Raw genomic sequence first — 62,567 nt, 5'->3', positions numbered from 1 at the left:
GTCTAGTCGGTCCTGTTCCTAGCATTGATATTATAACCATCCGTTTATTTTTGTTATTTCATAGTCTATTTTTCTCCATAGTTCAGTCTGTTTTTTACTTTGTTTTTTCGCTTTTTACCTGTGCTCTCTGCTGTCACCATCTGCCAGGTTACCCTCTGCTCTGCTATCCCTGGGTGGTTGTCATCTCACTCTCCGCTGCAGCTTCGACTGCTTGGCTGCCAGAGGCGCTGTCCAGCGTACCATCGCAGGGTCCGTAGCCGCGGCCCGGCTCGCCCGGGTAATTTCTCCGTGGCAGTTCTATCATTCACCCAGCCTCCTAGCGGTGGATTCCTCAGTTGGCCTTCGTCCATTGGAACTCTCTCCCTGTCTACGCACAGCGGCAACTCTCTCCCTGTCTACGCACAGCGGCTACTCTCACCCAGTCAAGCACTGCGGATCTCTCTCTCCCTGTCTACGCACAGCGGCAACTCTCTCCCTGTCTACGCACAGCGGCTACTCTCACCCAGTCAAGCACTGCGGATCTCTCTCTCCCTTTTTCTCTTCAGCTATATTATTTATCCAAGCTCAGTCTTGTGATCCCTGACTCTTTAATAAATACGTTTTTTTCTGCAATTGGATCCTGTCTCAGTCTCCCTCTCTAAGCCCTGACAGACGAACTCGCCAGTAAATGGATCCAGCAGATGCCGAGTCAGTGCGTTCTGCCATCGCCCAGCAGGGAGCCTGGTTGGGTCAGCACACGGCACAGATTACATCAGCCTCTCGTGAAGTCGAGGATCTCTCGTCTCGCTTCACTGAGCTTAGCGCTCAGCTCGATCAGGTCCGACGAGAGGTCAGTCAACCCCGCCAGCCTCTGGAGGCGGAACCTCATGCTGCCAGCCCTCCGCCGTATGATGGCGATCCCAACTCCTGCCGGGCATTCCTTTCCCAGTGTTCTTTAGTGTTTGCACTTCAGCCCCGACGATATGCTACAGAACAGACCCGGGTAGCCTTCTGTATTACCCTGCTCACCGGGCGAGCGCGTGAGTGGGGCACTGCGGTCTGGGATGCCCGTGCGCCCTGCTGTCAGTCTTTTGATGCCTTTCGGCGTGAGATGGAGAAGTTGTTCGACCGGTCGGTACAGGGTGATGCCGCAGCCGCCTGTTTGGTGCGTTTGGTTCAGGATAAGCACTCAGTCACGGATTATTCCATAAGATTCAAGACTCTGGCCACAGCGTGCGGTTGGAATGACTCAGCTCTACGTGCTCAGTTTGTAGACGGCCTCAATCATGAAATCCAGGATGAAATCGCTACCCACGATTTGCCTCGTTCCCTCGACGATATCATCGAGCTCGCGCTCAAGGTTGAGGCTCGGATGCTTCTTCGCCATCACCGCCGCACGCTGCGTCATCGGGTTCTCCAGAGTGAATCTGCTAATTCTACCACACCCACCTCATTGTCTTCACTCACGGAGGCTGAACCCATGCAGCTCGGTCGCATGCGTCTCTCTCAGAAGGAGAGAGAGCGACGTCTATTAAATTCTCTCTGTCTGTACTGTGGCAAGCCGGGGCATTTCGCTAAGGGGTGTCCGTTAAAAGATCCAGCCCGCCGGTGAGACCGGGAGTCCTGGTGGGCGTGGCTTCTGAAGAAATCTCCCGTGTATCTAGCTCTCATCTACCTGTTATTCTGTCCTTTGGGGGCAAGGATCATCCCACCTCGGCCCTTCTCGATTCTGGTGCCGAGGGTAATTTTTTGGATGAGGAGCTGGCTCGCTCGTTGGGCATTCCTGCTGTTCCCCTCAAGATTCCTCTCGTGGTTTGGACCCTCAAAGGGCAGCAGACAGCGCAGGTCACTCACTGTACACCCCCGGTTAGTCTTTTTGTTTCTGGCAACCACCGTGAGGAGATTGTGCTGTACCTTCTAGGCTCTTCTCTTTCGCCCATCATTTTGGGTCATGCCTGGTTGGCACAGCACAATCCTCACGTGGATTGGCGTAATAGTGTTATTTTATCTTGGTCTTTGTCATGTCATGTGTCTTGTCTGGGTGCTGCTTCTTCTGGTTCTGTTTCTTCTGTTTCTCAGGTTTCAGCAGCCGATTTGACTGGGGTCCCGGCGGAGTATGGAGATCTTCATCAGGTGTTCAATAAAGCCCGGGCCACCTCCCTTCCTCCCCACCGGTCGTATGATTGCGCCATCGATCTCCTCCCAGGCACTTCTCCGCCTAAGGGTAGACTTTTTTCTTTGTCCGGTCCCGAGAGAGAGGCTATGGACCGTTATATTAACGATTCCCTTCGTGCCGGTCTCATCCGTCCCTCCACTTCCCCTGCGGGGGCAGGTTTCTTTTTTGTTAAAAAGAAAGACGGCTCCCTACGTCCATGCATTGATTACAGAGGTCTCAATGACATTACCATTAAGAATAGGTATCCCCTGCCTTTAATGTCGTCGGCCTTTGAATTGTTGCAGGGAGCGCGCGTCTTCACCAAATTAGATCTGCGCAATGCTTACCATCTGGTGCGCATTAGGGAGGGAGATGAGTGGAAGACAGCTTTTAATACACCTTCCGGACACTTCGAATATTCCGTTTTGCCGTTCGGTCTTTGTAACGCCCCCTCTGTCTTCCAGACTCTGGTTAATGACGTGCTGAGAGACATGATCAATAAATTTGTGTTTGTGTACATTGATGATATTCTCATCTTTTCCCCGTCTATGCAGGAACACACTCAGCACGTTCGCAGAGTTCTTCGGCGTCTCCTTGAAAATCAGCTCTTTGTTAAGGCGGAGAAGTGCGAGTTCCATAGGGATTCGGTTTCGTTCCTTGGTTTCGTTATCGCCGCGGGTGAGATCCGTCCAGACCCTTCTAAGATTAAGGCGGTAGCCGAGTGGCCAGTCCCCGACACTCGTAAGGAGTTGCAACGGTTTCTGGGTTTTGCCAATTTTTATCGGCGATTCATTAGGAACTTTGGTCAGATTGCTAAACCTCTCACTGCTCTCACTTCCACTAAAGAATGTTTCCGTTGGAATAGTGACGCTCAGGAGGCCTTTGATAATTTAAAGTCCCGGTTTATCTCTGCTCCTGTTCTTTCTATTCCAGATCCGGAGGCTCAGTTTATTGTGGAGGTAGATGCTTCTGATGTCGGGGTAGGCGCCGTGCTTTCTCAGCGGTCTGCGAAGGACGGAAAGGTGCATCCTTGCGCTTTCTTTTCTCACCGGTTGAGCCCTGCTGAACGAAACTACGACATTGGTAACCGGGAGCTGCTGGCGGTTCGATTGGCTCTGGGTGAGTGGCGTCACTGGTTAGAGGGGACCTCGGAGCCCTTCTTGGTTTGGACGGACCACAAGAATTTGGAATATGTCCGTTCAGCCAAGAGGGTGACATCGCGGCAGGCTCGTTGGGCACTCTTCTTTGACCGTTTTAACTTTACTCTCTCGTACCGGCCAGGTTCAAAGAATACTAAGCCTGATGCCCTCTCTCGCTTGTTTGGTGACCCTGACGTCGAGAGGGACGAAACCATCCTCCCTGAAGGGCGGGTGGTGGGTGCCCTCTGTTGGGGCATCGAGCAGCGGGTGAGGGAAGCCGGACGAGAGAGTGAAGTGCCGGAGGGGTGCCCGGCGGGTCGGCTTTGGGTTCCGGCAGCGCTTCGCTCTGAGGTCATCCGGTGGGGTCACGAGTCCAGGTTTTTCGGCCATCCGGGAGTTCGGAGAACGTTGGCTACCGTCCGTCAACGTTTTTGGTGGCCCGCTATGGGCTCCGACGTCAGACAGTTCGTTTTAGCCTGTCAGGTGTGCGCCCGTAATAAAGCGTCTCATCAGCCTCCCATTGGTCTGCTTAAATCTCTCCCCATACCCACCCGTCCTTGGTCACATATAGCCATTGATTTTGTCACCGGCTTACCAGTTTCTAAGGGTAACACCGTCATCCTCACGGTGGTGGATCGTTTCTCCAAAGCGGTTCATTTTATTCCTCTACCTAAGCTTCCCTCTGCCAAAGCGATGTCTCAGATATTAGTGGAACACGTCTTTCGCCTCCATGGTTTACCCACAGACGTGGTATCCGACAGGGGTCCCCAATTTATCTCTCGATTTTGGCAAGAATTCTGTAAGCAGATTGGTGCCACTGCCAGCCTGTCTTCAGGTTATCACCCTCAGACCAATGGGCAATGTGAACGGGCTAATCAGGATCTCGGTCGTACGCTCCGCTGTCTGACGTCTCAATGTCCGAACTCTTGGTGCCAACAGCTTCCGTGGGTAGAATATGCACATAATTCCCTACCTGTATCATCCACTAACATGTCCCCCTTCGAAGCCTCGATGGGTTTTCAGCCTCCTTTGTTTCCCTCGCAGGAATCCGATGCGGCGGTTCCGTCTGCTCTGGCCTTCGTCCAACGCTGCAAACGCATCTGGAATAGGGCCAGAAACGCTTTAATTCAGACTTCCAGACGAACCCAGATCGCGGCCGACCGGCACCGGCGACCCGCCCCTCGCTATATTTGTGGGCAGAAAGTATGGCTCTCTTCCAAGGATCTGCCTCTCCGAGAGCCTTCACGTAAACTGGCTCCTCGCTTCCTTGGTCCATACAGTATAGTTAAGGTCATTAGTCCGGTTGCGGTCAAGCTCAGATTGCCTTTAGCATTCGGTCGGATTCACCCGGTTTTTCATGTTTCCAAAATCAAACCTGTTTTTTTTTCCCGTATTAATCCTGTCCCCTCTGCTCCCACCCCCCCCACCCCTCATCTAGTGGACGGTTCTCCTGCTTATTCCGTTAAGCGGTTATTAGATTCACGCCGGCGGGGCAGAGGTTTTCAGTATCTCGTGGACTGGGAGGGATACGGCCCGGAGGAGAGGTGTTGGGTACCGGCCCGGGACATTTTGGACCCTGAGTTGATTAACGATCTCCGTCGGCGACAGGGTGAGCCCCTCCTGGGACCGCCCGGTGGCGGTTTTGGGGGGGGGGATACTGTTAGGGCGTCAGTTTAATTGGTTGCTTTGTTTCTGTGTTTTCATTGTCTGTGTTTATGTTTTACAGCTTTGCTCATGCGCGTCTGTCACTTGGGTTCTTCATCTGCGTGATTCCTTACACCTGCGTCATTCACCTGCTAATCATTTACCCCTCGTTTGGTTTGCTATATTAGTGTCCTTAGCTTTTTGTTCCCTGCGAGTTCGTCATTGTATGTGCCTTGCCATATCTCCTGTCTTGTCTAGTCGGTCCTGTTCCTAGCATTGATATTATAACCATCCGTTTATTTTTGTTATTTCATAGTCTATTTTTCTCCATAGTTCAGTCTGTTTTTTACTTTGTTTTTTCGCTTTTTACCTGTGCTCTCTGCTGTCACCATCTGCCAGGTTACCCTCTGCTCTGCTATCCCTGGGTGGTTGTCATCTCACTCTCCGCTGCAGCTTCGACTGCTTGGCTGCCAGAGGCGCTGTCCAGCGTACCATCGCAGGGTCCGTAGCCGCGGCCCGGCTCGCCCGGGTAATTTCTCCGTGGCAGTTCTATCATTCACCCAGCCTCCTAGCGGTGGATTCCTCAGTTGGCCTTCGTCCATTGGAACTCTCTCCCTGTCTACGCACAGCGGCAACTCTCTCCCTGTCTACGCACAGCGGCTACTCTCACCCAGTCAAGCACTGCGGATCTCTCTCTCCCTGTCTACGCACAGCGGCAACTCTCTCCCTGTCTACGCACAGCGGCTACTCTCACCCAGTCAAGCACTGCGGATCTCTCTCTCCCTTTTTCTCTTCAGCTATATTATTTATCCAAGCTCAGTCTTGTGATCCCTGACTCTTTAATAAATACGTTTTTTTCTGCAATTGGATCCTGTCTCAGTCTCCCTCTCTAAGCCCTGACATATAGTCACTGATATTATAGATATTACACTTATATAGTCACTGATATTATATATATTACAGCTATATAGTCACTGATATTATAGATATTACAGCTATATAGTCACGGATATTATAGATATTACAGCTATATAGTCACTGATATTATAGATATTACAGCTATATAGTCACTGATATTATAGATATTACACTTATATAGTCACTGATATTATAGATATTACAGCTATATAGTCACTGATATTATAGATATTACAGCTATATAGTCACTGATATTATAGATGTAGTGGCAATCTGTCCACAAAAAAAAGCCACTACAGGTATTTTGAAGCCATTTCCAACTCTTGCTGTTGCAAATAAATGAGGTCCTCCATCGTTGTACAATTAACTCTTCTTTATTATGTAAATTTAAAAACATATACAAACGACTGACTTAAACGTTTAAAGACGAACAGACTAAAAACCATCACCATCGCACAGCTGAGGTTGAAAAACTGTGTGGCTTCCTCAGCTAACTTACCCCTCTGGCTTCCCAGTGATTCCCTTACTACCCTGGCTGATTAGCACAGACAGGTGCGCAGGTGACGTAACAGACAAATCATTCACGCCAACCTCACGCCCACACACACACACACTATACATGCACACACATTCACATTGGCCACAACAATAGATATTACACTTATATAGTCATTGATATTATAGATATTACAGCTATATAGTCACTGATATTATAGATATTACAGCTATATAGTCACTGATATTATAGATATTACAGCCAGTGGTGTCAAAAGTATTCATATTCATTACTCAAGTAGAAGTATAGATACTATGGTTAAAAAAGACTTTTGTAGAAGTTGAAGTATCAACTCAAGCTTTTTACTCAAGTAAAAGTGAAAAAGTACTGGTTTCAAAACTACTTAAAGTATAAAAGTAAAAGTAATGTAAGGAAGAAATGTCATTACGGAAAAAAGCCTAGGCCGCACCACAGGGGCCTTTTGTGCACTACCCTATCTCCTCTAAAACATGTTTCTAAAGGCCATAATAACTATAGTGTTATATTAAAAATTTTAATGTTAAACAATTTGGGATGCACTAGGGCCAGGGGTAGGCAACGTCAGTCCTGGAGTGTCGATGTCCTGCAGATTTTAGCTCCAACCCTTATAAAACCTTGGCTACCTGTAGTTTCAGGTGACTTTATAGACCTTTATTAGTTTGTTCAGGTCTGCTTGTTTAGACCTGGAGCTAAACACTGCAGGACATCGGCACTCCATGTTGCCTACCCCTGCACTAGACTATCTGTTTCAACCACATACGGTACATGCCCATTAAAAATGAACGCATTTCAATACAATGCGAACAAATACATTAAAGCAGTGGTTCTCAAACTGGGGGCCGCGAGATGGTGCCAGGGGCCCCAGTTTTATAATATTTTATGAAATACATTACTTTATTATAAATTCTGTGTAATTAAACCTCAAAAAATAAGGCTACTAAACAAAAGCAATACATTGTATAATTTAATATGTTTTGTTTAATTCAAATTGTACGTTTTAGAATGTTTATGTCATACATTTTCTTTGGGGGGGTCATGAAGGAATCCACTGTACACAAGGGAGGCGCGAAAAAAAAAGGTTTGATAACCACTGCATTAAAGAACCATATATGTGTACTACTGAGCATTAACATGTGTTCCATAGAGAGGAAGATATGATGACTAGTTGCCTATAAATATTGTAATGGTGCAAAAAGTCAAACTTCAGAGCAGGGCCGCTGCTGGCAAAACTTCTATTATAAAACGGGCAGTTCTGGTTCTTCATTCTGATTGGTTGAAACGCGTTCTAAGCCGTGATAAAATACACCGGTAACCTCACGGTTCAGACCACATTACATAGGTATCACTGCGCCACTGTTACTGCGTATTGATTTATGAAAATAAACACCACAGTCTTAAATCATATTTTTAATTTGTCTAAAATTGCACAATTAATGGCGATATCCAGATGAATGTCAATAAATATTGTTGAGTCATCTCGTCAATAAAGAGAAAACGTTGTCTGAGGATTTTATAACTCAAGTTCATACGTCCGCTATTATCCACTGGGTGGCGATCTTACCCAACTTAAACATTGACGCATTCACTGAAAACACCGTGTAGTACTGTTCATGGCTCCATCTGAATCTGATCTCTTACTAAAGTTCTTCACAAAAATGGAATTATCTCCGCTTTTAATAAAAAAATTTGAGAGGTGATAAGAGATCAAATGAAGGTAGGATGAAATGTTTTTTTGTTTGTTTTTGTTTCAAAGCGGATGGTCTGTTCTTTCATTTGATATTTTATGTTTATATAAAGAAGATAATTTGCTGGAAGGCATTAAACTAAAACTGGGTGGCAACTTAAAAAAAAAGAAACGCTGACGGGGAAAGAGTTCAGCAAGCTTCCAAGCATATTTGATCATCACTTCCAACAGTTGCACGATATAAATGTTAATGTATAAATTAGATGAATGTTGATTTATAAAATAAACACCACAGTCTTAAATCATATTTTCATTGTGTCTTTGCTGTGTCTGTGTTGGTCGGGAACTGCGCTCTATTTCAGTCACACTTGATTCTGAGGAACTACTTTGTTTGGCGGAAGAGTAATATTTGTACTAATATAATTACAACTCCGCTTCGCGTCGTGCCTAACAACGCCCCTTAGCTGTTATAAAATGCACTGGTAACCCACTGCTTCTCGGGGTTTGTTGCTTTACAGTGGTGCCCTCTTTAGTTAAAAAACAACAAAATCACACACAACTATAGTATGTGTGAGAATAGAAATATGCTAGTATTGTTTTCATTTAAAATTTTATTTTGACGGCAACACAAACTACAATTATACAAATATGCAATTATATATTATAGCCTATATTTCTGCATCTGTACTTGTGTAGCTAATGGACTTTAGTATACTTTACTTTAGTCAGTATAAATCCAAGCAATTAAGGAGAATTACTAAATGTATTTCTTGTAAGTAAATTCAAAAAGTCAGGTTTAAGGAAACAGCTGATGTCTATTAACAAAACCAAAAGTTGGTATGTATGGTTATGTGTTTGATTGATTTAACACTCAAGCATTCAGCTAAGTAGGTTTTGTTAATGCAAATAAAATTTAGGGTAGTTATAAGCATATACAAAACAACAGATGTCTTTAGCATAGATATCTTTACCATGCTTCAAAACGCAACGCACCACAATGTCATTTAAGTTGAACAAAGTTATATGATAAATTGGTATTGTTACACTATTTAAATCACACAGATGAGTTGGTGTCAGCAGACAGCTATATATTTACACAGGCTTGTGAATGTGAACTGACCTGAAAGTGATGCGCGAGTTTTATTTCGTACTTTTCCATTTGAAGACAGAATACCGCGTTCTGTTACTGTACAAACGGATGGCGGATGATATCAAAGCATCGCGAGAGCAAACTGCTCCGCATGCTTTCTAATCGCTCTCGCGGTTCTTTTATGTTTCTCTGTGCAGCAGCATCGAACAAACTTTTGATCATCTGCAGTCAGCTGGGGGGGCGGGGATTGCGTACAAACCAATAGGGTGTCGGAATTGTGTATGTTTATACTTCTCATCCAACCACAATCGCATTTATCTGGATGATGCAATTTATCAAGATAGGTTTTTTTAACGATGACAAGCCGGAATGAAAAAAAGCAAACAAGCCGAAATAATAGAAGTAACGAGGCGATTTTTAAAATGTAAGGAGTAGAAAGTACAGATAATTGCGTGAAAATGTAAGGAGTAGAAGTAAAAAGTCGTCTGAAAAATAATTACTCCAGTAAAGTATAGATACCCAAAAAAGGTACTTAAGTAAGGTAACGAAGTATTTGTGCTTCGTTACTTGACACCTCTGGTTGAGTGTTTGACCTTTCAAACGCAACTCGCCCAAATTACCGTATACAACACAGTAAACGGGCATCAGAATCTAAACTGCGGCTGATAAATCCTTCCTTATCCCTACCTTTGTATATTTCTACCTTTAAATTACAGTCGTATTGTTAAGTGTTGTACCTTTATTAATCGTTTAATGTTTTCAGTAAATTAAAACAGTCAAACAAACGTGTTTAGACACGGATGTTACAACAGGACATATCAAGCAATCTCTTCTAACAAAGCAATAGTGAAATGCGGTAACTTAAATAAAGTAAAATGTCTTACTGGGTATACTGCTGTGTCATTGTTGTCAGATCCAATATAAGTGGTGCTTTTAATCACAGTCTCTCTGCAAATCCAGCATCGACTTCTTTACAAATGGATCCGTGTACACAAAGTTAACACACACTCCCCACACGAGCTGGAACTTCTTCAAAAGCAAACTTTATCCACGCATTCCTAATGTTATGTTGCAAGCCTCCGAATTAAAGTATTTAGCTTCTGTGTTGTTCCCACGCGGTTCTTCCACAACCGAAAATGCGTTTCCATGGTTTGTCTATCATAACAGATCACCGCGTCAAAATAAAAGTCTCTCAGAAAAAATTTATTTAAAAGTCATTTTGGTTACATTTGTAAATCTTTAAAGACATGTTTACTTGTTGAGACACACGTGTGTCACGCGAAGCTGTGGGTGGGGCTACAAAAGTGGTGGTTGTATTTGGCTTTGGGAGGTCCTTTAATTCTACTTTGACGTCATACTTTTCCAAATTCCAAACTCCCTTGTAATACTGGCTTGGTGCCAAAAACTGTTATATTTCAGTAGCAAAGACGTTTTCAGTTCTGAAACTTGCAGGATGTTCATTTAAAGTTGTCTGAATAGTGCACAACTTCTATATTTTGTGTCCTCTTCAAAGTATACCGATTCATCATAATACATGAAAAAAACATTGCAAACAATAATATTGGTATTATATGTGCTAGACATTACCTCAAAGTAAATTACACAAAGGAACCCCTGGTGAATGAATGAATGACGCTGTCCGAGCAGCACTGCTCCAGAGCAAACAGAAAGTCCGGGTAAGAAAACTTTACCTCACTGCTAACAGTTATCGTATTAATAAACCCTGCTGACAAACAAAGTAAATAATTAAAGATGATTTAATCAGACTTTAGTGATGCCCGCTTTTGAACACTGCTTCATGAGATTCTAAACGTTCTTCTTCTTCTTTTGGTTTATCGTCGGGTTGCAAACCAACTTTAAAGGTGCATACCGCCACCTACTGTGATGGAGTGTGGAAATAACGATTTACCTCTTCTACATCCTATTATATAGCCCATTATTCTTAATAAATCTCAAAACTGCATACATTTGTCTTCCTGATTTTGGACTGTCATTTATTAATAAGTTGGCTATAGTAAATTGCTTGCATCCTATTGTTTGTAATTCTTCCTTTTATATACTTCATTCTATTTCATATGCCTTCAATATCTTCAAAACTTTTTGTTTGACATCGGAATACATCATCAAATACCCTACTAGGGGCGGATTTAGTGATTTGGGGGCCCAAGGCAAATCCATGTATTGGGACCGCTAATGCAACCCTTACTGTACTTTTCTTTTCAGGCCCCAATGAGGTTGTGTGTGTGTGTGTGTGTGTGTGTGTGTGTGTGTGTGTGTGTGTGTGTGTACTTTTTTGTACTGAATGTTTTTAATATATTTTCATCTAATGCCACATGCACAATATACTTTAAATTAAACATATTTTGTAATCAAATGAACATAATATGACGAGTTTTAAACATGTTTTTTAAAGAATGAATTCATGGGTGTTAAGAACTCTATTGCTGGAGATAAACAAGGGGTGCACTTGAATTTATACGGTAAATCGTCATGTATTGCTCCTGCATTGCATTATGTAAACTGTTTTTATATAAATGAACTACACAGATGTCATCTATTAGTTAATGTACACATATTGTACTTTGACGTTCGGTCTGCTCTTTGCACACTGCAAAAAAATAATTTTCAAGAAATTTTTTTTTTATTTTTGTCTGGTTTTCAGTAAAAATATCAAAAAATTCTTAAATTAAGACGCTTTTTCTTGATGAGCAAAACGACCCTAGAAAATAAGTCTAGTTTTTAGAGCAAAAATATCAAATTTAAGTGATTTTGTGCATAAAAAATCTGCCAATGGGGTAAGCAAATATTTCTTGAATTTAGTGTTTAAGGAAAATGTTGAAGATTTTTTTGCTAACCCCATTGGCAGAGTTTTTTTTTTTGCTTGTTTTATGCACAAAATCACTTAAATTTGATATTTTTGCTCTAAAAACTAGACTTATTTTCTTGAGATGTTTTGCTTAGACAAAAATACTAAGAAAATGTTTTCTTGAAAATCATTATTTGTCAAAAAGACAGCGCATCAATTTCAAAGTAAAAAATATTTTTATTCAGGTAAATGGAGGTTTACCCACTTTTTGTGGGTTTCAAAAAGTGGTCTCAATATGGACTTAATTATCTTCACCAATTATTTCACAATAGCTGTGTCTCAATTCAAGGGCTGCAACCTTATGAGCATTCGACCTTAAAAGGTGAGCACTCTGTCTTTCAAGGTGGAAGCCTCAGAAGTTCGCGAAGAGAACTGGGCTGCGTTCAGCCCCGACAAAACGTTGCACAACGTTTATTAAACTGAAACGGTGATGCATTGAACACCCTGTTGTGATGACGCAAGAGTTGCAACTACGGTAGCTGAGAGGCCATTCTTTGTGTTCTTTTTTAAATGTTTTTAAAGCCTGATGAAATCGTTATAAATGTGTGTTTAATACTGTAAAATACCCTCGATGTTACAATCACTGACCTTGCTGTCCAAAATGAAAGACAACATTCCAACTTGAACCCATTGAGAGAGCTGTCTCTTTACTATCGCGTGGTTTTATACATCTTGCCGCTGATTGGGCTGACATTTCTGACACACCCACCAAACAAGAGAAAACGCTTCTAAAACCTGTTGCATTCCGTTGCACACCGTTTCCAGGAAACATGTCGTTCAACCCGGAAACCGTAGCAAAACGTTGCGCACCGGTGTGAGATTGAACATGCCCCTGAATTGAGACGGTCTAACCTTCGGAGGACCCATAATTAGCATCACCTGCTGCACGCGCCCGCCTGCACGTTTCTGACTTATTAAAATAAATATGACATCAGAAAAATCATTAATTTATTTTAGAAATATGACACGTTGATGTATATTAAACTACTCAACAGTATACCAAATTAATCAGCCTTATAAATATATGCAACATAAAAAGAATATTATTAACACAAAACATAACTTATAATACTAAAACAGTGACAAGAAATTTTTTTTTCTGATAAATACACTTTCATTTAATAAAGGTTTTAATTGTTTATTTTAGAATATCCAGCCATTATATGCAGCCGTTGCAGACGCGCAATGACTCTTGGGATATCCTCGGCTGTTAAGGATCCATTCGTTCTATCCTCAACAGCGCAGAGAAATGAGGACGCATTTTGAGGCTTCATTCTAAGCATCTTTTGAATTGGGACGGCCTTACTGGCCTTAAGTCGCGCTGCTGTGACTCAATCAGTCTTTAAATACGTCCTTAAAAGGTTGCAGCCCTTGAATTTGGACTAATGACACACTTAAATCATTTGACCAGATTAGAAAAGAACTTACACTCCCAAGGTCTGAATTTTTTCGATACTTACAATTGAGACATTTCCTTGCAACACATAAGGACCTAGAAATCGTGAAAAAACCCTCGCCAGTAAATTGCTTTTCAAAGAAATACAAAATGGACATGCAATCAAAAATATCATTTCTAGAGTATATCTATTATTTCTATTGAAGAACCCAAATAATACATTACATATAAAGAAGAAATGGGAGGCAGAAATGAACGAAACAGTTTCTCTGGAATCTTGGGAGGAAGTTTGCAGTGAGGTACACCTTGTGACCAACTCTAATAATTGGAGGGAATTCAAATGGAAGATAATAACCAGATTTTTCCGAACTCCACAGATCATTTCAAAATGGAATCCTTCGTGCTCAGACAAGTGCTGGAGAAACTGTGGCCAGCATGTTGGCAACCACACCCATATTTTATGTAGGGGTGGGAATCGCTTGGACCCTCATGAATCGATTCAGAATCGATTCTTAGGGTCCCGATTCGATTCAGAATCGATTCTTGACGTACTAATTTGCATATCTGTGACGTCATTACGTCGCATTTGCTTTCAAAGCCAGGTTAATGTTTGCACTTTTGCTAGTCTCTGAACTGCCATATACTGTACTTTAATGCAACTAGGGATAAATAATGTCATTCTTATATACATACATGTGTTGTTTCTGTTGTAAGACATTAAAACCAGTAAAAATATTAATTTAACGTGACATATTAATTCTATATGTTAACCGGCATTAACTTCCACGAACGTTAAGCGTCTAATCATCATCATTATACACAGTGATTGGCAGTATTACTGTATTTATATAATGCAGCGCACCCAGCGACTGAATAACAAACTATGTGCATATTTTTACAGAAGTATATTCATGTTATATCTAAACAGTCTGCGGATGTACTATACGTCGATCGCAAAGGCAATGCCGGTAGATCGCACAACTGCTGCTCCACGCGCAAAATTGTCATTATGGTCTTTTGGAGTAATTGTGAAACATGCAGGTCTTTTTGAGTTGCTGCGCCTTTCTTCTCAAATGTGTTTTGCCATGCCACTGCAGCTCAGTCGTCTTTAACTTCCAAAATTCACATGGATGCGCATTCTTGCCTCACGCAGTTCCTTATTCACACGCACGGTGTGTGTGAGCGAGCAAACGAGAGGGAGAGAGAGAGGCAGCGTAGCGCTGATTTGTATGCTTCTAATACTGTTAGTTTCACTAAACCGCATCGTACGGTGTACATTTTAGGACATCCTCAGATGTCAGAGTCAGGTGTCAGACATCAGATGAAAAGGCATCAGGTCTCAGAAAAACCGTTGTCAAGTTTACGAAATTGCACAGTCATTTCTCAGACATCAGATGAAAAGAAGTCAGGTATCAGAAAAAATGCTATCAGAAAAAACTGAGTCAGACGAAAAGTTCTCAGATGAAAAGTTATCAGAGTCAGGTATCAGACATCAGATGAAAAGGAGTAAGGTACCAGAAAAAACGCTATCAGAAAAAAACGGAGTCAGACGAAAAGTTCTCAGATGAAAAGTTATCAGAGTCAGGTATCAGACATCAGATGAAAAAAGTCAGGTCTCAGAAAAAACGCTGTCAGAAAAAACGGAGTCAGACGAAAAGTTCTCAGATTAAAAGTTATCAGAGTCAGGTATCAGACATCAGATGAAAAAAGTCAGGTCTCAGAAAAAACGCTATCAGAAAAAACGGAGTCAGACGAAAAGTTCTCAGATTAAAAGTTATCAGAGTCAGGTATCAGACATCAGAAGAAAAGAAGTCAGGTCTCGCACAATAAAGCATCGGACAAAACGGCATCAGAAGAATTTACACGTGGCCCACCCCTTCACATGACATCACTTACCGGAAAACTTATCGCAAACTTACCGGAGATCAAAAAAGACTTATGAGGGCACTTTTGTTTCTTTAACTGTGTATTTAATTGTACCCTTGACATAAATTGTTGTTGTTCCCTTTCTCACTAGCCTCTGTATAACAATTTTTTTTTTAACACGATTTTACACATGATCACGCCTTTTCGCGTACCGCCACTATAAAGATATTGATATGTTCTTCTTTATTAATCCCTGTATAACGTGATGGCCGGCTCCACGGGGGGCACTATCTGGCACTATCCCGCCCCCTCAGATCACCATAAAGGTTGAATGGGATTTTAATGATAAAATCTGCTATTTAAAAATCACATTTGCGTAGTGTTTTGTCTTCCTATAGTGAATAATAAGCTAAAACAGCAATATTTTAGTTAAGGATGGTATGTGAAAGCAAACATGAAGGCTATACGAACATTCCATAATTTCAAATTTGTATATTGCAATGCCAATGACTAATTTCACCATGGACATTCAAAAATGGATTAAAAAGAAAGAAACTACAGCAACTGCGGTTCGTGTACTTTTGCGTCCATTCATTTTTCCTTGATAAACCATGATATGAAAAATAAAATATAAACGATTGTTGTATTTTTAAAATGCAATGTTAAATTTCAAAATTTAAATTCAAACTGTATTTAGAACATCATACCCCCCCCCCCAAAAAAAAGAAAATGGATGTATTTTCATATTTTTGTTAATGATTTTTGCAGCTTTATTATAAATTTAAAACTAAAATTAAAAAACGCGATTATTAGCTATTTCACATTCAGACTTCTTTGGCAGTGATCGCAGTGCTTTGCTTCATGCATGTAAACATCATCATTCTACGCATTTTGTAAATTTCTTCAAGTTTTGTCAAATTATGTTAACACAGCAAGCAAAAACCGAGTATTTTACAATTGAAAAGCAAAATTTTTTTTTCAGTTTTACAAAAATGCTAATTTTGGTTCTTGTAATTTATTTACTTTACGTACACAGTTTTGCTGTTTCACATTAAGGCTTCTTCTGGCTGTGAATTCGCAGAGTGCGGCTTTATGCACGTGAACATCACATTCTATTCATTATGATTTGTAAATGTATGTGATTCTGGTCCTCTGGCCCAATATTTCCCCTTTCTTACTGTACTCATTTAGACTATATTAAAACGCGTAGATTATAACTGGCAAGACTGAACATCTACAAAGTTTGAAACTATTGATTTGTGATAATGGGCTCTATCTTACACCCAGCGCAATGCAGCGCAATGCGCGACGCAAGTGTCTTTTGCTAGTTTCCACCATGCGCAATTATAATTTTCACGTTTAGCGCCGCGTTGTTTAAATAGCAAATGCATTTGCGCCCCCTTTTGCGCCCATGGGCGTTCTGGTTTGAAAACGAGGTGTGTTCAGGCGCATTGTTGGTGCGTTGCTATTTTGAGGCAACTAAAATAGACTACGCAATTGACCAACAAAAACCTGGTCTGAAGTCTAAAGTCAATGGCGCAATATGTTTTTTTGTTATTTGAAGAGCGCATTAGTAATATGCGCCGAAACGGGACGACAACGCGGGTTTGCTTAACAGATACATGAATGCGCAGCAGCACAAAAATGCTTTTAAATATGAAAGATTTAAGGATTGAACGTGAAAGATTATTATTGAGTCTCTTGGACATAAATGAGGACTAATTATGAGACGTTAGAAGGCACAAAGAGCTGCTTCACCTGCAGCCTGGTAAGTAAATAAATGCTTTGCTTTAAACAAATGCATCTGTTTTTAAATGTTTTTAAATGCTACCTCACGGATTTATCGTAACAAATAAAGTATTTTTACAGTACAAACCTTTTCTTACATACTTGTAAATTATTTTTTGATGATATATTGGATAGCCATTTAAAGCAATTAAAAGCCTGCTTTTTTACTTCCATGACTAAATGAAAACGGGTTTTAAAGGTTTTAATGAAAAAAAAAACAACAATTTCAATACAAGTGTTAAACAACACAATAATTTAACATTATTCTTAAACTGGGGATCTTCTTCCTCCGCTTAGTTTTTCAGTTTCAACTGAAGGGTTCTACCTTTAACGGCTATTTTTAATTAACAAGCAGTCGGTGTTCATGCCAATTTGATTGTTATAGATAGAGCCTGATTTGTGAAAATTATATCATGAATATAAATAACAAACTACTTTTTTTACTGTTTCAGACGGACGTCGGTCTTTTTTTAAACTGCATAATCTCTCTATTTTCGCACAGTCCTTCCCGTTCACTTTGAACATTTCTACCTGTGTGTCCATAACTTGTTGCGATGACAGATGCGCACAGGCTGAATCTAAAACTAATCAATTGTTTCTGACTGCAACACTGCATGTTCATTGAAAATAGCCGTTAATTATAAAACGTGTATCTGTCTTCCGCATTCACCGGCTTCCCAGCAAGCAATTTTGGCTAAAACAAGGCAAAATTTAGGTTGTCAGTGAAAGTTTAATAGTGTGACGGGTCTCTTGCTTCCCCGCTACGGCCGGCCAGTGGGTGGAGCAGTACCGCTACATCATCTGCACCTGTGGCTCGTTATCTTTCATTATTTAAGTTTTGGGTTGATTGTGTTTGGAGAGAGATCTCCGCTTGGGTTTCGTTTGGTTAATTTGTGTTTAGTTACTTCTTTATTTTGTAAGTATTGGTTTGCTATTTTTGTGGTTTCAAATACATTTGTTCCCTTTAAATTGTCAAAAAGCCTTATCAAGTTCAGTTTAATTATTACCTTCTTTAAATAAAAGATTAATTATTACTTTGGGTTTCACTGCGTCCTCCTTTTTTGTCATGACTTGAGCCGGTTGTGACAATAGTCTAATAGCCCAAAAATAGACGATGCGTATGTTTACAACATCTAAAAGAAATTAAAGCAAACACCTTGAACACCTGTTGCTTACATGATGGAATACAGTACTTTTCCAAGTTATTTTGGCATAAGCGGCATGTAACCAAATTCAAGGTTATTTAGGGTAGAAGTGTGTTCCTATTGCACATAGCCGGATAATAGAGTCTCGGTTTTTGCTTGCTGTGTTAACATAATTTGAAAAAAACTTTCAAATTTACAAAATGCGTAGAATGATGATGTTTACATGCATGAAGCAAAGCACTGCGATCACTGCCAAAGAAGTCTGAATGTGAAATAGCTAATCGCGTTTTTTAATTTTAGTTTTAAATTTATAATAAAGGTGCAAAAATCATTAACAAAAGTATGAAAATACATCCATTTTTGGGGGGGGGGGTATGATGTTCTAAATACAGTTTGAATTTAAATTTTGAAATTTAACATTGCATTTTAAAAATACAACAACCGTTTATATTTTATTTTTCATATCATGGTTTATAAAGGAAAAATGAATGGACGCAAAAGTACACGAACCGCAGTTGCTGTAGTTTCTTTCTTTTTAATCCATTTTTGAATGTCCATGGTGAAATTAGTCATTGGCATTGCAATATACAAATTTGAAATTATGGAATGTTCGTAGCCTTCATGTTTGCTTTCACATACCATCCTTAACTAAAATCAGGGCCGGCCCTGGGCATAGGCGGAATAGGCAAATGCTAAGGGCGCCGCCGACCCCTTGGGGCGTCCGTGCGCCCAAATTATTATTTTTTTAAATATATGTATATAAACATTTTACTATAAATATTTAGTTCTGCACAAGAAAACAGCAGTTATTAATGAATTATTAGTAGCATAGTATCTCGGAAGATCGTGCTTGTTAAATAGCTCTATACTGCACTGAAGCGGCAGTTTAAAATATAAACCCAGAATTCAGCGAACGTCAAGACAAAGAAAACGGAAACAACAATCAGATCGAGATGCAGAATTTACATAATGTTACACAGACTATGTTTAAATTTCAATGTTTCTGGACAGAAATACCAACTTGTTCACTTTGTTTGGTATTAATAAGCTGCGCATTGGAGTGCTGGCCGCGGTGCTGAAGACGCGCCCCGGACGGAGTACTGGTGGCACATGCACAGATATTTACGTGCAAGCCATTGGAAACTATAATTCGTTATTATATAATTATTATTCGTTATTTTACTTTATTACTTTCACTTAAGAAGAGTTCTGCACTTTTTATTTCAACATTTCTCTTTATATAAATTCTATTTTGTACTTAAATCTATAATTTCGTTACTAACCCAACGAACTCATCTGCGCTTTCCGATAGGTTGCACGTAAGGGGAAAAGTATAGCTTTCTTCCACTTGAGAAAAGTTGTGCATTTTTAAACTTTTTAAAAAAAATATCTCTTTACCAAAAACAATTTTTTCTTCTATTTAAAATCTATAGTTTCGTTATTTTACTAACCCAACTAATGACTCGTCCGCTTTCCAATAGATTATGCAATATCTGTGCATAAGTGCCACCAGTACTCCGTCAGAGCGGGTCTTGTTCTTCAGCACCGCGGGGAGCAGCCAGCACTCCAATGCGCAGCTTATTGACACCAAACAAAGTGAACAAGTTGGTATTTCTGTCCAGAAACATTGAAATTTAAACATGGTGCGTGTAACGTTATGTAAATCCCGAGTCTCGGTCTGATTGTTGTTTCCGCTTTGTTGTTCTTGACGTTCGCTAAATTCTGGGTTTGTATTTTAAACTGCCGCTTCAGTGCAGTTTAGCCACAGTATGCGTGCGTGCGTGTGTGTTTGTTTCCAAAATATTTTCAAAATAAAGAAAAAAGACAAAGCTGTGCAGTTTGTGTTTCTGTATAAGTTTATGAGTAAAATGATTGGAACACAATTGTGATTCTGTGATTCTAAAGGGCACCAGGTGAAATCTTGCCTAGGGCAGCAAATTGGCCAGGGCCGGCCCTGACTAAAATATTGCTGTTTTAGCTTATTATTCACTATAGGAAGACAAAACACTACGCAAATGTGATTTTTAAATAGCAGATTTTATCATTAAGATCCCATTCAACCTTTATGGTGATCTGAGGGGGCGGGATAGTGCCAGATAGTGCCCCCCGTGGAGCCGGCCCTCACGTTATACAGGGATTAATAAAGAAAAACATATCAATATCTTTATAGTGGCGGTACGCGAAAAGGCGTGATCATGTGTAAAATCGTGTTAAAAAAAAATTGTTATACAGAGGCTAGTGAGAAAGGGAACAACAACAATTTATGTCAAGGGTACAATTAAATACACGGTTAAAGAAACAAAAGTGCCCTCATAAGTCTTTTTTGATCTCCGGTAAGTTTGCGATAAGTTTTCCGGTAAGTGATGTCATGTGAAGGGGTGGGCCACGTGTAAATTCTTCTGATGCCGTTTTGTCCGATGCTTTATTGTGCGAGACCTGACTTCTTTTCTTCTGATGTCTGATACCTGACTCTGATAACTTTTAATCTGAGAACTTTTCGTCTGACTCCGTTTTTTCTGATAGCGTTTTTTCTGAGACCTGACTTTTTTCATCTGATGTCTGAAACCTGACTCTGATAACTTTTCATCTGAGAACTTTTCGTCTGACTCCGTTTTTTCTGACAGCGTTTTTTCTGAGACCTGACTTTTTTCATCTGATGTCTGATACCTGACTCTGATAACTTTTCATCTGAGAACTTTTCGTCTGACTGCGTTTTTTCTGATAGCGTTTTTTCTGATACCTGACTCCTTTTCATCTGATGTCTGAGAAATGACTGTGCAATTTCGTAAACTTGACATCGGTTTTTCTGAGACCTGATGCCTTTTCATCTGATGTCTGACACCTGACTCTGACATCTGAGGATGTCCTAAAATGTACACCGTACATCTCCGCTATTTTAAGGAGTACTCGACATGTACTCAAGGATTTTTTTAAAAACTCCTCAAAAAGAATAGAGTAATGGTGACAGCCCTAAATTCAATGTAGAGATATATGCAGTATAGTCCTACAAGCATTTAAAGTGTTCTTTCTCTTCTGCTCTTGTAAGCTCGGCTATGCGCTCTTGCAGGGCGCGCTCTCTTAAGTTGTCCGTGTGCATCACCGCTCCCCCAGTTGAGTTCCGCCTTTTGGTTCTGATAACGTGACGTTATTTTGTAAACTAACATTTAAGAATCGATTCTTGACATTTGTGAATCGATTCAGAATCGGCCCACGTCCGAATCGCGATTCATCTAAGAATCGATTTTTTTTGCCCACCCCTAATTTTATGGTCAAAATTAAGAAATTACTGGAAAGATATATTCGATGCCTTTGAAGAAATCTTCCATTTTGAAATCCCAGAAGACCCTAGAATTGCCCATCTGGGTGTGCGCCCAGAGGGCTTTGAGGGTAGAGCTAAAATATATTTATTACAAATTCTTTTTGGCGTGGCACTCAAATGTATTACATGTAGATGGCTAAAACCTGTCCCCCCATCATACAATGCTTGGATTCAAAAAGTGTGGGAATTGTATGAAATTAAAGAAATCACATATTCCTTACGACTTCAGAAAGTGAATTTCTTAATGAGATGGGCTCCTGCAATGCTTCAGTGATCTTGTATTATATGATCGCATCCCTTATGTGTAGTTCTATACTTTCCCTTTTTTTCTTTTTCTCTCTTTTTTTCCCTATGTATTTAGTTATGTATTCATTAATTTCTAAATCCCCCTGTACCAGGTGCATCTGTTTTTATTATTTAGATAATGTATCTGATGTAATTAAAATGTAATTATTGTCAAGGCTGTTGGAATAGGATAGGCCGACATGTTAAAAACTAATATTATACTGTATCGTGTTGTTTTATGATTCAAAATAAAAATATAAGTAAAAAAAAAACCACCATTTTTTAAAAATACAAATATAGAGGTAAACTCAAACACATTTGTTCCCTTTCAGTAGTTATTTTAGTTTATTTGAATACTATTAAACTATGGTAGGGCCACACGATTATGGCAAAAATCATATTGTATTTGCATTGAACTGAAAATTATATATTTGAAAAATAAAATGAATTGCAAGGCTGCAGAGAACGATGTATCATTGCAGACTTATACTGTACTGTACTGAGGATGTAATGATATTATATCAGTCAGTTATATTAGTCACTGATATTATAGATATTACAGCTATATAGTCACTGATATTATAGATATTACAGCTATATAGTCACTGATATTATAGATATTACAGCTATATAGTCACTGATATTATAGATATTACAGCTATATAGTCACTGATATTATAGTCAGTCGTGAACTAAATGGGGCCGGTCTAAGGCATAAAACTCCAGTGCTGAAAATGAGTCGCACTCTTGCCCTGCACATGAATGGTTTCATTGAGTGTGAAATTTTGCATGTTTTTTAAGGGAAGCTTTTGTTTTGAAACTCTTTTTACACTCATGGCATGTGAACGGTTTCTCTTTAGTGTGAGTTCTCAAATGTGCATTAAGGTTTGGTTTTGTCTTAAAACTCTTTCCACACTGTTGACATGCAAATGGTTTTTCTCCAGTGTGAACTGTCATGTGTCTCTTAAAGGCGACTTCACTTGTAAAACTCTTTTCACACTGAGAGCATATGTAAGGTTTCTCTCCAGTGTGATTTCTCATGTGAATCTCAAGTCCATGTTTATCTATGAAACTCTTTTCACACTGAAGACATGCGTGAGGTTTCTTTTCGCTGTGAATCATCATGTGTCTCTTAAGGTGATACTCCAAACTGAAACTCTTTCCACACTGAAAACACACGTGAGGTTTCTCTCCATTATGAATTTTCATGTGTGTCGTAAGGTTACTTTTACTTCCAAAACCTTTTTTACACTCATGGCATGTGAACGGTTTCTCTCCAGTGTGAATTCTTATGTGTATCTTAAGTGTAGCTGCAGTTGTAAAACTCTTGTCACAATGCTGGCACGCGTGTGGCTTTTCCCCACTGTGAGTTTTCACGTGCTGTATAAGGCCTGATTGAAAGGTGAAACTCTTTCTGCATAGTTGACACGTGTAAGGTTTCTCTCCAGTGTGAATTCTTGTGTGTATCTTAAGGGTGGATTCAACTTTAAAACTCTTTCCACATTGTTGACAATTGTAAGGTTTCTTTCTGGTGTGAATTCTCAAATGTCTCTTAAGAACACTTGCAGTTGTACAACTCTTTTCACAGTGATGGCATGCGTGTGGTTTCTCTCTGGTGTGAATCCTCATGTGTGCTTTAAGGTTAACTTTTCTTCTGAAACTCTTTCCACACTGTTGACATGTGAAAGGTTTCTTCTCACTGTGAGTCCTCTTGTGATCTTCAGGGCGTTCATCTTCACTGAAACTATTTTCACACTTTATGTCTTCTGTCTTCAGAGTTTCTTTCTGTGAAACATTATGGTTTCTTTTTACAATCTGATGTTTCTCATTCACTTCAGCTTGACTCTCCTCTTTCACTTTCATCATATCTAAAATGAAGACAGTAAATAGTTCATATTGATAAACCAGAGTGACAAAACACATTTGAGATTGTCATGTATCCATGTTATTTTTTATGTAAAGTACATTATGTCATTTCTATTTTCAATTTCTGCTCTTGTAGTTTAACTCTTGTGCTGTGTTCAAAACCATATAACACTTCTGGTGTTTCCAATATCACCAAACATTGGATTCTATCTTTTTGTCAACTTGTTTTCTTTCAGTTAGGACTGGTTTTGTATTTCTTTTTTGAAGTAATTAATCATAGGCCTAAATAATCTGAGCTCATGCACCTCAATATTGTAGTAAAAATATCATTATCTGTGAAAAGTGTTGCAAAACTCCAGGAATTTTCAAAGCTGGCAACTTTCCATGGGAATTAACAGGAATATATGAGAATAAATGGGAATAAACTATGAATTTGAAAAATTTTTTTTGCAGAGATGCCTATAACAGGGAAGTAAAAAAACTCTTGCAGCATAATTGTTTAAAACAGTCTTACTCTTTACGCGGCACGTGAGCATCATGCGGCCTGGCAAGCTTTTAATTTGTGGCTCACATGCCAGTAAATAATACAGTGATATGATGCAGGCATACGTTTTTTGTTTATTTTTGCTCCGGATGCTAACTTTGTTAGAAAACCATACCCATTAAATCAAGACGCGTGTCAATAAGCGTGTTCAATTGCATGCATTGCTTGCACCAAGCGCTTTTCATATGACATCAAAGTACAGTTAGATCAGACTGCTTGTTATGCAAACATAATGCTTTCGAATAGGGGATTATCAAGCTTCCGGGTTTCGTGGGTAGGACTTGTCAACTTTGTGCATGTCCACTTCCGGCACAGTTAGGTTGGGTATCTAAAATCCTGTTAGGCAGTGGTGGAATGTAAGTTAACGAAGTGCAAATACTTTGTTACTGTATTTAAGTAAATTTTCCATGTATTTGTACTTTACGCAAGTAGAACCTATAGTGCATACTTTTGACTTTTACTTCGTTCCATTTTGCAACAAATTATCTGTACTTTTACTTTACTACAATTCTACAACACCATCGTTCCTTTACGTACCTCTCAACAACTTTTCTGTTCAATCTGGACCAGCCGAACTGGCATTACGATCCACCGGAAGTGGACGTGCACAAAGATCTCAGAAAGGGAAGTACTACGTAGTTTTGGTAAACCATTCCCTCCATGCATGTGAAAAAATAAGTAACTGAAATTTGTCTCCCCTTGTGATGTCAAAAGGGGATCTTATTATAATAATACCGCCCCATAATCTGCACTACCCAACCATGCCACTGCCATTTAGTGCAGAGATCAGTTTATTTGCATTTTAAAGGACAAAAACAGCACAATTTTGCTCAAACCTACAAAGTGGCATTTTAACCTGTGTAAGGGTGGATTCATTACAGTGGTTCAGTCTGTAGGAAGGCTGAAATGACTGAGAAATGTTAACAGCAAGATGATGTAAAACTGTATTTCTTGTCATTTATCACCCTTCTGCAACTTAAGTGCAGCTATGATAGCAAAATATGTGGTAGAGCATTGCTAGAATATAAATATATTGTATTGCAATATGTAGCGTTTAAGTATTAAAGGGGCAGTGAATTTGTCGATTTTATTGTTTTATACTGTTGTCTGATGTCTACTTATGATGTTCGCGTGGTTTTTACATTCAAAAACATCAAAAGCAATAAGTAATAGGCTATTTTGTAACATGGATTAGTGGCTGTCTGGAGAAATGGTTTGTTTGAAGGGGCGGGCCGCACTGAAGACCTGGTCGTAAACGCCCACTGCTATGATTGGATAGCTTCATTCCCCCGTCATTACACGTGGGGAAATGTTTTAAAAACATTAATGTGATAAAAATAGCAGCCGAACACAAATATGTTTGAGCCACAAAAGATTCTGGGTGCTAAAGATGATACACATAAATGACAATACGTATATTAAAGTAGAAACAAAATTCGACGTGACTAAATTACCGTATACAACACAGTAAGCGCGCATCAGAATCTAAACTGCGGCTGATAAATCCTTATCAATAACTTTGTATATTTCTATTGTGCTTGGGAGGTTGCTTTGACATTCACGTAATGTTACATACCACAGTTATATGATAAAAATAAGCTTTGTTGAGTGTTTGACCTTTCAAACGCAACTCGCCTAAATTACCGTATACAACACAGTAAACGGGCATCAGAATCTAAACTGCGGCTGATAAATCCTTCCTTAATCACTACCTTTGTATATTTCTACCTTTAAATTACAGTCGTATTGTTAAGTGTTGTACCTTTATTAATCGTTTAATGTTTTCAGTAAATTAAAACAGTCAAACAAACGTGTTTAGACACGGATGTTACAACAGGACATATCAAGCAATCTCTTCTAACAAAGCAATAGTGAAATGCGGTAACTTTATATAGTAAAATGTCTTACTGTGTATACTGCTGTGTCATTGTTGTCAGATCCAATATAAGTGGTGCTTTTAATCACAGTCTCTCTGCAAATCCAACATCGACTTCTTTACAAATGAATCAGTGTACACAAAGTTAACAAACACTCCCCACACGAGCTGGAACTTCTTCAAAAGCAAACTTTATCCACGCATTCCTAATGTTATGTTCCAAGCCTCCGAATTAAAGTATTTAGCTTCTGTGTTGTTCCCACGCGGTTCTTCCACAACCGAAAATGCGTTTCCATGGTTTGTCTATCATAACAGATCACCGCGTCAAAATAAATGTCTCTCAGGAAAAATTTATTTAAAAGTCATTTTGGTTATATTTGTCAATCTTTAAAGACATGTTTACTTGTTGAGACACGTGTGTCACGCGAAGCTGTGGGCGGGGCTACAAAAGTGGTGTTGTATTTGGCTTTGGGAGGTCCTTTAATTCTACTTTGACGTCATACTTTTCCAAATTCCACACTCCCTTGTAATACTGGCTTGGTGCCAAAAACTGTTATATTTCAGTAGCACAGACGTTTTCAGTCAGGGTTCCTACAGGTTTCTTCAAGTTAAATTCAAGTCTTTTAAGACCTTTTTAAGACCATTTATATAAAAAATTAATACCCATTTCACGTCCCTACCAGCAAAGAAAAACTAAAATCCTTGAACTTGTGTTCATTTATTTTTCCGATGTGAAATGGGTAAAAAGATGATAAGCCAAGCAGGTGTGAAAAAAAAATTTCAGTAGGCCACAAGAAAGTTTGCCAAACAATGTTAAGTTGTTAAGGAATTTCTAAGATTTTCTTTGATTTTTCCCGCTTCTCCTTTGCCTGTTGCTGTGTTGTGTTGCAGTCTATGGTTGTGGTGATCTTCATTTACTGAAGGCATCACGTGTTCGCAATACTTTGTACTGTGACCCGGGACTGTGTTGGGTTCTCAATTATTGGATCCGCTACTCTTTATTTATACTACGTTATTAAACAAACAGAGATGCAAACACATGTATGTTCAAAAAGAGAAAGGTAATCTAAGCCCTCGCACCCAGGCAAATATCCAGATACTTAGGCTACATTGCCACCGACCCCTGCCATCCCTACCAAACTAGGTATATAGAGTAAAATGAAATTCGAAAATCAAAAGATGCCGACATTAATTTGGAATATTCAACTTCATTTTTTATGTTAAACCAAAACTCTTATTGAACTATCTAGCACTTCTTCTTGCTTTACTCCTTCTTCCTCTTCTTCCTGGCCACCTCCTGCAACGTAACCAGGGCCTTCCATCTGGCTGCATTCATTTATATTAATTTCACATTATAACCATAATAAATATATTTAATAAACCCAATCATAAATGAACAAAGCTGACAATGTTTGTCAAAGCATCACAAAACACTTACCTGTTTTTGCACTGACATATCAAGCAATACTTGTGTAGATGACCCCTTTTATCAAACTCTTTTGACTACAATAATATGTATAGTATATTAATGATAGAAAGTGCAGGTCTAGAGATTATAAATGTAATTGGTGTGTTATGGTTTATGTAGTTTTCTTTCCTTTTTAGATAGAGCAGAAGCAGTAAAAGTGCCTCTTTTAATTCCTCTCTTGCAGATTAAAAGAGCTTTATCCACTTATTATTTTAGATTCAAAAGTCTACTTGCTGTCCCAGTGTTTGGTGACTTTATATTAGAGCTTTGCCTTTTTTAAATCTAGAGTCAGCTTGAGCTTTGCTCGTGCAATGGGCTTGACATTCACATTTCTTTTTTGCTACTATCTCTGTGATCTTTGAGCAAACTTTTTAGATATAAAAAGATGGTTCATTAATAATAATATTATTAAACAAAGGGACGGAGAAAGAAACTGCAGCGCGTGGTCGTGACTTTCAAACCAAGCCAGTTGTTATCGCAATAGAAATGGAGGCACGCAGCTTGAAACTGCACGTGAACATTAGCGCTGACTGACTCTGATCACGGCCGTTTTCCGATCGCCTCGGGTTTTACACATAATGTTAATCGAACCCGGTCCTCCGTGAAAACCTCTATGCATACAACTCTGCTCAAGTTCAGAAACATGTGACGCTGAACTCGCTTCATGTCGCACCCAATTCATCGAGAAACAGCAGACTCATCGGGAGAGACACGATGTGCTCGCAACCAAAATGCCATTAATAATGAAAAGCCGCAGGCGCCGAAAAGCGATGTGTTTGCATCCCTGATTTAATCAAAATGTGGTTGACAAAGAAACTTTTAAGGAAAAATACAATATGGAGAAGTTACATACAGCACAATTTTTAAGACCAAGACATCAAAATTTAAGACTTTTTTAAGTCTTTTTAAGGTATTATTTCCAAATTCATAAATTCAATGCTTTTAAGGCTTTTTAAGACCCCGCGGGAACCCTGTCAGTTCTGAAACTTGCAGGATGTTCATTTAAGTATGATGACCTCTTATATAACAAATTATCAAGTTAAAATAGAGTATTTGATTCACCGCCCCTTTAACATTAAATCAAAACTAAAGAACAGATTTATAAATTAAAAAGTTTAATAACAGTACTGACTTAAAGTTACAATTAAAATGGTTACATTATAAATGCATGAAATGGTAAATAATACATACAATTAACTGTTTCCAATGTATGTGAGATATTACCTGATAGTATAGAGAACAGAGAAATAAATAAAGTTTAGAAAAAAGAGAATCACCATTGAGAACTGAAATCTAGGCCTAATGGCCTGAACCCCAGACCTCATGGAGACCAACCTAAAAAAGAAGAGGAGGAATAAGAAAGAGCAGACCCACCAAACATATTCTTTTATGCCCTTGCCTTGACCATGTGACTAAACCTAACATCATACATTCAAACTGACCAATCAGAAGACCACGTTTAACCCCCAATGTGCTGAATAAAGAGCTCTGCCAATACTCTTTGATCACTATCAGTAAGCACAGGACGGAAATGGGGGTTGTGAAAAGTTGTGACAGAGTACTAAATTCCTACAAATTCTACAACTAATTTCCTAAATTCCCATTTCAATCCTACACATGCTATAATAAATTATTCATATGGAATTATGAGCTAGAACTTTACACCAAAAATTTATTTGACATCTAAAGGTCTTGTGAAATGTCCCCTTTAATGCAAAAAAAAAGAAAATATATAAAATGCAAAAACCTTGCTTGAATGTGGTTCAGATAACACAAGCATTTTGAGGGGCAATACGGAAGTGATTTAATGCTGGGTACACACCAAAAGATATTTTACATCATAAGAGTTTCAAAATGTGATAGACCACAAACATGAGGATAAAATATCCTAGATTTAACCGTTTTGCTCCTATAGTGTGGTGTGCAATGATGTGTCAAAGACAGCACACCACACATGGAGAGATTTTCAAACAGACGGCAGACGCTCGACTGTGAACACAGGAAATCTCGCAAAATTTTGCAATGTTTCTCGGGTCCAAACGTGACTTCAGAGTAAACAAACATGGCAAACAACAGGCATAAAGAAATTTCATTAAATACACTGGACTGCTTTTTTACATCTCTGGTTGTCACAAAGGCAGAAAGCCTTAATGTGTGTTGTGGAGAGAGACGCAAGAGAGAGACGCAAAAGAGAGACACAATAGAGAGACGCGAGAGAGAGAGATGCAACGCTGCAGCATGCATTGGAGCTCCGTCGAGTTCATCATCTAAATCCCATTTTCTTACTATCTTGTTCCCATCTATATAATATAACTTATTAGTTTATCTTAGGAATACTTTACCGTGACGATTATTGAACAGTATTACTAAGCGAAACGATTTATCACTAGTAAACACCCAGTGTTAGCATATAGCCCGCTAGCATCAACAAACGGTGCCGGCTCAAGTTAGCATTTGCTTACCATCTGCTTACTGTAACTCTGCCTTCCCTTCCCTTACCTTTAAATTTGGACTTTTTAACATTAGATCGCTAACCAATAAAGAAACTATTATCAATGAAATAATTACTGACCAAAACTTAAATGCACTCTAACAGAAACCTGGCTTAAAGCAGACCGTTACATCAGTTTAAACGAATCCACCCCACAAGACTATTATTATAAACATGAACCTCGATTAAAGGGAAGAGGGGGTGGTGTAGCTACAATATACAAAAAATATTTAAAGTAAACCATAAATCCGAACTAAAATTTAATCAATTTGAATAATGTTGTTTAATATGGAAATAACTGGTCTTAACAACAAACAGCTCTTTCGTCTTAGCCACTATCTACAGACCTCCAGGCCACCACAAAGATTTTCTTAAAGAAATTGCAGACTTCCTGTCTGAGCTTGTAGTTGCTGTAGATAAAGCTCTTATCGTTGGTGACTTAAATATCCACGTTGATAACCCAAAAGATGCATTAGGACTAGCGTTTATGGATGTTCTAATTTCTCTCGGTATTAGACAAAATGTGTCAGGGCCCACGCATACCCATAAACACACATTAGACTTAATTCTGTCATTTGGGCTCAATATTAATGACATCGAAATATCACCTCAGAGCGATGCAGTTTCAGACCATTGTCTCATACACGGTACTTCTAGATAGGATCACTCGGCCCACTACATGCTACAAACTAGCCAGAACAATCATTTCCACCATTAAAGATAGCGTTATTAGCAATCTACCAGACCTGTCCCAAATGAAACATGTAGCAGATAATCGTGAAGATTTAGATATTATAATAGAAAACCTGAACAACGCTTGTTCTAGCACGCTGGATGCCGTTGCTCCCAATCGAAAAAAGAGAATCAAAGAAAAAACACCAGCTCCATGTTATGACCATCATACTGCAGCCCTTAAAAAAGTAGCTAGAAAAATGTAAAGAAATTATAGAAATGCAAAGTTAGAGGTATGGTGTTCAGCATGGAAAGAGAGTGTTCAACACTACAGACAGGCTATAAAAACTGCAAGATCTATCTATCTTAGCAAGCTTATTTAAGAAAATCATAATAACCCACGTTTACTCTTTAGCAAAGTTTCGAAACTGACTAGAAACAAAGAACAAACAGAAACCAGTAGCAAACTCCCAACACAATAGTAACTACTTCATGAACTTCTTTACTAACAAAATTAAGGTTATTAGGGAAAACATCGAACCTACGCAAACAGCCACCGCTCTACCCAATAGTACATTTAACACTAGATTACCTTACGAACATCTTGAGTCATTTAAACCTTATGCAATAGTAGAGCTCTCTAAATTAGTAACATCATCCAAATCATCATCCTGTATATTAGACCCCGTTCCCACAAAACTACTTAGAAGTATTCCCTGTAGTGTCAGACACGATACTAAATATCTTTAACTCATCGCTAGAATTAGAATACGTTCCAACAGCTTTTAAACTAGCAGTTATTAGACCATTCATTTAAAAAATAACTCATCTTAATAACTTTATACCAATATCAAATCTCACTTTTCTTTTTAAGGTATTAGAAAAAGTAGTGGCAAGCCAGCTATGCACATTCTTAGTGAATAATGGTACATATGAAAAGTTCCAATCAGGATTCAGGCCCCACCATAGCACAGAGACAGCACTGCTTAGAGTTACAAATGACCTCCTTTTAACATCCGATTGTGGTGAAATCTCAATCCTTATATTACTAGACCTTAGTGCAGCCTTTGACACACTAGATTACACAATCCTACTCAATAGACTAGAAAACTATGTTGGTATCAGTGGTCAGGCGCTAGCCTGGTTTAGGTCATATCTAACCAATCGATATCACTTTGTTTATGTAAATGAGGAAGAGTCATATCACTCCCCTGTTAAATACGACGTACCACAGGGTTCAGTTTTAGGTCCTATCCTATTCTCGTTATATATGATTATCAGGAAACATAACATAAGTTTTCACTGCTATGTAGATGATACCCAGCTTAACATCTCATCACATCCTAGTGAAACCCACCAGTTTTCTAAGCTAACAGACTGCATTAGTGATATTAGGGACTGGATTGCACATAACTTCCTAATGCAAAACTCCAAGAAGACAAAGATACTTATTATCGAACCAAATCACTCCAAACATAATATGTCAGATTGCAAGTTGCCCATAGATGGCTGCACTGTGATGCCATCTTTCATGGTTAAGAACTTAGTTGTGGTGCTTGACAGCAATTTACATTCGATAATCATCGCCAACATCTGCCACACAGCATTCTTCCATCTTAGAAATATCTCAAAAATACGCCATATGCTGTCTGCATCAGATGCAGAAAAGGTTATCCATGCTTTTATGACCTCAAGAATAGACTATTTTAACTCGTTACTCGGGGATGTCATGCAAATCAGGTAAACAAGCTTCAGCTAGTTCAAAACGCCCCTGCAAGAGTGCTTACTTGATCTAAAAAGTATTACCACATAAGTCCAATTCTGGCATCTTTACATTGGCTACCAGGAAATTATCGCATACAATTTAAAATATTACCAATCACCTACAAAGCCTTAAATGGCCTAGCACCCTCGTATCTTACATAATTACTATCAGAATACAATCCATCACGTACACTGCGATCACAAAATTCTAGCCAATTAATTATCCCTAGAATATCAAAAGTGTCTAAAGGCGGTAGATCCTTTTCATATCTAGCCCCTAAGCTCTGGAATGATTTACTAAATAATGTTTGAGTGTCAGACACAGTCGATCAATTTAAATCTAAACTTAAGACATTCTTCTTTAACAAAGCATTCAGATAAAATGTGAAGTAAATGTACCTATCCCGCAATAGTTAGTTTGTCCAGAACAAAGCACTCACATACCTCATCTGGGTAATATACTTATGCCGCAATAGTTAGCCTGTCTGGAACAGAGCGGATTTTAAACCAAAATACAGTATGACACTAGCATTACATGTGAACGGCCCCTACACTAATAGGATTCTGTTTTTCTCTCCCTGTCTTGTCCTTGACCCTGAGGACAATGAGACAAACAGACCCAGTTCCTGATGCTGTGAAGGTCATCACACCACTGATCTACTGGCTGTCCTTCAACGTGATGCCCAGCTGATGCGCGACCAACGACCACCGGCTGAACCAGTTTAATCCGCTTACCCGTTTCATATCCATATCGTGTTTATATATAAATATATATTAATCTCTCCCAAGGGTTTTTGTCCTTCTAGGAGTTTTCCCACAGGGGTTTTTTCCAAGGGTTTTTTCATCCCCGGGAGAGTAAGCTAACATTGGCTTAACTTAGCACTTTCCTGTATACGTTACATTATTACTACACTCGCTTTTACGGTTTATTCTTAGCCGTTGTATTGTGCTTCTTATATTATCTATCGATTTTTCTGTGTTTTCCCCTACATCTATTCATGTAAAGCTGCTTTGAAACAATTAACAATTGTGAACAGCGCTATATAAATAAAATTGAATCTCACTTTGCTGCGGCATGCAATTGCTATGGTTTTATCCATCATCTGCTCGCTTTCTGATTGAGTATCGTTTCATTTCACGTGACAATCTACAGCATGTGTGTGCGTTTGTCCTCTGGGTTCTCCCCACACATCGGGATTTCTGATCATAAATATTAAACATGTTTAATGTTTACGATTCGCAATAGGGGTAGCTCTGACGTTCTTCCGATCAGGTTCGGACACTCTTTACACACCTTACACCAAGGGAAAATCTGATATGATTATCTGTAGGGCCATCAAGATAATCGGGACATAGCTAGGATTGTTAGAAGGGGTGGAAATCGACCCAAATTCAACCCAATTATCTTTTGGTGTGTACCCAGCTTAAACTGCAATTCATCAACTGGCCGCTAGAGGCTCGCTCCAAAAGGGAGTTGATCCCCATAGATGTTATGATTAGGGATGCACCGAATCCAGATTTTTTAGGTTCGGCCGAATCCCGAATCCACCGTTTAAGAATCGGCCGAATCCGAAACCGAATACCGAATCCTACTCGCATCCTTATTCCATTAACACAGTAAAGCACATTAATGAAGTAAACAACATCCACAGCAGTGTATTTTTCATTTTATTTAATTTTAACTGTACATTATGCCAGGATGACAAGTTGGAAAAACTATTTTGACAATTACCATAAGCCTATGCATATTGAAAGCGATGCGTTGCGACACGCTCGTTTTTTCCAATAAGCAAGCAGCTCCGCGCTGAAAACTATATTTAACTTGAGTGAGAAGCTCCGCTCGTCAATGTCAGTTTTCACACGGCCGTCCAATTACAGTGGAGGAGGGGCGGGACATTACCACACCAACCAACCGGCTCACAGCTGAAGCATCACAGCTACCAAGCGCTCGGCTGAAAAACAGCTGGCATTTGGCGTCCTCAAGGCGTTTTCAGCCGTGTTTAAAAGTTTTGGTGTGTCCAACCCCTAAGGCTCACCGAAAGAAAAAGCTCATCTCCACATCAGCACCCGATGTGTGTAATCAACGGCCGCGTGACGTCAAACAGCGTAGCGCAAGCCTAGGGTTCGGTGGAAAAAAAATCTAGGATTCGGCCGAACCCGAACCCCGTCAAAAAGCTCAGTATTCGGCCGAATCCGAATCCTGGATTCGGTGCATCCCTAGTTCTGATAATAACAAATAACAGACTTCAAATGAATAATAAAGAAAAATTAATTGATGAGACCAAAACATTCCTGTTATATATATATATATATATATATATATATATATATATATATATATATATATATATATATATATATATATATATATATATATATATATATATATATATATATATATATATATATATATCTCCAAAGGGAATATTTCATGCTTGACCATCAGACACTGAAGGGCTGCAATGAGACAGCGGCAAATTCCAGAGGGACTTGCAGAGATGAGGTTGCTCTGGGTGGTGTACACGGCGCTGACAACCCACTAATCAACCTGAACTCAAATATCCAAAATTTTCAGAGGAAATGTTAATATAGGCTCAATCTTTACTAACTGACCACAGATTTGAAGGTTATTCATCTATATTCTCGAATAAATGGCTACGTTTTATGACACAAAAAGAGTAATATTTCAAATATTGTGCAGACTTTAAGCTCCACTGCCGTTGACGTGAAATGCATTCTGGGAAACTTGTCTGTCGTAAGTCCACACAAGTCACCTTCTGATGCATCCTTGATAAAATGAGCGGATCAAGAACACATCCTGAGATGTTATATGAACTTGACTTGATGTGAACTTGGAATTGGAACAGTTCTTGGGCCACAACTGATGAGGTTTCACAAGAACACATATTGAGAAACGGCCTGGATCTTTTTTGCCGTATGCCATTTTTGGCTTTTGTGTGCACGTAGACTTTTAGTAAGGATCCTCAAGACAGTTTTATAAATAAGACCTCAGCTGATTTCTAAACTTTGTTGCCATTTCCAGACTGTTGACACATGAATGGTTTCTTTTGAGTGTGAAATCTTGCGTGTTTTTTAAAGTTAGCTTTTGTTTTGAAACTCTTTTCACACTCATGGCATGTGAACGATTTCTCTTTGGTGTGAGTGATCAAATGTGTATTAAGGTTTGTTTTTGTCTTGAAACTCTTTCCACACTGAGAACATTTGTAAGGTTTCTCTCCAGTGTGAGACATTATGTGAGTCTTAAGTTTACCTGCAGTTATAAAACGCTTTCCACAGTGATGGCACAGATGTGGTTTCTCTCCGGTGTGAATCCTCATGTGTATATTAAGGTTGGGATTTGTTACGAAACTCTTTCCACACAGATGACAAGTGTAAGGTTTCTCACCAGTGTGAATTCTCAAATGTTTTCTAAGGTTACATGCAGTTATAAAACTCTTTTCACAGTGATGGCACGGATGTGGTTTCTCTCCGGTGTGAATCCTCATGTGTACGTTAAGGTTATTTTTTATTGTGAAACTCTTTCCACACAGATGACATGTAAATGGTTTCTCTCCAGTGTGAATTCTCATGTGTATCTTAAGTTTAACTTTATCTATGAAACTCTTGTCACAGTGATGGCATGCGTGTAGCTTTTCCCCACTGTGAGTTTTCATGTGCTGGAAAAGGCCTGAGTTTAAGGTGAAACTCTTTCTGCATAGTTGACAAGTGTAAGGTTTCTCTCCAGTGTGACTTCTCATGTGAGTCTTAAGTTTACCTGCAGTTGTAAAACTCTTTTCACAGTGATGGCATGCGTGTGTTTTTTCTCTAGTGTGAATCCTCAAATGTCTGTTACGGCCACCGACAGTTGTAAAACTTTTTTCACAGTGATGGCATGCGTGTGTTTTTTCTCCAGTGTGAATCCTCAAATGTCTGTTAAGATGACTTTTATCTCGGAAACTCTTGTCACAATGCTGGCATGCGTGTGGCTTTTCCCCACTGTGAACTTTCATGTGCCGGCTAAGCCTCGATTTAAGGGTGAAACTCATTCCACACAGGTGACACGTGAAAGGTTTCTTCTCACTGTGAATCCTCATGTGTTCTTTAAGGTAAGCTTTTGCACTAAAACTCTTTCCACACAGTTGACATATGAAAGGTTTCTCTCCAGTGTGAATCCTCAAATGTCTGTTAAGTATACTTTTATCTCGGAAACTCTTGTCACAATGCTGGCATGCGTGTGGCTTTTCCCCCCTGTGAGCTCTCATGTGCCGGCTAAGGCTCGATTTACAGTTAAAACTCATGCCACACAGTTGACATGTGAAAGGTTTCTTCTCACTGTGAATCCTCATGTGATCTTCAGGGCGTTCATCTTCACTGAAACTCTTTTCACACTTTATGTCTTCTGTCTTCAGAGTTTCTTTCTGTGAAACATTGTGGTTTATTTGTACAATCTGATGTTTCTCATCCACTTCAGGTTGACTCTCCTCTTTCACTTCCATCATATCTAAAATGAAGACAGTAAATAGTTCATATTGATAAACCAGAATGACAAAACACATTTGAGATGTCATGTATTCATGTTATTTTTAATGTGAAGTACATTGTGTCATTTCTATTGTCAATTTCTGTTCTAACTCTTGTGCTGTGTTCAAATCCTATAACAAATGTCCTATAAATGTCTTTAAAACTTCCTTATGCTGTGTGTAAGACATTATACCAGTGCAAAGTCAAATACACTCACTGAGAAAACACTTAGATTACATTTTAAAAAGTTTATACAGTAGCTAGCTAGACAGAATATCAGATATCTAAATGTAAGATAGCACAAACATAATAACTATAATAATGGTTATTATGTTTATATGTGTTTGTTTGTTTTAGTTTAAATACATTTCCCTAAATTTCCAATAAGCATAAATATTTTGTTTCTCTGAAGTTTCAAATGAATACGAGGAGTTACAAGATAGAGAGTGAGAGACTGACAGAAACACGAATGTGTTCAATATGTGTACACAATAAACTTAAACATGTCATTTGATCTGTTTCTCTAAAGTTTAAGCATTAAACGTGTTGTTTTATTACAGATCATTTAAATGTACTTGTGTGGTTTTTGGTAAAAAAGTAAACTTCTGAGTGTTTGTGGATGTGTATTTTATTGTAATATGCTGAAAATTTTAAACACAGCATAAGTTATACCAGTAAGTATGGTGCCACAAAATAAAACTTTTTTTTTGTACCATAGGAATGAATGGGGCTAGGCTAAATGCTAACACATTCACAACGCACTGTACAGTGCACGCATTGAAAAAAGATAGGAATGTATTAATTCGTCTAGATTGAGGTAATAACATAGTTTAATATGGCAAAAGAGTAGACTATTCCTTTAATGCTCGTCTACACATTGACCTTGTTACGTACATAATTGAAGCCGCCTTTCAACTTCATCAGACATTTTTTATCTCAACAACTGCATTAATAAATGTATTCATCAAACCCCTGATAGCAGTCTTCATAATAATACTAAAATAACAGCATGCATACTTCAATGAATGACAGTATATCTTTTTTAATGCAGGACCATGAAGTTACTAAAACACATTAATATCTAGTAGGATTGACAGAGGAACTAGTTGATTAATCTGAAATGGTATAGTCTGCTATAGTCTGATCTGTACTTGGTATGGAGCTGGACTCTGTTCATGTTGTGGCTGAGAAAAAAGTACCGTCAAAACTAAGTTCAATTCTGGACAATCCCTTTTCTCCCACTAGGGTGCTGGCCAACCAGAGAAGTACATTTAGTCAGAGACTGATTACTGCTAAGTAAGCGTTTTAGAAGATCCTTTAGACTTGTGGCCATTAGGCTGTATAACTCCTCTTTGAAACTGCTGGGACAATTCACTATTGAAGTAAATTACCCTTTTTTATATTGGTATAGTACATTCATTTTTTATGTCTTATCTATTCATTTTTAAAATGGTTGATGGGCATATTTACATGTATTAAATGTATGCAATTTCCCCCTGGGATTAATAAAGTTCTTTGAATTGAATTAATTGTTAGGCTAGCTGCAAAAAGGAAATCTCCATAGTAAGTTAATTTAGATTATTTTAGCATCCCTTCATGCAATCGAGTCAGGGCTAAATTCAGCCAGGATAACTGGAAAATCCCAGTTTAATCCTTTATCTTGCCTTTGTGCAATACCCTTCAGGTCTTCTCCAGATCCTTCAGGTTTTGGGACTGTTACAGGGAAACACGGAGTTTCAGCTCCCTCCGTAGATTTTCTATTGGGTTCAGGTCTGGAGACTGACTAGGCCACTCCAGGACCTTGAAATGCTTCATACGGAGCCACTCTTTAGATGCTCTGGCTGTGTGTTTGGGGTCATTCTCATGCTGGAAGACTGAGTCACGACCCATCTTCAATGCTCTTACAGAGGGTTTTTTGTTGCCAAAAAACTCACGATACATGGCCCCATCCATCCTCCACTCAATACGATGCAGTCGTCCTGTCCCCTTTGCAGAAAAACAGCCCCGAAGCATGATGTTTCCACCCCCATGATTCATGTTTAAGATGGTGTTCTTGGAATTGTACTCATCCTTCTTCCTCCAAACACGGTGAGTGGAGTTGATACCAAAGAGTTCTATTTTGGTCTCATCTGACCACATGACCCTCTCCCATTCCTTTTCTAGATCATCCAGATGGTCTTTAGATGGGCCTGGACATGTGCTGGCTTGAGCAGTTGAACCATGCGCACCTGCAGGATTTTAATCCATGACGGTAGCCCTGTTTTACTAACAGTAACGTTTGGAACTGTGGTCCCAGTTCTCTTCAGGTCATTGACCAGGTCCTCCCGTGTAGTTCTAGGCTGTTCCCTCACCTTTCTCAAGATCAGTGATACTCCACACAAGGTGAGATCTTACATGGAAGCCACGCATGTCACTCTCCACATTTAGACGTGCTCTGTGTTTTGTTTTAAGTAATTTTTAAGTTGAAAAGGCAGACTCGCGAAAATAAGTGGTTGCAAAAGGAAGATGGCATTTCAGAGCACTCTCAGCTAGGATGGGAAAGTCTTTTCTTACATACATCCAGTAGTTAGAGAGGGAAAGAGCCTCAAATTTCATTTTTAAATGTGATTTTTAAGTCCAGACAAGAGCCTACATCATAGGCAAATGGGTTTCTTACCCATATCAGATGGGTGCTGTCAAGGTCAGGGAAATAGTCTTTGAAATATCCCTGGAGGTGCTCTAGGTGGGATTGTATCAGTGGAGAAATGGTGTCCATCTCACCACCAGATGACAGCAGCTCTTGGTGTAATAGTGGGAACATTTCTGTTACATTCCGTTTCATGAGCTTGTTTGACTACAGCGTAATCTTCAGGGAAAAAGCACGCCCTTTGTCTTGCATATATGCACTATGTATGTGTTACGCCCTTGCATGCTTTGGTTAAGCACATTCAGATGACAAAAAATGTCAGCCATATATGCAAGTTTTAGAATCCAGGCTGCATTTTAAAACAGTCAGCAAGCTGATGTTTTTCAGACAAGAGAAATTCTGCAACCTCCCTCCGCAACTCATACACACGGTTCAAAACTGCCCCCCGTGAAAGCCAGCGTACGTTTGAGTGAAGCAGCAGTCCATCAAAACGGGCTCCCATTTCTTCACACAGAAGAGCAAACAGCCTGTGTTTCAAGAGGCTGCTTTAATGAAGTTTACTACTTGTATCATGTCCTGTAGTACCTGATTAAGCTCATCATCTAACCGTTTAGGCACCAGTGCTTCTCGACGGAGCATACAGTGCGTGAACACGACATTCAGGGCCTTCTGTTTGATGACAGCAGTTACCACACTGTTCTTGCCACTCATAGCCATGGCCCCGTCAGAACAGACACCCACGCAACGAGACCAGTCAAGTCTATTTAAATCAATATATTTGTCCAGTACTTGAAAAATCTCTTTCCCAGTGGTTCTACTTTCAACTGCTTTGCAAAACAGTAATTCCTCGACGAACATATCCGTACTTTCATCTAGCTGCAGTGCAGAAAATTTGCTAGCTCTCACCTGGTCCAACAGTTGAGCAGACATATCCTCAGCCATGTCGCCAATACGTCTGCTCACTGTGCTATCAGAGAGTGGTACGGCGTCAATTTGCTTGGCAGCATCCTCACACAGAAGTAGAGCCCGACCGATTTATCGTTTTGCCGATTTTATCGGCCGATATGAGCATGTCGCAGATATATCTGTATCGGCGTATAAGCCGCAGATATGCGCTGATATGAACGTTTGTTACAGAACACATTAAATGCATTTGAAAGATGTAAGTACTTGTTTGTCCAGCAGAGTGCGCCATACTGGTTGCTAATGGTGACCCAGATCACTCACTGTAGTGACACCATCCAATCCCCCACCCCCTTCACTTCAGTCAGTCAGTCTCTCAGTTCAGGTGGCTGCAGTCACGCAGTGTCTTCTTCACAACATTTTTACACCTGGTATTAAGACGCGCTTTGGTCGATTGGATTATAAATGGTCAAGAGAGACGCATTCCCGCTTACATTTGGTGTTTTTAATCCGTCTCTTTGTCGACTTGCGAGTTAAAACGCAAGCGGGAGAAATGACGCGAGACGGAGAAATTACACGTTTAAACTACGCGCAGCCGTGCACTTATATAACACTATATGAGATTACTGCTGCTTGTGTTGTTAGTTAACACGCTCATTTCAGAGCAATTGATTCAATAAGCTCGCGCAACTCTACACCCTTGCTAAATAAAAGAGGTGGAGCGAAGACGCATTAGTTTTATTAAAGTCTAAAGTTTGCACGGAACCCTGGGTTTGTGTTATAAAAACGTTGTGCACAACATTAAACATAGTGTACATTAGTATGTGCTCCGTCAAGCATTGTCTTCGTAACTGTGAGTGGCTAACTAATTTGTGAAGTACACAACTTACTGTAAAGCTAATAATCAATGACTTCATAAGTTTCTCTTTATAACGTTATTCTCGTCAAAACTGCAAATGATGCAAGTTTTATGTATTTTGTTCTCTTTGTGTTTTAAAGTTATTTATAATAAGTCAAGTTTACTGTTTAGTGCACTGATATCCAACTAATTTTGGATAATAAAGTTTATTGTTAAGTTCTTGCCTATAGTACATATCTTTGTCACATCAATATAAGTGTTGGATCACCACATTTGTGAGTGATCACCACATTTGTGAGTGATCATTGCATTGCATTGTATTTATTCATAGTTTATTATGTTAAAGTATATAGTGTATTCTATGTACAGTACTTTAGTATAATATACTGTAGTATATACTGAACTATAATGTACACATAAAGAATATTGGCCGATATATCGTTATCGGTCTTTTTTTACTCCCTTATATCTGTATCGGCATCGGCCCGAAAAAACGCATATCGGTCGGGCTCTACACAGAAGCTCTTTAATAATGTCTTTGGTAGCTCGTAGTATCAAGGCCTCCCCAAATATACCCCTACAAAACACTTTAAATGTATTAACTACAGCAGTAAACACTGCTTAGTCAGAACATGTACATTAATTTTACTGTCAACTTGCATTGCATTATAAGGTGCTTATTTACTGACAAATTTCAAGAGGCCATGTTGGGTAAAAGTACAAAAACACAACCTGAACCCCAGAACTCAGGTAAAGAAGAAAAGCATAGAGAATCCAAAAGCAGAGCTCATGGAGACTAACCCAAAGAAGAAGAGTGCAAGAGAAAGGAAAGAGAGAAGACCCCCAAAAACATATTCTTTTATCCCCTTGCCTTGACCATGTGACTAAACCCAACATCACATTCAAACTGACCAATCAGAAAACCACCTTTAACCCCCACTGTACTGACTAAACAGCTTTGCCAATAATCTTTGATCACTATTAAGCCCTTTTTACACAGACATTCCAGAAAATACATGGAAAAGGGATCCTGGATTTTTCCGGGATCCTTAGATTTTTTGTTCATTCACACTGCCATGATTAGCTGGCATCTGATGGTCCCGGAAAGACACGTGATGGAAAGTCTCGCCCTATCTTCTACGCAGCATCTGAAGTTTGTTTTTATGAATTATTTCTCTCTCCAGAAACCACTCTGCATTTTTGTTTATAATAACATTATAAAGGAGCGCGTGATGTGCCGTTCTAATGCTGAGATCATTCACCAGCTTTTGAGTGGATATTTGACGAGCTCCCTGATCTCTGCTTTAATACAGTTTTCAGACATTTCTCATCGTGATTGTTTATATCAGTGGTCACCAGTGGTCACCAAAATGCGGGTTTTAAATGCATATAAAACAGTGGTCACCAATCCTGGTCCTGAAGGGCCGGTGTCTCTGCAGAGTTTAGCTCCAACCTTAATCAAACACACCTGAAGCACCTTAATTACCTCCTTCAGGTGTGTTTGATTAGGGTTGGAGCTAAACTCTGCAGAGACACCGGCCCTCCAGGACCAGGATTGGTGACCACTGGTTTTTATGCATTTAAAACCCGCATTTTGAGGGGCTGAACTATATATCTTGTTGGGATGACGCGCAGGAATTTTCCTTTATTATAGCTCAAATGAGCTATAATGCTGCTGAATGATCTCCGTTTCAACCGAGTAAGTGACGAGCTAACTTACCTGATATCTGCTTCAGTCCAGTTTGATGACATGTCTCGTCGTGTATGTTGTAAGTCCCTCATTTTAAAGAGTTGAATCAACTTCATGTTGCCATGACACGCGTGTCCTCACTACGGCACGTGCGTCATTGTTTATGCGTCTCATTTATCAATTCCTGATAACTGCTTCAATCTAGTTTGCAACATTTCTCATGGTGAATGTTTATATGCATGTTATCTCTCATTTTAAGGAGCTGAACCATAACTTTTGTTGTGAGAACGCGCGCTACAACACGCCCATTATGGCATTGTTTCGGCTACTTGTTCACAAAGAGGGGCCTAATTAATCTGAGCTTATGCTTCTGATTTTTTTGTGAAAATAGTATTATATGAGAATAATTTGGGTAATATTAAATAAAATATGACAAACACTTGCAGGGTTGACCATGGGCATTGTTAGGCCATTTTTAGGGGGGCTTTATTGTTTTCTTTCATTGACTATGGAACCCGTAAAGTAGCCCTGACAGCCCCATTTAATGACAGCTCTGCCACTGTTCATATATAGGCTGGACCTTACACTGTATTCAAACTTTTTTCAAATTTAAAATTATACCCTTATGCCCCCTAAATGATCATCTTAGAATCACCCCTGTTGACCACACTAGTCTACTTTAATGTTTAACTAGTTAGTTTGCTTTTATGCTATAAACTATGGCACGGAGTCACTATCATTATCAATATCATTAGCAGGCCCTGGTTACAAGCTTTTTTTGTAGGCCAGTTATTTTTATGACCAGGAACACCACATTTAAAACAAGGTGGGGAATCACAAAAAGCCACAGAGATTGTTATAGCCTTTAGAAACAAAGTAAATAAATTTCAGTCTGATGCAATAACTTTAACTAGTATTTTTGGGTAAAAGAAAATTCTCATGATAATGACACAACATGAGGTTTAACTGTAGTAGAGCATTACATGGAGATCACAGTCATTCAATCCACTGAATGTTGCTTTGGATAAAACTCTTCTGATGTTTCAATCTAATTCTACTGAATCTATTATAGAAGCAGAAAGTTATCATCTCATGGATTTTAGTTTATTTCCCTCATGTTTCTCAATGTTTTTATGATCATTCCTCAACCCTCAAAGATGAAGATTGAAAAATAGACACCAACCTATTTGTTCCTCAGTATCTTCATCCTTTATTCTGCATGGTTGTGGATCCGTCATCTTCTCAAGCTCCTCTTTCACCGGCACCAACATTATGTCATGAAGATTTCAGTTGTCACACATGGAGTGATTTCTCTGTGTGTTTGACTCCAGCATTTATTGGTGGATTGTTGTAGGAAGAGCTTCACTGAAGGTCTCAATCACTTTCACTGTATACGTGTGAACTAGAAATGAAAAAGAGACATTAAAACATTTAATGTCAATGAAACATTCAACATCTGTTTCAAACTTTTTTAGTTTTATTTGTAACAAATAATTGGTTTATTTCTAACTTTGATCCTCATGTTTTGCTAAGATTGACTTTTATGTTATAGGGGTGTAATGATGCAGACATCATCGGATTATTGCAGAAGGGTTTTCCTGCACTGAAAATGAATCAGGACCCACCAGATTACAAAGACACATTTATATTATTTTATTTACTTTTGACACTTGTTTAGTGTGTTGTGATTCGACAGCAGCTTAGCTTAGCAGAGCCGTTTGAGCTTAGCTGGCGACTGACGTATTCTTGTGGGCGAAGTTTAGTCAAACACTCTTGCTTTGACGTCATTCAATCAGGAATATTGCCTGGCATTTAACTTTGAGCTTTATCATTTTACATGTATTTTTTATGCGATTATAGCAACATTACACACTAACTATGGTTTAAAAAACAGGATCAGAAAGAATGTGACTTTTAAAAGAAATACAAGAGAAAGAGATGCAGAAAGGGTGTTTAATTTCAAATTTCTGGATGTTTTTGGCCTAGCTGAGATTTTCAGAGATATGAAGTCCCAGGAACTTATGGCTGTCAGTCCGTTCAACTTCAATCCTCTTGATGGTTAGAGGCTGTAGGGGAGAGGTCTCCTCCTAAAGTCCAGAATTAGTTAATTTGTTTTATCAATATTAAAGGAATAGTCTACTCATTTTCAATATTAAAATATGTTATTACCTTAACTAAGAATTGTTGATACATCCCTCTATCATCTGTGTGCATGCACGTAAGCGCTGGATCGCGCTGCGACGCTTCGATAGCATTTAGCTTAGCCCCATTCATTCAATGGTACCATTTAGAGATAAAGTTAGAAGTGACCAAACACATCAACGTTTTTCCTATTTAAGACGAGTAGTTATACGAGCAAGTTTGTCAAAGTACTCCCAAAAGTGCTATTACGCCATACAATATAGTTCCTCTTTTAAATCCACTTAGAAAAGCGCTACGTTTTATTTTGTACCACCAAACTTGGTCGTATAACTTAAATAGGAAAAACGTTGATGTGTTTGGTCACTTCTAACTTTATCTCTCAATGGTACCATTGAATGAATGGGGCTAAGCTAAATGCTATTGAAGCGTCGCAGCGCGCTCCAGCGCTTACGTGCATGCACACAGATGATAGAGGGATGTATCAACAATTCTTAGTTAAGGTAATAACATATTTTAATATTGAAAATGAGTAGACTATTCCTTTAAGAACAAGATCATTGTCCTCCCTGTAGATAGTGGCCCTGTGAACCATATTCTGATGAGGCCAAGGATAGTTGTATCATCTGTAAGGGTGTCACGATTTCGATTTTAATTCGAAATCTATCGAAATGTAGTCACAATTTTGAACTTCGAATTAAACAATGGGATCGTCGATGCTGCCACGCCCCCATGTCATGTCCTGTCGGCTTGCCAAGCGGAGGAAAAAACTCTCAGAGATTTATATTTTAAACACAAGGGATGTATTGCTACAACTCCTTGAAATGCATATCATAAACAGGATTAATTTCCTACCTAGTGCGCTGACTTCGGACAGAGCACAGCTCTCTACACGTGCGCGAGAGAGGCACCAAGATGCAGCGGGTAATATTTTTAACAAAAGGGATACTTTGCCTCAGCTCACAGGAACCGCATAAAACTAAACAAATACGTAAGGATTACTATTTTAGTTTGTTTAGGGTTCGGACAGATCCGAGAGCGTGTGCACGTGAGACAGAGAGAAGCGCAGCTTTTTATGATACGCTGGATTTATTTTTAGATGCTAGGAGTCCAAGACGCGGGCATTAAGTCCATGTGCATCCAATAAGGAATCCTCTCTCTACAAGCTCTCTAACGTAAAGTGAAGCCCACAAACCCCCATGCAAGGAAAAGCACGCAATGTGCATGTGAATGTGAAACTATAATAGTAATATATAATAATGGCTTAGCATTTTTTGCCTTTCAAAAAACAGTACATACCAAGAAACAAATCAAATCGTGACCTTAGAATCGAAAATGTAATCGAATCGAGGATTTGGAGAATCGTGACACAACATTTACTGACGATGTTGTTATTGTCCGAGATGGTGACACAGTCATATGTATATAGTGAAAAAAGTTCACCTTCCTTAGAGCTTAAGCACCTTTGAGTGCGTCACTTTCAGTACAGTCTCATTTGAGTTATTGGTGGCAGGGGGATGTCAGGGGGATGTCTCTGTTATTTTGGTCGAATCTAGCATAAAACGTGTTAAGGTTGTCCAGTACAGTTTTGTTTACGACTTTCATGTAATTGGTGTAACTTTTAGCGGTAACGAGCATGTAACAAAGTATTTTTAGTCTTGATGATGTATGCCGCCTACCAATGCAACTTTGGGAGGCTCCAGCTTCAGATTGAGAAGGGGCCAGCATGAATGTAGTCTGAAAGTAGGGCTGCTCGATTATGGGAAAAATCATAATCCCGATTGTTTTGATAAAAATCTTAATCTCGATTATTTAACACGATTACTTAAATGACTGTAAAAACATGCATTTATACATGGGCTTGACATTAACTTTTTTGCTCACCAGCCAAAGTGGCTAGTTGTTTTCCAAAGTTACTAGCCACTCAGCATTTTCACAGGCCACAATTTTGTTGCTGGTAAAATAAATTTTATATGATTAAACTTGACTTTGGCATCCTAAAATGACTTTAATTTGAGCAAATTTACTTGGTTTAGCTACATTAGATGCAGATTGAATTTCAAATGCAGTCTGACAACCCAAATTAGGACAACATTAGCTGGTATATACCAGGTATATCAGTATAGATCATATCATATATTTAGGTGCATAAAAACAGTCTAGTAAGGCATAAATAGATTTACATTGAATTAATATATTAAAAGTGGAGCAGGGGTGTAGAAGATTAACTGAAAATATATACACAAAACCCCTTGACAACCACTTTAAATATTTATTAAAAACAGCAGTCAAGAAATGTACATGAATTTTACTTTCAACTTGTTTATGCAGATTGTATTTTATATGCTTGATCATGTTTTCTGTTAAAAGTGATTTAAGACTTTTAATGACAACTGTCGAGAGGGCATTATTGTTGCCCAAAGTAGCTTACATTAAAATGATGCGCGAACCTCTCAGCTGGCGGGTTTCATTTGATTTCGTGTGCATTCAGGAATGCGCTGAATTTCTCTCCGCTCTTGCCCTGAGAATGTGCACGCAATATATATCTCTCCAATCACTTCCATGCAATTGTTGTATCTTTCCCGAAGTGTGTATGCGCTCAGACTGCGTCCTCTTGTGCATTCGCAAATCCATCACCTCTCGCGCGCTCTCTGGGAGGTGGCGCTTTGGTCCGCAACGCTCCGCTGAACGCGCGCGCATCTCCACAAACAGTCGCAGCCGAAATATACCCGCATTTGGCGAGTGTTAATTTCAAGCCCTGCATACATTCAATGCATTGTTTAGTGTTGCTGCAGAAGGCTACACGTGTCAAAGCAGTAGTGTTTAAGTGCCAGCAGAACGTGATTCACATTTTAAACACGATCGCTTGAAATGCATATAACTTTACAAACATAAACAGGATTATTACCTAGTGACCTGACTTTAAACAGATGACTGAGCGCGCAGCTCTCTGCACGGAGAGCGGCGCCACGATCCAGCTGATATTTTAAACGTGAGGGATAGTTTGCCTCCGCTCGCTTGAAAAGCATAAAACGGAACAAATAACGTTACATGAGGATTTCTACTTTGTGTGCGAGGCGCAGCTGCTTATGACGCGTCGGATTAATGACTCAAAACGAAATAACAGAAATGCGGCACACTAATCCATCTCCCTCGATTATCTTGTTTTTGCAATCGAAATGTGCAAAAATCGAAATTGAAAAACGATTAATTGCACAGCCCTATCTGAAAGCACGAAAGGCGGAGCACAACATGGAGGCACAACATGGATTCAGCCATTCGAGCGATTTGCCTGTCTGTATTGTAAATAGCATATTCTTCACTTACGAGTATACTTTGATTAGTAGGTGGAAGTAATTACACATGAATGAGCATATATTTTTGAAAAAATACATGGGTTTTTGCTAGGGATGGGTGATATGGCCTAAAACAATTTATCACGGTAATTTCCGTTGTTTGTTGCTGTGACAATAAAAATGACAATAATTATTCGCTTCTGTAAAATATCAGATTACGTTATGTTTAAGTTATGTTCCAGTGACTTTGCTGAAAAACACCACACAACAACAATTACACAATAATAATTCAAATCAATTACAGGTTTAAAATGTAAACACAGATTCTGTATTTATTTATACTCTCATGGTGCAAAAATAGTGCAAACAGGAAAAGTAACAATGTCTTTAGATGTGTTCAAAATCACAATAGAGTACAACTGCAAATAAATGCTGATAAAGTACAAACATGTTAAAGTAACCTGATAAAGTAAAGAAGTTCAGTGTGAAACAGTCAATAGTCCCTTTACATACAGTCTTTACTGGTAATTTACTGGTAAATTGAAGTTAACAGGTAATGTGTGAACAGTCAGTACTCCCAATTTACCAGTAAGACAGGTTTTAAGATTACCAGTAATTTACCAGTAAGTGCTATTTGTGAACGAAAAATATAGGATTACCGGCATTTAGAACAGACGACGTCAGACAGCGCTGACAGCTTCGGCCCAATCAGAAAGTTTTTTTTTTATAGATGACACATTTACCCCCGCACTGTAGACATTTCCACACATGTGCTGCTTAAAAGTCGAGCACACCTGAAGTCCACTTTTCTTCACCAAAGTTGTTTCAAACAGCTTACCATCTATTTGCCAAATTACCGACGTCCTTAGCACACCCTCTGTGATTTGCAGACGGCCCCTAAAGCAGCCTAGGCGGATATGCAGCAAATATCAAACCTAAAACTAACTTTACCTTGCTCCTCTGTGAAGCCTACACAGGATCCGTTTGACGCCGCAATGCTGTTTGGTCACGAGCAACTTTGCAACTGTCAGCATTTGCCACAGATGTGAAAGACAACAAAATACGGACCGTGGACATTAAGTCACAACCCGCCATTGTTTACAATACGACATTGAGCTCACCGGCCACACGCCACAGGTAACTTCCGCTTTTTCTCCGAGTTTACTGGTATTTTGATATGTGTGAATGATGTCTTACTGGTAAAAAGACGTAGGGCCCTATAATTTCCGCGATCACGGAATCGCGGACGGAATCGCAGAATTGGCTAATTAACACGGAATCTAGTATTAACGCGGAATTTTACATATTTTGAATAAAATTATGTTTTTGTGTGGGAGACGAACGTATGTCTGGGGGAAATGCAGACCGGGGGAAGTAAATCTGGGCGACACGCCCCCTCCCGTCGTTTCAGACCCTCTCCAAAACACTGAAACCATGGCGAAGCGGCTCTCCACGACTCTGCTTTCGTCAGCGAAAAAATTAAGAAATTCAACGCTAAGCACTTAGTTCCGAGCAGGTCTCACATGACTTTTATGTGACCGGAGAACTGTTATTTTGGAAGTTTTGTCAACACTCTGTTCACGGTGAGCGCAAAGATACATGCACTCTCTCATCCACGTCTGTCTCACTGTACCTCTCTCACGTGCACGCGCTCACGCATCTGTCCGAAGTGCGAACACAAATCCTCATGTATTTGTTCAGTTTTATGCATTTCAAGCGAGCTGAGGCAAACTATCTATCTCTCGCATTTAAAATATAATCATCTGCATCATGGCGCCGCTCTGTCTCTCTTTCGCTCGCACGTGCAAAGATCTGCATGCTCATGCTGTCCTAAGTCAGATCACTATCCTGTGTATGTTTGTAAAGTTATATGCATTTCAAGCGATTGTGTATAAAATATGGATCGCGTTCCGCTGGATTGATGTGTTTAAGGCACTTCTGAAGGCACCACTGCTTTGACACCTTGATGTAGCCTCCTGCAAAAACACTAAACAATGCATTGAATTGAGTTGTGTGTGTGTGCGCGTGTGCGTGTGTATGTGCGTGTGTAAATGCATCTTTTATAGTCATTAAGTAATCCTTTTATCCAGTTTTTCCCCAAATCATTTACATTTTAATCATTAACATTAAAGGTACACTCTTTTTATGACTAAAATAAAAGTAAAGGGTAAAAAATATAATTTGCCAAAAATTAAAACGGATAAAACGGAATTTGCAAAAATTAAAACGGAGAAAACGGAATTTGGGAAAAAATAAAACGGAATTTGGGAAAAAATAAAACGGAATTTGGGAAAAAATAAAACGGATTTTATAGGGCCCTAAAGACGGAACGTCACTGCATGTGTGAACAGCACATTTTTGTATTTATTGGTAAATTCATGGTAATAACAACAAGCACCTCCTTAGCATCACGTGCGCCTTCCGCCATGTTTGTTTTCACTCCGCACGTGAACAGTGAATTTGGCCAGCGCAAACTACCTCATCAACCAGATTTATCGTTGTTATCGTGAGGCGACAGATTTTCACAGCGAGGAGAAATTTTGGCGGTATATCGCAAACGATAAGATATCGCCCATTCCTAGTTTTTGCTAAGAATGAAAAAAAAAACTACACAATGTAGCTTTAAGATATTAAATAAAGGGCGTTTTGGAGGCATGAAAGTACATTTCTTCATCTTATGTTTTTTTAGTTGGGTGTGTAAGTCACCAAATCCAACCTTATATTACTTTAATCACCATCTTGTTACCTAAAACATAACATTATTTTGAAACATGTCAGCAACTCCTAGTAACTGATAGCTGGGATTGAAAACATTTTTACACAGTGGTGTTAGTTGTAACACAGTGTTACCATTAAGCCTCAGGTATACAATGATAATGAAATAAAAACTCAAAAACTATGATACTATTAATCAAAATGATAACTGTTAATACAATATCAGGGGAAATAACTCACAATTATTATTTTGTGTCTTAATTGTGTAGCCCTTTCAAAAAATCTATTTATATTAATTGATGCATAATACAAGGATGGTTAGATGAATGATCATGGATGGATAAATGTGTGGATATATATCTATTATGCGCAGATATATAACAATATCCACCTGTAGTACATAGACAGAATTTGATTGAATTTAAAACGTGTTTGTTGTAAAAAATAATTAATATAACTTAAATATTTTTTGAATGATAGAGGTAAAGCTAAAAATCGTTACTTTGTGCCTCGCTCTCCCCTAACGTTACTAAATATTAAGGTAAATAATAACTAAAATAAAAATTATTAATACAGATGCAGTTCGCGGTTAGTTTTAAAGTTGTCGGAATAGTGCACAACCTCTATGTTTGTGTACTCTTCACAGTAATCCAATTCAAAATACATGAAACAACATTGAACAATATTGGTATTATATGGTGGGACATTACCTCAAAGTACACAACTGAATGAGTCAGGCGCTGTCCGGACAATGGATCCCTGCTCCAGAGACAACAGTGAGTCCGGGTAAGAAAACTCAATCTCACTGCTAACAGTTATCGTATTAATAAATCCTGCTGACAAACCAAGTAAATAATTAAAGATGATTTAATTCGACTTTAGTGATGCCCGCTTTTGAACACAGCTTCATGAGATTCTAAACGTTCTTCTTCTTCTTTTGGTTTATTGTCAGGTTGCGAACCAAATTTAAAGGTGCATACCGCCACCTACCGTGGTGGAGTGTGATTTACCTCTTCTATATCCTATAATTATATAACCCACTATTCTTAATAAATCTCAAAACTGCATACATTTGTCTTCTTGATTTTGGACTGTCATTAAATAAGTTGGCTATAGTCAATTGCTTGCATCCTATTGTTTGTAATTCTTCCTTTTAAATACTTAATTCTATTTCATATGCCTTAAATATCTTCAAAACTTTTTGTTTGACATCGGAATACATCATCAAATACCCTACTAGGGGCGGATTTAGTGATTTGGGGGCCCAAGGCAAATCCATGTATTGATTGACATGTTTTAAACATGTTTTTTAAAGAATGAATTAATGGGTGTTAAGAACTCTATCGCTGGAGATAAACAAGGGCTGCACCTGAATTTATACAGTAAAGTGTCATGTAGTTACATTATGTAAACTGTTTTTATATAAATGAACTACACAGATGTCATCTATTAGTTAATGTACACATATTGTACTTTGACGTTCAGTCTGCTCTTTGCACACTGCAAAAAAATGATTTTCAAGAAAAAAACTTAGTATTGTTGTCTTGATTTCAGTAAAAATATCTAAAAATTCTTAAATGAAGACAATTTTTCTTGATGAGGAAAACGACCCAAGAAAATAAGTCTAGTTATTAGAGCAAAAATATCAAATTTAAGCGATTTTGTGCATAAAACAAGCAAAACAAATCTGCCAATGGTGTAAGCAAATATTTCTTGAATTTAGTGTTTAAGAAAAACGTTCAATATTTTTTTGCTTTCCCCATTGGCAGAGTTTTTTTTCTTGTTTTATGGACAAATAAATTTGATATTTTTGGTCTAAAAACTAGACTTATTTTCTTGGGTCATTTTGCTCATGAAGAAAAAGCATTTCAAATTTTTTTTAGATATTTTACAGAAAACAAGGCAAAAATACAAAAAAAAATGTTTTCTTAAAAAATAATTTTTTGCAGTGTACTGTCATTTCAAAAAGACAGCGCATCAATTTCAAAGGATTTAAAAGAGTAACTATATTTTATGGCGTAATAGCACTTTTGGGAGTACTTCGACTCGCCTGAAAAGTCCGCTCCCCTTCTCCCTCTCATAATGGGAGAGTGAGGGTGTTACTGCGCCGAGTCGAAGTACTCCCAAAAGTGCTATTACGCCATAAAATATAGTTACTCTTTTAAATCCGCTTAGAAAAGCGCTATGTTTTGATTTTGTACCACCAAACTTGCTCGTATAACTACTCGTCTTAAATAGGAAAAACGTTGATGTGTTTGGTCACTTCTAACTTTATCTCTAAATGGTACCATTGAATGAATGGGGCTAAGCTAAATGCTATTGAAGTGTCGCAGCGCGCTCCAGCGCTTACGTGCACGCACACAGATGATAGAGGGATGTATCAACAGTTCTTAGTTAAGGTAATAACATATTTTAATATTGAAAATGAGTAGACTATTCCTTTAAATCATTTGACCAGATTAGAAAAGAATTTACACTCCCAAGGTCTGAATTTTTTAGATACTTACAATTGAGACATTTCCTTACAACAAAATCGTGAAAAAAACCCTCTCCAGTAGAATTGCTTTTCAAAGAAATACAAAATGGACATGCAATCAAAAATATAATTTCTGGAGTATATCTATTATTTCTATTGAAGAACCCAAATAATACATTACATATAAAGGAGAATATACAAATAAACAGTTCCTCTGGAAACTTGGGAGGAAGTTTGCAGTGAGGCACACCTTGTGACCAGCTCTAATAATTGGAGGGAATTCAAATGGAAGATTTTTCCAAACTCCACAGATAATTTCAAAATGGAATCCTTCGTGCTCAGACAAGTGCTGGAAAAACTGTGGCCAGCATATTGGCAACCACACCCATATTTTATGGTCATGTCCAAAATTAAGAAATTACTTGAAAGATATATTTGATGCCCAAATCTTCCATTTTTAAATCCCAGAAGACCCTAGAATTGCCCATCTGGGTGTGCGCCCAGAGGGCTTTGAGGGTAGAGCTAAAATATATTTATTACAAATTATTTTTGCCACGGCACTAAAATGTATTACATCCCTCATGTGTTGTTCTCTACTTTTTCCTTTTTCTCTCTTTTTTTCTATGTATTTAGTTATGTATTCATTTCTAAATTTCTAGTTTTTGAATAAGTTTACTTAAATACTCTTAAACTATGGGGCCACACGATTATGGCAAAAATCGTATTTGCATTGAACTGGAAATGATATATTTGAAAAATACAATGAATCGCAAGGCTGCAGAGAACGGTGCACCATTGCAGACTTATACTGTATACTACTGAGCATGTAATGATATTATATCAGTCAGTTATGTTAGTCACTGATATTATAGATACTACAGCTATATAGTCACTGATATTATAGTCAGTCGTGAACTAAATTGGGCCGGTCTAAGGCATAAAACTCCAGGGCTGAAAATGAGTCGCACTCCGGCCCTGCACATGAATGATTTCTATTGAGTGTGAAATTTTGCGTGTTTTTTAAGGGCAGCTTTTGTTTTGAAACTCTTTTTACACTCATGGCATGTGAATGGTTTCTCTTTAGTGTGAGTTCTCAAATGTGCATTAAGGTTTGTTTTTGTCCCGAAACTCTTTCCACACTGTTGACACACGTATGGTCTCTCTCCAGTGTGAATTCTCATGTGAGTCTCAAGTCCATGTTTATATATGAATCATATATAAACAAAACTCTTTTCACACTGAAGACATGCGTGAGGTTTCTTTTCGCTGTGAATCATCATGTGTCTCTTAAGGTGATGCTCCAAACTGAAACTCTTTCCACACTGTTGACACGTGTAAGGTTTCTCTCCAGTGTGAATTCTCAAATGTATCTTAAGTGTACTTGCAGTTGTAAAACTCTTGTCACAATGCTGGCATGCGTGTGGCTTTTCCCCACTGTGAGTTTTCACGTGCTGTATAAGGCCTGATTGAAAGGTGAAACTCTTTCTGCATAGTTGGCACGTGTAAGATTTCTCTCCAGTGTGAATTCTTGTGTGTATCTTAAGGCTAGATTCAACTTTGAAACTCTTTCCACATTGTTGACAAGTGTAAGGTTTCTTTCTGGTGTGAATTCTCAAATGTCTCTTAAGAACACTTGCAGTTGTAAAACTCTTTTCACAGTGATGGCATGCGTGTGGTTTCTCTCCAGTGTGAATCCTCATGTGTGCTTTAAGGTTAACTTTTGTTCTGAAACTCTTTCCACACTGTTGACATGTGAAAGGTAGGCATGGGCCGATTACCGGCTTCAAGGTATACCGAGGTTTTAAACAGTCAAGGTTTCAAAACCACTGAAATATTCTGTGATACCGTCTCCAAGGTATGAGCTATGTTTATACAAAATTCATTAAATCATTAAGTCATGTGATTGATTTGATGTTTACATTTAATATACATTACAAAAATATTATATATTTTTTGAAAGCATATTATAATTTAAAGGCTTTATTTTTATTTTAACACATTTTAGTGTTGCAATGGCAAAACCGTAACACCGTGAAACCGTGGTATTTTTGCTAAAGGTTATCATACCGCCAGAATCTTATACCGGCCCATGCCTAGTGAAAGGTTTCTCCTCACTGTTAGTCCTCTTGTGATCTACAGGGCGTTCATCTTCACTGAAACTATTTTCACACTTTATGTCTTCTGTCTTCAGAGTTTCTTTCTGTGAAACATTATGATTTATTTTTACAATCTGATGTTTCTCATCCACTTCAGCTTGACTCTCCTCTTTCACTTCCATCATATCTAAAATAAAGACAGTAAATAGTTCAAAATTTCTCCTCTTGCTCTGTAAACCATATAACACTTCTGGTGTTTCCAATATCACCAAACATTGGATTCTATCTTTTTATCAACTTGTTTTCTTTCAGTTATAGGACTGGTTTTATATTTACTTTTTGAAGTAATTAATCATAGGCCTAATTAATCTAAGCTCATGCACCTCAATATTGTAGTATAAATATCCTTATCTGTGAATAGTGTTGCAAAATTCCAGGAATTTTCAAGGCTGGCAACTTTCCATGGGAATTAACATGAATATATGAGAATTAATGGTAATAAACTATGAATTTGAAAAAAGTTGCAGAGATGCCTAACATGGAAGTTAAGTGTACTTAAAAAAACTCTTGCAGCATAATTGTTTAAAACAGTCTTACTCTTTGCGCGGCACATGAGCATCATGCGGCCTGGCAAGCTTTTAATTTGTGACTCGCATGGCAGTAAATAATACAGTGATACGATCATGCAGGCATGCGTTTTTCATTTTTTTGCTCCGGACGCTAACTTTGTTAGAAAACCATTCCCATTATATAAAAACGTGTGTCAATAAGCGTGTTTAATTGCATGCATCGCTTGCACCAAGCGCTTTTCATATGACATCAAAGTACAGTGAGATCAGACTGCTTGTTATGCAAACATAATGCTTTCGAATAAAGAAGTATCACGCTTCCGGGTTTCGTGGGCGGGACTTGTCAACTTTGTGCATGTCCACTTCCGGCACAGTTAGGTTAGGTATCTAAAATCCTGTTAGGCAGTGGTGGAATGCAAGTTAACGAAGTGCAAATACTTTGTTACTGTATTTAAGTAAATTTTCCACGTATTTGTACTTTACACAAGTAGAATCTATAGTGCATATGTAACGGGGAAAATTAGTTTATGATGAATTGTGCCAAAATGTCTATTAATCTTGTATATTAATTCTAAAATGTTAATTGCACACAATGTGTTAAGTGCACCTGATGGGATATAGCGACACCCGCAGGAGACTAAAGTAAATTGTGAATTGTGTCGGCCATTTTCTCCTCAGTCATTGTAAGCTGTTGAGGAGGATGGTAGGTTTAAAATCTCTCTCCGGTCAAATGCAAGTAAAATGTTGTTAGAGATGATTTTATTTCTGCTAAGGTTCAATATTGTTCTCTAAAAGGGTATTTCATATTGTAGATAAGCCAAAAGAGATGAAGTTGATGGAAATGTAAAGTTTTATACTGAATTCACTGTTGAGTGCTTTAGGAGCACATGGCATTTCTTGTGTTTCAGTCTCTGTATTTTCTCATTGCTTATTTTCTGTATATTTTATTCATTGTATATTTATTTTTGGCAGTTATGTGACCGGATGAGTTGTAATTCACTCATGTGCGGTGTTATTTCATATATTCCAGGTATGATGTACTAATGTTTGTGTACTGTTATGCTGTTTATATTCAAAGAGATAAAGGAAAAAAGAAACAGAGCTCAATTATTGAAAGAAATTGATTTATCGATTGTTAAACTGAGGTCCTCAGTCATTGTAAGCTGTTGAGGAGGATGTTATGTGACCGGATGAGTTGTAATTCACTCCTGTGCGGTGTTATTTCATATATTCCAGTAAATGAGATAAGTGAGTTCAGCCTACGTCTCTGTGTGGTCCTTTCCGGAGTGGTCGAACAGTTAAAGAACCAGAAGAAGGGGGTTACAAATACTTTGACTTTTACAACCCCAAAACAGAAAAGTTGGGACACTGTAGAAATTGTGAGTAAAAAAGGAATGGAATAATTTACAAATCTCATAAACGTATATTTTATTCACAGTAGAATATAGATAACACATCAGATGTTGAAAATAAGATATTTTGAAATGTCATGCCAAATATTGGCTCATTTTGGATTTCATGAGAGCTACACATTTCAAAAAAAGTTGGGACAGGTAGCAATAAGAGGCCAGAAAAGTTAAATGTACATATAAGGAACAGTTGAAGGACCAATTTGCAACTTATTAGGTCAATTGGCAACATGATTGGGTATAAAAAGAGCCTCTCAGAGTGGCAGTATCTGTCAGAAGTCAAGATGGGCAGAGAATCACCAATTCCCCCAATGCTGCAGCGAAAAATAGTTTTCTGAGTTTCTCAGAGAAAAATTGCAAAGCGTTTGAAGTTATCATCATCTACAGTGCATAATATCATCCAAAGATTCAGAGAATCTGGAACAATCTCTGTGCGTAAGAGTCAAGGCCGACAAACCATACTGGATGCCCGTGATCTTCGGGCTCTTACGGCACTGCATCACATACAGGAATGCTACTGTAATGGAAATCACAACATGGACTCAAGAATACTTCCAGAAAACATTGTCAGTGAACACAATCCACCGTGTCATTCGCTGTTGCCAACTAAAACTCTGTAGGTTAAAATGGACTCTGGCAAAGTGAAAAACTGTTCTGTGGTCCAACAAATCAAAATTTGAAGACAGTGGATCAACTAGAAGTCTGTATTAGACAAGAATGGGACAACATTCCTATTCCTAAACATTGGTCCTCCTCCAGCTGTTCCTTATATGTACATTTAACTTATCTGGCCTCATATTGCTACCTGTTCCAACTTTTTTTGGAATGTGTAGCTCTCATGAAATCCAAAATGAGCCAATATTTGACATGACATTTCAAAATGTATCACTTTCAACATTTGATTTGTTATCTATATTCTACTGTGAATAAAATATAAGTTTATGAGATTTGTAAATTATTCCATTCCTTTTTTACTCACAATTTCTACTGTGTCCCAACTTTTTCTGTTTTGGGGTTGTACTTCGTTACATTTTGCAACAAATTATCTGTACTTTTACTTTACTACAATTCTACAACGCCATTGTTCCTTTACGTACCTCTCAACAACTTTTCTGTTCAATCTGGACCAACAGAACTGGCATTACGATCCACCGGAAGTGGACGTGCAAGATCTCAGAAAGGGAAGTACTACGTAGTTTTGGTAAACCATTCTCTCCATGCATGTGAAAAAATAAGTAACTGAAATTTGTCTCCCCTTAATGTCAAAAAGGGGATCTTATTATAATAATACCGCCCCATAATCTGCACTACCCAACCATGCCACTGCCATTTAGTGCAAAGATCAGTTTATTTGCATTTAAAAGGACAAAAACAGCACAATTTTGCTCAAACCTACAAAGTTGCAATTTTAAACTGTGTAAGGGTGGATTCATTACAGTGGTTCAGTCTGTAGGAAGGCTGAAATTACTGAGAAATGTTAACAGCAAGATCATGTAAAACTGTATTTCTTGTCATTTATCACCCTTCTGCAACTTAAGTGCAGCTATGAAAGCAAAATATGTGGGAGAGCATTGCCTGAATATAAATATATTGTATTGCAATATGTAGCGTTTAAGTATTAAAGGGGCTGTGAATTTGTCGATTTTATTGTTTTATACTGTTGTCTGATGTCTACTTATGATGTTCGCGTGGTTTGTACATTCAAAAACATCAAAAGCAATAAGTAATAGGCTAGTTTGTAACATGGATTAGTGGCTCTCTGGAGAAATGGTTCATTTGAAGGGGCGGGCCGCACTGAAGACCTGGACGTAAACACCCACTGCTATGATTGAATAGCTTCATTCCCTCGTCATTACACGTGGGGAAATGTTTTAAAAACATTAATTTGATAAAAATAGCAGCCGAACACAAATATGTTTGAGCCACAAAAGATTCTGGGTGCTAAAGATGATACACATAAATGACAATACGTATATTAAAGTAGAAACAAAACTCGACGTGACTAAATTACCGTATAAAACACAGTAAGCGCGCATCAGAATCTAAACTGCAGCTGATAAATCCTTATCAATAACTTTGTATATTTCTATTGTGCTTGGGAGGTTGCTTTGACATTCACGTAATGTTACATACCACAGTTATATGATAAAAAAGCTTTGTTGAGTGTTTGACCTTTGAAACGCAACTCGCCTAGAATCTAAATTGCGGCTGATAAATCCTTCCTTAATCACTACCTTTGTATATTTCTACCTTTAAATTACAGTCGTATTGTTAAGTGTTGTACCTTTATTAATCGTTTAATGTTTTCAGTAAATTAAAACAGTCAAACAAACGTGTTTAGACACGGATGTTACAACGGGACATATCAAGCAATCTCTTCTAACAAAGCAATAGTGAAACGCAGTAACTTAAATAAAGTAAAATGTCTTACTGTGTATACTGCAGCTGTGTCATTGTTGTCAGATCCAATATAAGTGGTGCTTTTAATCACAGTCACTCTGCAAATCCAGCATCGACTTCTTTACAAATGAATCCGTGTACACAAAGTTAACAAACACTCCCCACACGAGCTGGAACTTCTTCAAAAGCAAACTTTATCCACGCATTCCTAATGTTATGTTCCAAGCCTCCGAATTAAAGTATTTAGCTTCTGTGTTGTTCCCACGTGGTTCTTCCACAACCGAAAATGCGTTTCCATGGTTTGTCTATCATAACATCACCGCGTCAAAATAAAAGTCTCTCAGAATTTATTTAAAAGTCATTTTGGTTACATTTGTCAATCTTTAAAGACATGTTTACTTGTTGAGACACACGTGTGTCACGCAAAGCTGTGGGCGGGGCTACAAAAGTGGTGGTTGTATTTGGCTATGGGAGGTGCTTCAATTCTACTTTGACGTCATACTTTTCCAAACTCCCTTGTAATACTGGCTTGGTGCCAAAAACTGTTATACTTCAGTAGCACAGACGTTTTCAGTTCTGAAACTTGCAGGATGTTCATTTACGTATGATGACCTCTTATATAACAAACTATCAAGTTAAAATTGAGTATTTGATTCACCGCTCCTTTAACATTAAATCAAAACTAAAGAACAGATTTATAAATTAAAAAGTTTAATAGCAGTACTGACATAAGTTACAATTGAAATGGTTACATTATAAATGCATGAAATGGTAAATAATACATACAATTAACTGTTTCCAATGTACAGTATGTGAGATATTACCTGATAGTATAGAGAACAGAGAAATAAATAAAGTTTAGAAAAAAGAGAATCACCATTGAGAACTGAAATCTAGGCCTAATGGCCTAAACCCCAGAGCTCATGGAGACCAACCTAAAAAAGAAGAAGAGGAATAAGAGAGAGCAGACCCACCAAACATATTCTTTTATGGCCTTGCCTTGAACATGTGACTAAACCTAACATCATACATTCAAACTGACCAATCAGAAGACCACCTTTAACCCCCAATGTGCTGAATAAAGAGCTCTGCCAATACTCTTTGATCACTATCAGTAAGCACAGGAATGCAGATGGTACAGGATGGAAATAGGGGTTGTGAAAAGTTGTGACAGAGTACTAAATTCTTACAAATTCTACAACTAAATTCCTAAATTCCTATTTCAATCCTACACATGCTATAATAAAATATTTATATGGTATTATGAGCTAGAACTTTACATACGCATTCTGGGGACACCAAAAATTTATTTGACATCTTAATCTCTTGTGAAATGTCCCCTTTAATGCAAAAAAAAGAAAATATATAAAATATATCAAATGCAAAAACCTTGCTTGAATGTGGTTCAGGTAACACAAGCATTTTGAGGGGCAACACGAAAGTGTTTAATTCTGGGTACACACCAAAAGATATTTTACATCATAAGAGTTGCAAAATGTGATAGACCACAAACATGAGGATAAAAAAATCCTAGATTTAACCGTTTTGCTCCTATAGTGTGTGGTGTGCAATGATGTGTGAAAGACAGCACACCATACACGGACAGATTTTTAAACAGACGGCAGACGCTCGACTGTGAACACAGGAAATCTCGCAAAATCTTGCAATGTTTCTCGGGTCCAAACGTGACTTTACAGTAAACAAAGATGGCAAACAACGGGCATAAAGAAATTTCATTAATACAATGGATTGCTTTTTTACATCTCTGGTTGTCACAAAGGCAGAAAGCCTTAATGTGCATGTGTTGTGGAGAGAGACGCAAGAGAGAGACAAGAAAGAGAGTGCATGCATTGGAGATCCTTCGAGTTCATCATCTAAATCCGATTTTCTTACTATCTTGTTCCCATCTATATAATATAACTTATTAGTTTATCTAAGGAATACTTTACCGTGATGATTATTAAACAGTATTACTAAGCGAAACGATTTATCACTAGTAAACACCCAGTGTTAGCATATAGCCTGCTAGCATCAACAAACGGTGCCGGCTCAAGTTAGCATTTGCTTACCGTCTGCTTACTGTAACTCTGCCTTCCCTTCCCTTCAAATTTGGCCTTCTTAACATTAGATCGCTTACCAATAAAGAAACTATTATCAATGAAATAATTACTGACCAAAACTTAAATGCACTCTGTTTAACAGAAACCTGGCTTAAAGCAGACTATTACATCAGTTTAAACGAATCCACCCCACAAGACTATTATTATAAACACGAACCTCGATTAAAGGGAAGAGGGGGTGGTGTAGCTACAATATACAAAAAATATTTAAAGTAAACCATAAATCCGAACTAAAATCTAATCAATTTGAAATAATGT

The 62,567-nt window shown here is 38.5% G+C and overlaps 2 protein-coding genes across 2 annotated transcripts; both read right to left on the bottom strand.

The window, feature by feature from the left end:
- Positions 1 to 21,466: 21,466 nt before the first annotated feature.
- On the bottom strand, positions 21,467 to 23,674 carry LOC135768421 (uncharacterized). The gene has a single exon (XM_065277653.1). It carries the CDS (start codon positions 23,670 to 23,672, stop codon positions 22,578 to 22,580), a length of 1,095 nt encoding a protein of 364 aa, XP_065133725.1. The 5' UTR covers positions 23,673 to 23,674; the 3' UTR covers positions 21,467 to 22,577.
- Positions 23,675 to 34,892: 11,218 nt separating this feature from the next.
- On the bottom strand, positions 34,893 to 52,159 carry LOC135768952 (uncharacterized). The gene is made up of 3 exons (XM_065278316.2): positions 51,950 to 52,159; positions 44,273 to 44,491; positions 34,893 to 36,991 (listed from the first exon to the last, which is right to left on the bottom strand). Exons 2-3 carry the CDS (start codon positions 44,358 to 44,360, stop codon positions 35,511 to 35,513), a joined length of 1,569 nt encoding a protein of 522 aa, XP_065134388.1. The 5' UTR covers positions 44,361 to 44,491; positions 51,950 to 52,159; the 3' UTR covers positions 34,893 to 35,510.
- Positions 52,160 to 62,567: the final 10,408 nt, after the last annotated feature.

This window comes from Paramisgurnus dabryanus, chromosome 3, assembly GCF_030506205.2.
Source record: "Paramisgurnus dabryanus chromosome 3, PD_genome_1.1, whole genome shotgun sequence".
Lineage (NCBI taxonomy): Eukaryota > Metazoa > Chordata > Actinopteri > Cypriniformes > Cobitidae > Paramisgurnus > Paramisgurnus dabryanus.
The sequence above is the reverse complement of the archived record's forward strand: the minus strand, read 5'-3'. Positions and strand labels throughout refer to the sequence as shown.

Excerpts from the sequence above, each read along its gene's own strand:
- LOC135768421 (XM_065277653.1), bottom strand. The coding sequence starts at position 23,672 with ATGAAAGTGAAAGAGGAGAGTCAAGCTGAAGTGAATGAGAAACATCAG.
- LOC135768952 (XM_065278316.2), bottom strand. The coding sequence starts at position 44,360 with ATGTTGGTGCCGGTGAAAGAGGAGCTTGAGAAGATGACGGATCCACAA. Across the intron at positions 36,992-44,272 it reads AGATACTGAGGAACAAATAG|ATATGATGGAAGTGAAAGAG; the intron begins GTTGGTGTCTAT and ends TCTTCATTTTAG.